Source organism: Rattus norvegicus, chromosome 6 (assembly GCF_036323735.1).
Source record: "Rattus norvegicus strain BN/NHsdMcwi chromosome 6, GRCr8, whole genome shotgun sequence".
NCBI classification, from domain to species: domain Eukaryota; kingdom Metazoa; phylum Chordata; class Mammalia; order Rodentia; family Muridae; genus Rattus; species Rattus norvegicus.
Window position 1 is genome coordinate 97170850 of NC_086024.1, and position 71487 is coordinate 97242336.

General features: G+C 42.1%; 1 protein-coding gene and 2 long non-coding RNA genes across 10 annotated transcripts; 1 reads left to right on the forward strand and 2 right to left on the reverse strand.

Annotated features, from left to right (window-relative positions):
* Positions 1 to 3029: 3029 nt before the first annotated feature.
* LOC120103550 (uncharacterized) lies at positions 3030 to 8203 on the reverse strand. 3 transcript variants are annotated; one of them, XR_010052268.1, is made up of 4 exons: positions 7277 to 8203; positions 6523 to 6613; positions 3906 to 5674; positions 3030 to 3352 (listed from the first exon to the last, which is right to left on the reverse strand). It is a non-coding gene; the product is annotated as an uncharacterized LOC120103550 (long non-coding RNA). The 3 variants fall into 3 exon arrangements; XR_005506026.2 differs by having other exon boundaries at positions 6523 to 6735; XR_005506025.2 differs by having other exon boundaries at positions 3030 to 3153; positions 6523 to 8203.
* Ppm1a (protein phosphatase, Mg2+/Mn2+ dependent, 1A) lies at positions 4106 to 45736 on the forward strand. 4 transcript variants are annotated; one of them, XM_039111786.2, is made up of 6 exons: positions 4106 to 4355; positions 34400 to 35253; positions 37569 to 37686; positions 41556 to 41664; positions 43954 to 44011; positions 44883 to 45736. In XM_039111786.2, exons 1-6 carry the CDS (start codon positions 4106 to 4108, stop codon positions 44910 to 44912), a joined length of 1419 nt encoding a protein of 472 aa, XP_038967714.2. In that variant the 3' UTR covers positions 44913 to 45736. The 4 variants fall into 4 exon arrangements, with proteins under 4 accessions (XP_038967714.2, NP_058734.1, XP_063117622.1 ...); NM_017038.2 differs by lacking the exon at positions 4106 to 4355 and adding an exon at positions 8294 to 8360 and having other exon boundaries at positions 44883 to 45280; XM_063261552.1 differs by lacking the exon at positions 4106 to 4355 and adding an exon at positions 31003 to 31492.
* An 8789-nt stretch (positions 45737 to 54525) lies between these two features.
* On the reverse strand, positions 54526 to 68572 carry LOC108351251 (uncharacterized). Of its 3 annotated transcripts, none has more exons than XR_005506028.2 (3): positions 67924 to 68572; positions 56393 to 56503; positions 54526 to 54878 (listed from the first exon to the last, which is right to left on the reverse strand). It is a non-coding gene; the product is annotated as an uncharacterized LOC108351251 (long non-coding RNA). The 3 variants fall into 3 exon arrangements; XR_005506029.2 differs by having other exon boundaries at positions 54526 to 54714; positions 67921 to 68572; XR_005506027.2 differs by having other exon boundaries at positions 67921 to 68542.
* Positions 68573 to 71487: the final 2915 nt, after the last annotated feature.

Genomic DNA, 71487 nt, shown 5'->3' on the forward strand with positions numbered 1-71487 from the left:
CAGGACTTCAGCATCTTCGTCTTGCTCTAATGTTCCAAAGTCTTAAAGTCTTCCAGTCACATATTTTTGCCCATTTGAGACATACCAGTGAATTTATAAATTGATATATAGTATTCATAGCCTATCAATACTTCAATGACAGACCACAGGTCTGGTGTGGTCTGTAAGTCTCATAAGATTATAAGGGGGCACTGAGTGGTTATGGTGCGAACTTTTAATTCCAGCACTTGGGAGGCAGAGGCAGGTGGATCTCTGAGTTCAAGACTAGTTTGGTCTACAGAGGGAGTTCTAGGATAGTCAGGGCTACATAGAGAAGCCCTGTCTCAAAACTAACAACAACAAGTAGAGAGGAATTGTAATCCAGCAACATGGCTGCTTTAGCAAGAGATCACAACCAAAGACCTTCTATATATGATCCAGCTGGAATAGAGATGTGCTCTGGATAACAGTGTGTGTGACCTGGCCAGATACAGTGTGACCTGGCCAGAATACAGACACGTCCTTAGTACATATACCTTCAATCCCTAACAGTTTGGTGAGTACAGTTCAGTACAGTTCAGACAATTCAGTGGAGTTCAGTTGAACACAGTAGAGTTGAGTTTGTGGAGCTTGTGAAAAGGTAGTCGAAGCCAGAGAGTAAGAAAGGGACGGAAGATTATTACAAATTGCCAGAGTTAGTTTGAGGCCAAGTAGAGTAATTCTGTCAGAAGCTGAGAGAAGCCAGGTTGAATCAGTAAGCTTGGAAAGAAATTTGAGCCAGAAGAGCTGACTTAACCCCCCACACCCCCGCCGCCCCTCCCAGGCAGAGTTTAGAAAGAGCTACAAAGGGTGAGATTATTCAGTAGTAAGCCTCTAAGACAACAATTATACCAGGTGAATAAAAGATACATTTACAAATGTCTTAGTTAGGGTTTTACTGCTGTGAACAGACACAAAGACCAAAGCAACAACATTTAATTGGGGCTGGCTTACAGGTTCAGAGGTTCAGTCTGTTATCATCAAGGTAGGAGCATGACAGCATCTAGGCATGGATGCAGGAGGTGCGGAGTTCTACATCTTCATCTGAAGGCTGCTAGTAGAATACTGACCTAGGCAGTTAGGATGAGGGTCTTAAAGCCCACATGCACAATGACACACCTACTACAACAAGGCCACACCTTCAACAGGGCTACACCCTCTAATATTGGCACTCCCTAGGAACATAGCTGTGATGACTCCTATTTGAGGTGATGCTGGTACAAACTTACTGTCCTGTCAGCAATATAAACTAAGTATAGCAGTACAATCATGGGCAGTATACAGTACTTGAAAATGGTGATTAAAAATTGTTACTGCTTTGAATACTTTTTACTTTTACTTTTTTAATATATGCTTACATATAAAAAATGTTTGCTGTGAAACACTACTGGGATGTTCTGGTGATAACCTCAAATGTGTCCTGTTTCCCACATCTCTGGATTTCATAAAGGCATGAAGTGGCTGAACTTCAGCAGTTAGGTTTACAAAAGTACTCACAAGATGATGAATGCGTGACAGTTCTCAGAGCATCTCCAGACATATAAGAAAGTCATGACTGGGGCTGGAGAGATGGCTCAGTGGTTAAGAGAATTGACTGCTCTTCCAGAGTCTCAAGGTTCGAGTCCCAGGACCCACTGTGTGACTCACAACTATAAACTCCAAACTGAGGATCTGATGCTTACTTCTGGCCTCAAAAGCACCAAGTCTGTAGGCATACACTGTATGTAGTGTACAGACAAGCAAATAGGCAAAAATATAAAATAAAAAGCCAAGTGGTGATGTATACCTTTAATCCAGCATTAGGGGAGGCAGGCGAATCTTGAAGCCAGTCTGGTCTACGGAGCTAGTTTCAGGGTGACCACAGCTACAGAATCAACAGAGCTACACAGAGAAACTATGCCTTGAAAGAGACGAGGTGAGGGGGAGGGAGGGAGGGAGAGAAAGAGAGGAGAGGCAGGCATGACTGTACTCTGGTTGAAGACACTAAGATACAAAGGAGGAGAAAGCATATATCCATATACAAACTCTGATGAGAGAAAAAGCTGCCAACAAGGAGGAAGTTGTATCTGGTGGGTGTAGCTAACAATGTTAATCATATTTTCCAAAGCACTTGATCAGATCTCTTCTAACCCTTTTAGCCTGGGAAGAAACATTTGTGGAGGAGGAAACAGATGTTAGTGATTTACCTAAGTTTGAAGAACCAGTAAAGAGGCACACACAGTGCGGTGGATGCAGACCCTATGATGTGCTGTCCCATGCTAAACAAGTGGCTCTCTAAGAGGTTCAGACATGCCTGTTGGCTGATTTGATACTGCTCAGAGGGACTTTGTGGTTGGACGGATGTTTTTGTTAAAAAAAAAAAAATGTAGAAGTTAAAAGATGTAACACACCTAGTTTGATCTGCAGGAAACCCTTTCTTGGTCCCATTCTTAAACTCAGACAAAAGGCACAGCCAAGCCTTTATGTGTTGTGCTTTTTCCAAGGGGCATGTTCTTCCTTCATGGCTAGCCTGAAGTCACCAAAATTAAGTCTCTGAATTTCCATCACACATAACTTGCACAAATTACTTCAGAAACACAGATTGCTCTAAAAATACCAAAGTAATGTGGAGGTGATTAATTTTAATCATGTGTAATCTTTATTAAAATGGACCTAACTGTATATTAATAGTTAATTTTTAATAATGGTTATATTTAGCAAACAGCTCTCAATTTCTGTAAGTTAACTGAGAATGCAGGTTAGCATTGTCTGACAGTGTCCTTTAGCTGTGCACAGCACTGCCTGACAGTCAGTGTGCTTCAGCTCTCTTCTGCCATGTGTCTAAATGGCAGATAAAGAGTGGTGATCACCACCCAGAGAAAGTCCTGGGTACCAATCGTTGCTTTCTGTGGCCCTGAGTAATTGCTACCTCTCTGGAACTTGGTTTTCTCTTCTGTAAGGGAGTACCACCACAGTCCTTGGTCTGCTCACACACAGTCTGTTGACAGAACTAAGCTGACAGGTCTCTGTGATTGTACTGATAAAAGACTTTATTGTGATGGGCATTTATTTCAGTGCTCTTTTCCACCAAGCTGTCATTGTTGAGGATGAAAACTGTTGCCACTTCACTTCCAAGGATGTGGTTTAGTTCAGGATCTCACACACCAAGAATAGATGAGAAACACCAAGGTGAATTGTTTTCAAGGCGTCCCCTTAACATTTGCCAGTATTAACTAGCAAAGAGTTCGCCAAGGCTGGGGAAATGGCTCACTCTGTAAACTGCTTGCTATGCAAGTGTGAGGCGCTGATTTCGGATCCCTCATATGCTTCTAAAAAGCCAGGTGTGTGTGTAATCCTAGTATAGGGGAGAGAGACAGGAGGCGGGGGGGGGGGGGGGGACCACACTGGATGCTTTCCTTTACCTACCCCCCCCAATTCTTTACAAAGCTAACCTCTTACTCTAACATCTGTTTTCATGTACATACGCACACACATCCACACCCCTCCATTCTTTACAAAGCTAACTTCTTACTCTAACATGTTTTCTTGTACATACACACACTGCATGCGCACAGTTACCTACTCCCCACCCCCACCCCACCCCACCCCCTCTTTACGAAGCTAACTTCTTACTCTAACATCTGTTTTCAAGACATCTCCTCCACCATGGCACCTCATTTTATTTATTTACTCTTCTTTGTGAATGTTCCTCATTATAAGGCTAGTTGTGTGGGGGCAGGGACCTTTATCATTGATGTCATTTATCACAGGATCCAGCCCAGTGCCTGGCACACAATGACTATCTGTCAAACAGAGGCACTTATCTGATAAGAGCTAGTGTTAGGCCACAGCCACTCGCTGGGTCTTGAGGGGAAACCTTTCACTAGGACTTGGCTGGTAGCACTCACAGTTCACATTTTTCTCAGGGACCAGGAGTCATAGAGGCAGCAAAAGATGGCTAGCTCCCTTCTGCTTGGCCCTGGGATGGCTAACCCACCCCCACCTCAGCAGTGATGTCACACAGGGCATTGATTCTCTAATCCTTCTCATTCTTTAACTGCTGTTTTTCATTACCATGAAATGGTGAGGGGGAAGAGGGAGGGAGGGGATGGGGTGGGGCACCCCATCCCTGAATAAAATTAGTTTAGGGCTATTTCGTATGTTCAAATTCAGGAAAAAATGGGTAACAGAAACTAAATTTTGGATTAAGTTTTTCAAATCAAGGAAGAGAAAAATGAGGGCAAGAAAGGAAAAGGATATAAAAGGAGTACAGAAGAAAGGGAGAAGAGAGACAAGAAGAAAGCAGACAAGAGGAGGACACACGAAGTGGCTATGGGAGAAAGAAAACCCCAAACCAGGTAGTGAAGCAGAGGAAGGGAGAGGCGGACCTCTGGGCTGCTTGGCTTTGTACTTGGGCAGTGCTCAGCTTTCTGTGGAAGGACGGTTGGCTGGCTGGGGGAAGGAGCTTCTCGGCATCCTGGAGGATCATTTACATGCAGGAGAAGCACTTGGAAAGGCCTGGGTTTTAGGCCATCTCAGACTGAGCCTCTGGATGCACCATAATAGTTATGCAATAAGAAATGTAACCCCACATACTTTTTCTTTTAAATGTATATTAATAGTTCATCTTTAATAATGGAGAGAGTATTGAGTGTACTAGGCTTTAATTTTGTGTACTAGTGGTTTGGGGTCCTTCTGTTTGTCTTTGTTGTTTGAGACAGGGTTTCTCTGTATAGCCCAGGCGGTCCTGAAGCTCACTCTGTAGACCAGGCTGGCCCCTCACAGAGCTCCGCCTGCCTCTGGCTCCTGAGTGATAGGATTAGAGGCATGCACCAGCACTGGACTACTCTAATATTCATGTTTAGTATTAAGTGTATTGGTCTTAGCTTCCCTACTGAAGCCCTTGTCTTTGCCTCACTCACTCCTAGGTTACAGGAGCACAGTAAATTTAGTACTTTGAAACTATACCTTTTGACTTCCTTTCTCTGTTAACTAAAAAAAAAATTATTCTGCAAAAACGATCAAACTGATATGTCACCAAAATTTGTTGTGAAGACTTCAAACACTGGTTAGAGGATTAAAGTCTAACAGTTCAAACGTGAAAAACAGTTATCCCTCTTATTTCCAAAGTCCCTTTTCTCATGGTTGTCATATCTTTAATCCCAGCACTCAGAGGCTGAGGGAAGTGTGAATTTCAGGATAGCCAGGGCTATGTGTGTTTCTGAGGTGGTAATATGTGCATATTATGTCTAAGTGGTGGAAACTCAGAGACTTAATTTTGATGACTTGAGATTGGTCATAAAGGAAGGACTAATACTTTGGAAGTAGTAAACACAGCAGATAAGGGCTTGGCCATGCCTTGTCTGAATTTAAGAGTGGGACCCAGAAAAGGCTTCCTATAGGAACTAGGTGTGTCTCATCTTTAACTTTTACATGGCAGTTTATTTTATTTATTTTCTGAGACCCTGTCTCATCAACAACACCAAAATTTTGATACTAGAAGGGAATATCATAATTGAACATCTTATATTAGACAATATGAATGTCTAATTCCAATCTTTTAAATGTTAAACTTATGGCCCACAAGTTTCCTACATACTACAACATCCCCACAGATGGTGTCCAGAGACTTGGTAGACACAGTTGACCAGTTGTCTGTTATGCACCAGGAAGACGCCTGAAAAAAAAAATCTCATTATATTTTATATACTGTATATTATCTGCCTCTTCTGTTACCCAGGTTTTCTTACAAAGCTAGAACAGAGAGACTGCAGAAATGTAAACCCAGAGAAAACCCTCCCAATTTCCTATAGTGTACATTGCCACAGATGACTCAGCTCCTCTCTCTCAACAAGACAATGTGTTGCTTAAGAGCACTGTAGACAGGTGTGGTGGTGCACCGCAGGAGTAGGGATGTGAAAGCAGGAGGACCAGTTAATGTCCCTCTCAGTTTCATAAGAGTTTAAGGACAGCCTGGGAAGTCTAAGACTCCATTCTGACACACACACACACACACACACACACACACACACACACACACACACAGCACTAAATAGTGACTGTCACATTACTTTTCTACCTTGGAACATTGACAAATCCACTCGAATGTCCATCATGCAGTAACTTGTTCAAGTACTAAAAGTACTATGAATTGAGTCAGGTATGGTGGCACACACTTGTTCCATCAACAACCCAGACGCAGATTGGGAGGATCCCTGTATATTTGAGGCCAACAAGAGCTACACAGAGACCTTGTCTCAGAAAACAAAATGAAACAAAACAAGCACATGCACATAACACAAACCCTAACCAGGGCTGAGGACAGAATTCAGTGGTTGAGGACTTAACCTGACTTTAATCCCCACATCAATAATAAAACTTAAATAAACCGTCCTGTATACATAATATATAACCCAATAAAGTGGCATTTCATTAAAAGATTCTGCATCTAATTTCATTTTTTTCTCCACTTGTGTAGAAAAGAACTAAGAACTGTATAGTGAATTTTATTTTTACTTTATATACCTGGAGATGTTACATATTCATCTTATTCCCAAGATACTGAGTGATTTGGAGGGTCAGTGGGTCTGCTGGCAACTGGTAGTCATAGGTGGTCCTGCCGTTAGATGTCAGGTGTGAAAGTGAAGAAAGAGAATCATTTTCCACAAGTCATGGTGAAAATATCGGACATGGTTTCCACAATATCCAAAGTAGAGAAATAGTTTATGGAATGATAGTCTGCGAAAAGCAGGTTGCATTTGATCTTTGAGTCAAGACAATGGAGTTGTTTTTAACAGACACAAAGTAGCAGGGTGCAAATCTCAGTAAGCTCCAGAGGGGGCAGGCCACAGTGCAATTCATCTTACTGGCTTGAACTCTATGTGGCTAATAGTTTTTACATATATATATAATATATATATATTCATATATTATATATAACATATATATTATATGTATATATATATATATATATATATCTATTTAAAGCATTAGCCTGTTTCAACGGAATATATGCTTTTTCTTTGTATTATACCAGAATCTCTCTTAAACTTCTATTCCTGCGATTTTGGTGTAAGGGTTAAGCAGTGACTGAAAAGCTGGAAAGGCACCCCAGCCAATGGGAACTCATACTGGTGATGTACTGCTTTCCAGCTCTGATTCATTGGCTGCCTAGGGTTTGTCATTCTATCCCGGCGTCTGCAAGCAGCGTGGGTCGGATTTTCTGTGGTCTAGCTAGCTAAACTGGATTCTGGTCGCCTGCACGTGCAGCTTCAATTACCTTTAGCTCATCTCTAGCTCTTCATGAAAGCAGCTGTCATGTTTCTGGTTACCCTCTAGATTTAAAAAAAAAATAATAATCCTCGGTTCCATTAACCCCTTTGGAGGTCTTTGGAAGTGTCCGTTGAGACCGGATCACGTGACCCTGTAACGTGCACATAAATACAATTCGGAATCCCTAGAGCGACTCAGGGACAACCCGCCAGAAGCTCGAGGCACGTGTCCCAAGGCGTGAACTGGTTGCACACGCACGATTGCGGTATGGCCGTGGCAGCCGTGTGGGCCCCCTGAGGTCGAAGGGCAGGCTGACTCCCCTACGCCGGGCCCTAACCGAGACTGCACCTGATGACTGGCGTCTGTAGGCAGGTGTAAGAGTCAGGTGTGGACGAAGACCGCCGGGTTTGGAGGGGGCCCTCCGCGCTCTAGCACGAAGGCCGCGCGCCTGGCTCCCACCCAGGACTTCGAGGCTCCCAAGGGATCAGCCCGCGGCGCCGGCGGCCCCACAGCAGCCGGCTAAGGAGCAGCGCAGGGCAGTGACGTCACCACAGCCCCTCCCCCGCCCTAGCCGCAGTTCCGGCCCTCCCACATCCGGGTCTCTCCAGCCCATGGGCCGCGCCGCAGCTGCAGGGCCGGGGGTGGGGGGAGCGGCGGCGCGGGGCGGGACCGGGCAGGGAGAGGGGCAGCGCGGTCGAGAGCGCGCGTGCGCGGGGCCGCGCTAGAGGCGGCGGCGGCGCTAGGGGCGGGAGCGCGCGCAGGAGCTAGAACGCCGTGGTCTCCGCGCCGGCCGGGTCCGCAGCTTGGGATCGGGTGGCTGGGGCGGGGGGAGGGGGGCCCAGGCAGGTGGGGCGGAAAGCGATGAATCCTCGGCGCCTCCTCCGCCTCCCGCGGGCCCCGCTCTCTGCCTCCCGCTCCGACGCCCGGATGATCTGAGCCGCGAGGGCTCCGAGAGCCGGGGGCCCGGACCCAGCCCGGCTCCTCCCCTCCTCCGCCCGGGCCCGGCCGCCGTCGCGGGACCCCGTGCCCGGCCGCCGTCGCCACCGCCGCCCCGGCCGACCGAGGGACCCGCCCGCCCGCGGCTGCTCCGGGTAAGCGCGGCGCGAGGGCCAGGGCGAGGGCGGGCGGGCCTGTGCGGCGGCAGCCAGGCCTGGGGCCTGTAAACAAGCCGGGCGTCTGCCCGGGCGATCCCGGGAGGAGACGCGACAACTCCACCCCCTGGGCGGCCTCCTCCTGGAGTCCGCGCCGGGCGGCGAGGGGTTAACGCGCGGCGGGGGCGGGGGCGGGGTGTGTGAGGCGGCAGGGAAGGGGCGCGACCCTCGGCCGGGCGGGGCGGACACTAGCGGCCGCCGAACTTTCGGGTTCGGGGAGCCTGCTGCGGGGTCTCCCCTAGAACAGACCAGCCGGTGAGTCCTCTGGATTTGGAGACTCACCCGCTGGGCTGAAAGTGAGACCCCCCAACTCCGTAGTAATGCCTCCAATTCATTCATTATTCCGGCTTGGAGCAAACTCATTGAAGTAAACTACAGGTTTTGCATCATTTTGGCCTTGTATATTGGAGGAAAGTTCTTTATGTTAGAGTTTAGTTGAGGCTTAGCTCCCTTCTGCTTGTAGGTTGTAAATACACTCGGATCCTCTTGAAAGACAGCTGGCTGTAGAGAGAGCCTTCTGCCAACTGGAGTTTTAGATGTTTTGCACATTTCACCATCCGAAGTATATTTTTCTCTTCTCTCAAGCACCACATGATATTTAGAAATCCACAGAAGTCAGAGTCTAAGCAATCTATGTTGCCGCTCCCACCCCAAGTTTCCTGCTAGTTGGAATAATGTGCCTGATGTATTTTTAAACGTGGTTAGTGTATACGAGATTGTCATTGTTTGAGAATAAATGATTTTGACGTTATGAAAATTAGTTTTCAACAGTTCTGAGAAGAAGAAAAAGCAATCTTTTCAAACCCGGGCTTTCAGATTCCAAACATTACCACTTTCTGGAAGGAGGAAAAGCCCTCTGAAGAGTCAGAATTTAAATGGTTGTCTTCTGGGCCTTAGGATTTTAGAGTTTCTGAGGGATCACTCTGTAGTCAGTAGCGCTTGGTCCTCCTCACCTCTGTTTAACCAGACCGAATACTTCATTTTCACACTTCTACCTTTTTGTATTTTGGACATTTTCCAAAGATTATTTCTGTAGTTATAGATGAGGAAACTTAGGACTAGAAAGACAGGAGCACACACCCACACACTTTTACATCTTAGATACTGCCTTTTTATTGCCTTAATGTCTCCTTTTACCGCTTAATAATTTGAAGCACGAAAAGCACATCGGCTTCCCAGTGCTACAGTGTTTTTTATATTTAAAAACTACCTTGCGTTTTTTTTTATGTTTGTCTGTTTTGCATTGCTGGGTATAGATTTTTAGCTCAGGGCCTCTTGAATGGTGAGTTACACTCCCAACCCCAGTTCTCATTTGTCTATCTTGTAAATATCTGATTAAACAGTCAGCTATGTTGGGATGATTGCTTTTAACCTGGAAGTTTACAGCAGTAACAGATTGAAATTATAGTGAACTACATGTGCAAGTTTCTTCAAACATTTGTATTTAATACTAAACACTTATTTTTACCTCGGAAGTAATTATGATGGTGGTATAAAATATTAAGATGGATATCTATCGTTCCACATTAGTTGCCTTAATATATGTTTGAAAAATAGCATAATTGGCCAAGCATCAAGTTGCCCCTTGGAGGGTTTGTATCTCTACTTCACATGGATTGAATAACTATATTTCAGTATGAAGCACTGCCATGATGAACCATAATTACAGTATAAGCTGCTGTAAGGAACCCTGCTCTGCCAGAAAAGTGCTGAAAATATCTGTGTCCACAGACATGTCCTGTAACCTTTGAGTCTCAGCTTCGGAATCAGTAATGCCAGGGGTTGGATTACATCATCCCATGTATAGTTATTACTGTTTGTGGGGTTTTTTGCTATTCTGTGACTGTTAACACATACCTTTCACAAATACTTGATAGGTGCCAGCCACTTAGATGTGTTACCATTCTGAAATTTACTTTTCTTTGTGGGCTCTGTTGTATTGAAGTTTGTGGCTGTGGTTTAGGGAAGCTTCCTGTAGTGGCCTTCGCTTATCTTTCTCTTGCCGTTGGGAGCCTAGAAGAACCTGTGGGGCAGACAGGAGGATGGATGTCTGCAGAGACAGCATGTTTGAAAGAAGCTGGGATCCTCAGTGGTTAGATAGGCATTATAAGAATACAGGGAAAAAAAGAAAGAAAAAGAGTATTCCGTGTGTGTGTGTGTGTGTGTGTGTGTGTGTGTGTGTGTGTGTGTGTGTGTTCGATCAAGCCGAGAGTGTTGTTGATTTTGTCTTACTAAACTTTTGTTTGGAAATTCACCTAATACCTAGTTGTCATCCTCCCCACCCCCCTACCAAAACGTGTAGCAACCTCTTTTGCTAAGTGGTTACTAAATGCAAGCATCTTTCGAATTTTTTTCAGACCACATGTTGACTGTTTACCCTATGGCCAATAGAATGAATTGCAGCTCCTGGTTTAGCCATCATTATTTCTCTAAAAGACTGTCTTGAGGCTAGTCTGTTCAGATACAAAGATTATTCTGATATGTATTTGATGTTTCTTTCAAATGATCATCTGAAGTAATTCCCTTGAGTATGTTTCATCTTTAATCAAATCAGAAGACAGTCTTAAACAAAAATCAGCTCAAGGGGAGTTGACCCAAACAGATGAACTAAAGCTTTGGCCCTGTGTCATACACAGGGACAGACCTCAGGAGAGGAGCACATACTGCGTGGCGTTAGGAGGGTTCCTGAAATGTCATGTTTGCCCTGCCTTCAGATAACACTTACTTAACAGTTCAGTGGCCTCTCGTGTTACTTCGTTGTTTTTAGCAAGAATGTATGTATTTTCTGTCCTGTTATTAACCATTCTCATGTAAGAAGCTTGGATTAATGCTAAAGAAAGGCTGATTATATTCTTCATGCTTTCTAATGTTTAATGCATCCATATATAAGATTTAAATTATTTTATTTATTTATTTATTTATTTATTTATTTACTTTTTGGAGACAGAGTCTTACTACATAACCTTGGCTAGCCTAGAACTTACTATGTAGACAGGCTGGCCTTGAACTCACAGAAATCCATCTAATGCTTGGCTCCCAGTGCTGGGATGAAAGGCACATGCCACCATACTTAGCTATAAGTAACACTTTTTTGCTTCATTATATGTTTCCAGAATGAATGAAAAATATAAAAAATGATTGTAATCTTTATATTACCTGTCTAAATACTACCTGTACCGAGCTCCTCCCTGCCCCAGGCAAGAAGAGCTAGAGAAAGTGTTGAGTGTGATGAGCTCTACCTTTACATAAAATGTATTAAGACAATATTTTTTTAAGTACATCTATACTTGTATGAGTACACTGTAGCTGTCTGCAGACACACCAGAAGACAACATTGGATCCCATTACAGATGGTTATGAGCCACCATGTGGTTGCTAGGAATTGGCCTCTGGACCTCTGGGAGAGCAAATGACTGAGCCAGCTCTCCAGCCCTAAACTTGACAATTTTTATAAGAAACTAAAAAGTGCAAATTTATATATATTGAAAAATTGAATTGTAGGGCTAGAGAGATGTGTCTGGTTAGGACCATTTGCTGGGTTTTTTTTGTTTGTTTTTTGTTTTCGGTAAAGAACTAAAATTTGATTCCCAGCACCCCATGGCAGCTCATCATCAGTTACTCCAGTTCCAGGAAATTGGATGCTTTCCCAGCTCCATAAGCTGTGGTGTGTAGACATACATACAAAATAAAAAACAAATCTTTAAAAACAAAGATATTGTGTTCTTAATAGAGATATTTTAAGCATTAGGTGAGTGATAAAGAAGAGAGAACTTGAGTTTTCGTAATTCTTAATGCTTTTATTTGCAACCCATTGACTCAAGTGTATGTAGTATTAGTATTTAGGATCTGGATTAAAATTCATTAGTTTTTGTGGCAGATAATGATTTTGAAAATCATGACACAAAGCTCTTCAGGATAAATAAAAGTAAATAATAAAAACTATACTTACCAGGCAGTGGTGGTGCATTCATTTACAGACAGATCTCTGTTAGTTCAAGGCCAGCCTCATCTATAGAGTTTCAGGACAGACAAGGCTACACAGAAAAACCATCTCGAAAAACAAAACCCCCTATTGGCTTTACTTATGTAAAGCTTTAATTTTTTCACAACAGTCTTCTAAAATACATAATGATTTCTCCTCTGGACAATTAGTTTTCTGCCTCTTGGTTCAATCAACCTTGAGTTAATTTTTTTTAATTGAATATGTTTCTAAACATTTACAGACTTTATTTATTCTCTAAACCATATAGTTTAATTTACACAGCATTTCTAATGTTTGGTAGGCACTAAAGCGATCTAAAGGTGATTTGACATGTACAGTGGGTGGGTATAGGTCCCACACAGCTACAACACTGTATTAAATGAGAGACGTGGATCCTGCATCCAGTCCCTTGTTAGGGGCCAAGGGAGAGGCTTAGTGAGCCTAAACGACATCGCAGAATCATGTCAGTAGATTTAAACATAGTCTTAAAAAGGTCCTGAGTGCATTCTTCCAACTAAAAGGGCCTTGTTCTGGAACCAGAATTTTAAAAGCTCAATGTTAGCATTTATGAAATGTGGCTTTCGGGAGTCGAGATAGTGCCTGTAAGTGTACATAGTTGTCCTCATCTGAAGACTCTGGTGAAGGTTTGCCTCTTAGCCATGCTCCTAGAAATAAAACTCGAACTCAAAATATATTTACAGATATCTTGGCCATATAGCTAGGTTCTACTCAGACTAAATCATAACTAAAATATCCACTTATTTTACCGTACATTCTCTCATCTGGCTGATTACCTGTGCCCAGAACCATGCCTTCCATCTCCTTACAGCCTCCCAGAATTCTTTCTCCCTCCCAGATGTTCCCTGTCTAAGCTATAGGCCATAGGCCTTTTAACTGACAGGTGATGCATCCATACAATACACACGGTATTCCTTGTATACTGAAGGGGGGAGGAATACAAGAATCCCTTCAATAAGGATGTGTGATGATGCTTTTTATCCCCCCATTTCAAGGGCTTTAGAAGTTAAAGCCAAAAATGTTGTCTTTGCTCCCCACCATTGCGATTGAGGGTTAGAGTTAATACTCATGAATGGTTGAGGATCTTAGTGTAGAACCTGAGGACTTGAGTAGATGAGACCATTGTAGCCTCTTAGAAGGATCCATAAGAAGAAGTATAACACAGCTATCCTCCAAAAGCTAGACTTCAGTAGGTGTTCTTGACTAATTTACTTGATTTCTTAGTTTTCCCCTATCTGTCACATGGAAATGTCTCTTATGAGATTGTCTTAAAGATTTGGTGGAATAATTATAAAGACTTGTATCGGGCATGGTGACTCATAACAGCACAGGGTGTGATCTCTGAGTCCATGCCAACCTGGTCCATATAGGGAGCTCAAGGCCAGCAAAGGCTACATAGATAGCAAGACCTTGTCTCAAAAAGGGGGGTGGGGCACTTGACATTTTCCATCATAAAGAAAGTACCAAATAAATGGTAGCTATTGTTACTAAGTTTATGGGATCTTACATACTTAGGGATATTGACCAGCTGTTAGTAAAAAATTGAGAACATGTAAAGACTTGGAATATGCACAGAATGAATTATGAATTTTCGTGTTCTGGAGTTGGAAGGGTCACACGGGTTTGGAGTTGGTGATTAGGCAATAATAGATGGTAAACTTGGTGATAAAGAATAGCAGTGACTGCAAAGGTGAGAAGAGCAGTAAGTAGGGAAGAGTTGAACTGGTAAAGAAGAGTAAGGAAACTCTTATTCTGCCTGACTCAGTTCTACTGTTTTAAAAACGTGTCTTTGTGATGGGCATTAAGGCTTTGTGTTTGTTCTGGGTTATTTAAGGCTTACTACCTCAACAGAGCAGCAGCAGCAGCACTCCATTCTGTAAATACAAGATTCCCTCAAATGCTGTTTCTGTCTTGTTTCCGTCTTTCCCCTCTTCCCCTTCTGTGCTTAGCTCCAGGCATCGTCTGTCTCAAAGTGCATCCTTTCCTGCCTCTCCAGGGTCTTCCTCATACTAATTAGCAGTCTGGAATCTGCGAAGCTCCCTCCCCCTTTAAATCAAAGAAGCTCAATTTCAGTAGCATGCGCGCATTATTTCTGTGGTTTTAAGTCGTGTATTTTAGGAGCTTTGGGTAGCAGGACTGGCTTTTTCACACATCCCAACCATTCACAGATGATGCAGATGAGGGATCTGGGCCTGGGTGGCAGCTGAGTTGATCAGCACACCTGCTGTCCCTTATCTACACCACCAGGGTGAGCTCTCCAGCACGACTCTAGCTAGGCCACCTAATACCACAGTCAGCAGGAGGCAGGGTCAACTCCTGCTCTCATGCCCTCAGCCAGCTCACCCATTCCCATGCCTCCAGAACCAGTTCCACTGTGCTGCCCAGTTAAGGCATGAGGCCCACTCTTCCAAGTGTTGTAGCCTGTGAGGGTGGGCCAGCTCTCTCATGCTCACACCTTGGGAGCTGGCTCATCTGCGTCAGCCATAAGTGCCAGCTCTACTGTGTTGCCCAGAAGAGTTGCAGGGTCTGCTCTCCCAAATACCACATTGTAAGGGGTAATTGGGGGGAGGGCACCCCCCTGCATTCATGCAGTTGAGTGGCTGTGTCCGCTCTCCTGTGCTCTTGCCCTTCGGCTTGGTCATCTGTGCAGTCTCCACCAGGGCTGGCTCCAGTGATTGGACTTTTGTTGCTGCTGTTGAAAGCCTGGTGGGTAGTGAGGTTTTGGTCTTGGTATACAAAGGGCATGACTTCATTTCTGTTGTATCGAGTGTGACTCTGGTGGTGAGTGGGGATCTAATATAGCAATGTATAAAACATGTGAAAAACATATCCTATACTTTAGTTCCCTTTAGAACTTTTTACCAAGCAGAGTCACATATATGCTAGGGAACACATACAGACACTCACTTCTGGGGCTATAGTATAAAAGAAAGTCCTTGAAAATTGGGGCCCTCTTTACTTACTGGAACTAGTTCTTCAGTATATTCCTGTTATCATTTCATTCTCTTTTGGTTTCTGATCACATGACAACAAATTAAATGTGAGCTAGAAATATGTCAGACTCTGAGAAAGTATAGGTCATGTGCAATTCAGTGTAATTGTAGACTGGTACTTTGCATTTATCTGTGGTATGACTGTCTCAAGCAGAGATGGGAAAATCATTTTTACTCTCCCTATGTATACCTTAAGTTATTTTAGCGAATGTGCTATTCTGTTCTGTATATGTTCTGTTTCAAAGAACAACATAATTGATTACCAGCTTTGAATGCCTAAATTCTTAGTGCTGCTTCCTTTAGTATGATTGGCAGAAACTTTAATCAAATTGTTATTACATCTATAGGATAGGGTTTGCCCTCCATTTTTAACAATTCAGAAGTGAAAAATGAGACAAAATACAAATAACTATGTATTTTGTTTTGTTCTTGTTTTCTATGCAAAAATGTCAAAACTTGCTAGGCTTTAGGAAAACATCTTTGCAGCTTGTCCCCATGCTTGAGAATGGTGGGGGGGGGGGGGGCGCCCTGCCCTGGCTTGGAATACATTAGAGCCTTCCTACTGAGATACAGAAGGCGGGGATGTCAAGAGGTAGGTCTGCCAAGTGCTAGCTACTTTTCTGTGGTCAGTCCACAGCTTAGCCTACGTGTGACAGATGTGTCATGTGTCTGCACACATGCCTCCTGCTGCTGTGGTCCCTCAGCATGTAATCAGTCATGGGACTGCTGGTCCTACACTGGCTGTGGGCAATGGGAAAGTAGCTCCTCTACTGCAGCTCTAAGCCTGTCAGAGGAGTGCCTCCTGCTCCCATAAGTTAGAGCTTTTCATGTAAAATACCTTTTTCAAAGATTTATTATGTATGCAGCATTCTGCCTGCATATATGCCTGTATACCAGAAGAGGGCGCCCGATCTCATTACAGATGGTTTTGAGCCACCGTGTGATTGCTGGGAATTGAACTGAAGACCTCTGAAGAGCAGCCAGGGCTCTTAACCTGTGAGCCATCTCTCCGGCCTAGAAGAAGAATTTTTAATGAACACATCTGTAGCTCTCTAGTTTGATGTTTTCCTAGGATGGGGATCTCATTAGGTTGCCTAGGCTGCTGTAAACAACCCAACTCAGAAGGTACTGCCACCTTATTATTCTTCCCCACTTCACATGGGCATTGCCATGCCCAGCTCAATATTTCCTATATGTGACCTATTGTGATTGTGTGTGTGTGTGTGTGTGTGTGTGTGTGTGTGTGTGTGTGTGTGTGTGTGGCAGTGAAACGGAATGCACTGCGTTCTACAGGGTAAACGGGTAGAAATGGTAAGACATGGTTTGCTGCCTGGTCGGCTTCCATGAGAATCGCTTTGTAGAACAGATTCCCTGCTGACAATGGGAAAGTCAAGATGGCAGCTGCCCTTCATTTCCTCCACGTGCACCCTATCGGGTGTTATCCTGTGCTAAATACTGGCCACAGAGGCAGCTTCTCTTCATGAATCTTAAATATAATCAGAGACTGCTCTGACAGTGAGTGCCTCTCTGAGCATGTGGCTAGTGGCAGATCCATCTCCTGAGACAGGGAAAGTGATAGGGACTTGGTGTTCTTTCGCCCATGTCACTGAAGTGAGGCTATTGAAATACATGCAGCAATTGGATGTAACTTCTTAATCCCTTTCCCAGCATCCCTGTCGTACACTGGAAGTATGTGTCAGTGTGTAGAGTCTGAATGTTCGTGCTGTTTGTTTTGGAAGACACATTTCTTAAGTCTTCTTAGAGCAGCTGCTATTGGCTGACTTTCCTAGAGGGCACAATTACATGTAAAATATTTAGAAGCCTCATGTATTTCTTGTGCTGATGAAGAATGTCTCACCTTAAATGTTAAATAAGTTACACCTCTCCCTTCTTTCGACTTAAACATACAAGGTTTTTAGCAAATGTTTCAGGTGTTCAGTTGAGGGGCTTGTTTTCAGCAAAAGAAGAAAGGGTAGCGGGGCCCGGGAACTCAGCTGTTGGATTCCAAGTCTGAATTGTTACAAGGATTAAACATTAGAAAACCTAGAATTAGCTATATTAAAATCTGTAGCGGACGAGGCCAATGGAGATTGTATGTATCACACATTCGCAGAGGACTTACAGAGGAAGTAACTCTATGCCATTTAAATCCAGACTATAATGGTTAGAGAAATGGGTCAGTCTCTAATCCCCCCCCCCCCCCCCCGGAGCTGGGGACCGAACCCAGGGCCTTGTGCTTGCTAGGCAAGCGCTCTACCACTGAGCTAAATCCCCAGCCCCCAGTCTCTAATTTTTATAGTCTCTGGAGCCCTTCAGCTAAATTTGGCTCAGATATTTTTTCAGGCACTTATTCGGTATACTTGTAAATTTTACATTAGAAAACTGTGTGAGACATATGTAAGCAGTGTGTGGCCGGTACCTTACGCACTATGCAATGTGGATAACTTTTAGAAAGTTAGGAAACAAGAGCCGCAAAGCTCTGTGATGTGCACTCTGAAACTGGCCAACATCTGGACAAACCGATTGGCTGGAATACTAGTAAATTTTTACCTGGTCTGGCAAGAACTAATAATTTAGGGGTTAGAAGAATGACCATTTGTCTTATTTTGGTTGATTCAATTAGTTGATTCTAGTTGCATTTTCAATTTTTTTACAGCTTTTATTTGGGGACATATTTAATACAGGGCTTCACTTGCATTAGAATTATTTGAAGCTATTTGTTGTGGAGGAAGGTATAAATATTTAATTGTAAAAGTAAATACTTAGTTGCAGCTATACAATGAAATATTGGGCAACTGAGAAATTTTCCAGTAATTTCTTTCTCCTTTAGAAAAACAAATACAGATCTTTTCCATATTAGTATGTCTAGTCTTATGGCCATGTTTTAGCCAGTTTATGTAAAGTGAAACGCAGAAAAGGCTGTAGGAATAGCCCTAAACAGCTTTTCTAGGTCACATGCCGTGAGTTTGCCCACTTGAAGTTTAGAGTGGTAGTTTTTTGTTCACAGAATTATGCGGTCACTACTGCAGCTGCTGTGCTCGCTTAGTTTAAACTGTTTGGGGGACAGGCTTTCCCACTACCCCCTAAACTGGTCTCTAGCTGTTGGGTTTGCTCAGCCCTCCCATCTCAGCCTCCTGAGGAGCTGAGACATAGATAGATATCGCTATGCTCCCTTCCCCCAGTTAGTTGGAGGGTATTCTTATGGTCCCAAAGATTTATATTCTCCAGCAGTTGGTCCCTGAGTCTTTCTCACCTATCCCTAAAAATCTCTTTTTGTCTGTAGATTTGCCTATATGAATATTTTATATAAATGCAATGCAGGTAACTTAAAAAAAAAAACAAACACCCCAAAACAGTGTTAATGCTCAAAAGAGAACTAGTTATAGGTAAAATCATTGCTTCTTTCTTGTGTAACTAGGGAAAAAATACTCTAATTCAGAGAGTGTTCAAATTAAATCAAGACTCAGACTTGTCTCTAGCATAACTGAATATATGCATAGGTCTCTAGTGCTTTTTGATGGTTACTGTGTGATTTCCTTTTCAAAATGCCACCGTTGTAGTCTTCATGATTTTGTTTTTGTTTTCCCCTCCTACTAATACTACTCAGGCTTGCCTGAGTTTCACTGAAATGTTTCTCTTTGCAGCCGTCAGGCTTGGGTTCAGGGGCTCTCCTTTCCGCCCAAGTTCATTCAGTAAGACAGACTTGAAAGCTAGATGGTTAGGTAGAGTGGCTTTACTTGAGGTGTGGGAGAGAAGAGTGGTGAGAACAGGATTCCAATGGCTTCAGAACCCAGTGACACTGAATTTGGTACAGTAGAATAAAAGTGAGGCTGTTGAAGAGACGAATAAAGCTAGGCACTTTGGGGCACATCTTTAACCCCAGCACTCAGGGGGCAGAGGCTAGGGCCAGCTTGGTCTACACAGCAAGTTCTAGACTAGTCAGGGCTACATAGTAAGATGATAAGAGAAATGGGGAGGGCAGAGGAACACTTGAGACAAAGATGTAATGTGATAAAGGGTAAGAAAGATGGGTGAATTTAAAAAATAACTTTGTTGTATGACTCTCAGTCATACTTCAGTGATAAAACAAATAGGTTTCTGATACTTAGTTCCCTAAGATTCTTTTTCTAGAACCTTGGTTAGGAATTTTGAAGGTCTTACAGTCTTATCCAAGGTATTCAAGTTGGAACCAGAGTAGTCTTTACATATAGTCACCTTGAAGTAGGTTTTTGGAGTCTCCTAGAGGACCCAATAGCATCCTTCTGGGTTTCCATGTTAGAGGAACACATACCTTGTAGGATTGGGACTCTCATTAGCCAGCAAAATAGAGCTAATTAAGAAATGGCTCAGTGTGAGACATAAGAACTGTCTGGCTTGGTCAGAATCATTAATCAGTGAGATTTTTAGGATCAGTCAGTAGAAGTGCCCTCAAAATCAGAAACCCACATAGAATTTTAAAATCAGTAAAGTGCTATTGTAGTAAACAAACTGGGAATTCATGGGCAGGAGGCTATAAGCTATGAAGTCTTAAAATACTTTTTTGACCTCTTAGATACTGTGGAGTAATAGGTTAGAGATGCTGTCAAGAATATTTTGTGTATTTTACGTGTATGAGTGTTTAGTCTGCTTGTATGCTGTATGTGGGGGGTGTCAGATCTTGGAGTTTAGCAGACAGTTGTGGGCTGCCATGTGGGTGTTGGGAACCGAACTTGGGTTCTCTGCAAGAGTAGTCAATTCTCTTTAGTTCTCTTTGACTGCTAAGCTATCGCTCCTAACAAGGGTCTTAAATGCCAAGACTTCTTTATTTTCTTAGAGCAAGTGGGGCTTGTTTGTTTGTTTTGAGGTTCATCGTTTTATTTTAACGGTTAAAGTTGCCTGATTTAAATTGAGCTTGTAATAGAAACAGATTTATTTATAATGGCTGTATTATTTGTTTTAACTTTTAGGACACTTGGTAAAAGACTTCCATATAAATCTACATTTATACAGTTTTCTAAGGAAATGATGAAAGTAGGCTTTTACTCTCCCATCAGCTTACAAAATAATTGTTATCATGCAAAATAATGGGTTTTGTTGATATCTTCTACATACATGTTATTCACTTAATATTATCTCTTACATTTTCCTGCAAATATTTAGTTCTTTGTATCAGAAATATTGCCTAGAATATTTTGTATCTAATTTTTTAAGAACAAAGTGATAGGAATGTATTTTCTTAGAGCAAGTGGAGTTCATTTTTTTGAGGTTAATTATCTTAACAGTTAGAGTTGCTTGATTTAAATTAAGCTTCTAATGGAAACAGGTTTATAATGTATATACTATTTTTTTTAATAATAAGGATACTCTATAAAAGACTTCTATATAAATCTTTTTATAAATGACCTATATTATATTAGGAGAAACTTAATATGGATCTTTAACTAATTAACCTCCAGGCTAGATTATTTTGGTTTTTATTTTGTTTTTGTTTTAAAATAATGAGTCAAGAGAAATCTGAGAAAATACAAACCTTGGAAGAAAATTAATGTGGCATCCTAAAACATTGGCTTTGTAAACTGCCAGCTAATAGACCATGCAGGAAAATCTGTGTCACCAACACAGGTGAGCCCAGCATCCACACGGTGGCTCGAGTTCATCTGTAAGGCCAGGTCCAGAGGATCTGGTGGCACAGACTTCTCTTTGATGTAAAGTGTTTAGAAAACACGAGCTGCTAGAACGTTTGCTGCGTGAGATTTGGCTCACTATAGATGAGGTGCCACACTTGGCTGGCTTTGAGCATCTGTGCAGCAAGTCATGCTAGAGAACTCTGCTATTGCCTTACGTCAGGGAGCACAGAGCTCTAGACTTGAGGCTCTGCAGTGCCTGTATCTAAGGATCGTTTGTTATTCATTAATGTAGCTTGCATATCCTTTCAAATGACTGATCCCTGTCTATCTCTGTGAAATACTTTTTTAAAAAAAGACCCAAATTTCTTTGCCTGTAATGGGAATTATTAATAACCTTCAAGAAAGCTGGAGAAAGATGGCTCGGGTATATGCTTGGGGCTGGCTCAACCCAAGAGCTCACACAAGGGAGCTGACAGCCTCTTCTGACCTCCAAGAGCACTGAGCATACAGGTGGTGCACATACAGTCATTCAGACAGAACACCGACACAAATAAATCCAAAAATCTTTTTAAAGGAAGGTAATATGTGAAAAATAAGTTTGTGTATAATGGCTAGTGAGGTTGGTCATTGTTCCATGTACTTACTTATCTATGTGTTTTATTTATTCATTTAATTGCCTTTTTCCATTTCATTTTCGTTGAAATGTTTGCTCTTCCCAGGGGTGAATATTGGAGGATTAGGACTTCAAGCTGTTTTAGGCCTCAGCCGCTTCCAGGGCCCTGGCTGTGGTAGACTCAGTCTGAAAGTGATAAATCAATAGTTCTTGTCTTAAGAGTCTTTTATATATTTTAGGAACGTTGTTTTGTTTCATATATTGCAGGTACTTAAAATTGCTTGCCTTTCAGAATTTTTTGTTGGTAGTTATGTTATTTTGTTCCTGAGAATAGGGTCTTGCTGTCCTCAATGTGTGATGACCCTCCTGTCTCAGAAGTACACACCAAACACTCTCCCTAGTTTTACGAACTTTTTCTAAGTATAAAAGTTTATTCAGGTGCAGAGTTTTATTCCTCTGGAGTTTTATCTTCCTTTCCCTTTGCTCCATTACTGCCATGCTTGGAAAGCTCTTTCCTACCCTCAAGTCAGAGAAATTTTCCAGGTGTACTGGCACAGCCTTATTACTAAATTTGCGGACTTAAGTCTTTACTCTTGTGTATCTTTATAAGGTGGGAAGTGGCTTCCCACAGCAGGGGTAGAGAAGGCTGTTGTCACCAGTGCTGAACCTGTTCCTGTCAGGTTCCTCCCTGGTCTCAGCTCTGTTTTACCCCTCAGGTTCGTCTGTTTCAGAACCGCCTCTCAAACACTCTGATGGTGCAATTCCTGGTGCTTGAGAGTGTGGGCCACTCATTCACACTTGTTTTTCCAAATATATTTTGAAATTTGATCGAGGCCTACTTGTGACTCTATTGAGTTTACAGTCCACTAGGATGACGTGATCTTCATAATGGATCTGTAAGTAAAGTCTTATTCCAGACAGAGCCTCCTTAAAGGTGGTCGGTGTTGCCCAGGCAGGCTCTTGAACTTGGTCTCCGACCTACCTCAGCCTCCCACATGCTGGGTTGGTGAACAGGTGCTGCCTGCCGTACCCACTCCACGTTTCTGATTTTATTGCTCATTTCTCTTAATTTTCTAAATGACAAATTGTTAATAGTTTTCATATGATTTCTCTATATCCCTGTGACCTGACAATTTTTTTCATGTGTAAATGTTAGGTTTTCAGTAGTTGTTGGGAAATTTGCCCTGTTACCGTTTGGCATTTCTATCTCACCATGTTAACAAGTCAGTCTTTCCAGACAATGCTAAGTAACAGGAAGAGTATCCCGCTCTTGTTTTTTTCCTCAGGAATTGTTGTAGTCACAGTGTTTCATTTTTTTTCTTATTTATTTATTTATTTATTTATTCATTCATTCATTCATTTTTATGTATGTGAGTACACTGTAGCTATCTTCAGATAAACCAGAAGAGGGCATCGGGTCCTATTACAGATGGTTGTGAGCCGCCATGTGGTTGCTGGGACTTGACCTCAGGCCCTCTGGGAGAGCAGTCAGTGTTCTTAACCACTGAGCCATCTCTCCAGCCCTCATCTTTGATTTTAAATATGAATTACCAAAGAATGAATTTTGTCAGATGTTTTTAGGGTATGCTATAGTTGTACTTTTTCCCTGTAAGTCTTTTGAGATGGTCTCATTATAGCCTTTCCCGGCCTGGAATTTGCTGTGTAAACCAGACTAGCCTCAGACTCCGAGGTTGGCCACTCTTCAGACATCTGCCTGCTTCTGCTTCTGAGTGCTGGGATTGAAGGCGTATGCTCCACACCTGGCTCCTTTGAACTTTACTTTTTAAAGATTTATATATTTTATATATTTATATGAGTACACTGTAGTTGTCTTTAGACACAACTGAGGATGTTATCAGATCCCGTTAAAGTGAGTGCTCCTTGGTTATTGGTTATTTATAGTCACATTTAACTTTGTTTTTTCTAAGAACATGTTTGCATAGTTGTTAGAGTGTGCTTCTTTAGCCACAGAATACACAGACATTGTTTTACCATGGCCTAGTTGATACTGCAAAGGAGTCTGAAGCAAGCTAATTTGTTTCTTGTGAAGAGGGACATGTTAGATTTGTCTGAATCATTATAATAATGAATTTCATTATCAACTTATGCTTTGATGCTGTCCAGCTTCTATTGAGCTTAAATTTATTTTATGATTATCATACCTATGTCCCCAAAAAGCTATGAGTACAGCCCAACGTAAAACTGTAAACCAAAAACATTCTGGGTTTTTTCACTGGACCGTGAAGCTCTTGAGTGTGAACTTTCTGGGTGAGTCACCTGCGCGGGCAAAGGCACTGCTGTTTGTTTTCCTTGGGCTTCGATTGGTTCATACCTGGTTTAGTTTCTCCCCTGCTGTTTGCTTTTCTTTCATGTGTGAGAGTCTCCTTAGTGTTCATCTCTTCATGCACTCACTCTGACACAGGCGGCTGCTTTCCTTAGTTTCCCTAGGTGCATGGCTTGCATCTCCCAGCTCCTCTCCTGACAGCTAAAATGTTGCAATGTTTTTTAATCTCCTAAATATATTTTCTTACCTTTGCTAATGATTTTTTTCTTATTTTTCATGTTTTACAAACCAGCTTTTTAAAATTTTTTTATGCGTAAGTTTTGTTTTTTCAAGAAAATTAAAGTCAACACATTCTTGAATACTTTTTCAGAATTTATATATTTATGGTCCATAATTTGTTGGAATATTTTTTATTTTGATAATTTCATATATGCATACAATGTATCTTGATCATCTCCAATCCAAATCCCTCTCCTCCCAGACCCCCTCCCACCTTAAAGCCTTGTCATCTTTTTAGGGTTTTTGATAACCCACTGAGCCCAGTTAGCCCTGCCTGAGTGCACATTTATGTGAGGCTGTTCACTACTCCTGGGCAACCTCAGTAGCTCCTCAGGTGGGAACTGGAGGCTCAAGCCTCTCCCATCTGTGCTGGAGTATTGACTAGTGCAGCCTTGTGCTGGTAACCATGACTGCTGTCGAGTTCTCAGCGCCCTCCCATCCTCTGACTTCTGTATCCTTTCCTCCCCCTCCTCCTCAGTGTCCCCTGAGCCTTGGCAGTGGCTGAGGGTGGGAAGAGGAGCACTATAGAAATATCCCAGGGAGCACTGAGCACTCAGCTGTCATGTGTGCTATTCTCTGCACTCCGCACTCTGACTGGTTCCATCTGACTGCTTTGACTGGCGCTCAGTACAGACAAGCTTCTCTGACCAGACCCAGACCAAGACCATCATTACCTGTGGCTATAAACAGATATTTAAAGGCAGTTTGACAAGAGAATTTAGCAAAACTACAGTAGTAAGCTTCCCCCTGCTGCCAGCCTTTAATAGAGTTCTGATGTGGTATCCCCAACCATAAGGTTAGTTTTGTTGCAATTTCTTAACTGTAATTTTGCTACTGTTATGAATTGTGTCTTTTTTTTTAAAGATTTATTTATTTATTATATATAAGTACACTGTAGCTGTCTACACACCAGAAGAGGGCATCAGATCCCATCATAGATGGTTGTGAGCCACCATGTGGTTGCTGGGAATTGAACTCAGGTCCTCTGGAGGAGCAGTCAGTGCTCTTAACCACTGAGCCACCTTTCCAGCCCCAGATCTGTGTTTTCTGAGGTAGCCTCTAGAGGAGTTGCAAACTGCTAGCCTAGGATTATGACCTCTTTAGCCCTGGGCTCTTGACCAGGTTTATAATGAGATACCACTTCCCTCCAGTGGAACAAGCCTCAGATTTGGTCAGAAAGTAGTTGATCGCCCCTCAGTCCTGCATCATTGTACCAGTGGGCACATCTTTTATAACATGTAGGATCTACCACGGTGTAAGTCCGTGGATGATTTTTCTCTCCTGCTGCCATGCATAGCACCTTTGTAGCACAGTAGGTAGGAAATTTCCAGATCTGTTCTAGTTTGATGGCTCCACAAATTTTGTTTCTGCTTTCTACTTAAAGGTTACTAATTTTCTCTGTTGTTTACCCCAAAATAGTTAACTCTTGTTTGTTAGACTATCTGGGCACCATTCATATGTTCCCCTTGGAATTTAAACTAAGAGACTGTATTATATAGACTTAGCAGTTTATTATGCCTGTTCTTTGAAGGGTCCTCACTGGTTTTCTCCTGTCTCTTATTGCAATTACTGCAGATTACCATCTTTGCCAGTAGAAGCCCTTGAGTACTACTGGGCATTAGTATTCACAGCTGACTTGATAAATTACCATGAATTTAGTGGTTTAAAGCACTTTAGTTCTAGTGTAAAGTAGGTGTCACTAGGTCTAGGTCATAGTCAAGAAATTGGAGAAATGTGCTCACTCCAGTGGCTTTCTCCCTCTCCTTCTGTGGCTGTTTGCATCCTAGTCCTTGCCTTGTAGCCACATGGCTCCAAGTAACAAGGTGACCATCCTCAGACGGTTCTGTGCTGTCAGGTGACTTTCGTGTGCCAGTTATTTTCTAACTGAGCCAAGGACACGTAGATGTGGATCTCCCAGGATTACTTTCCCATCTCAAATTCCCAACTTAATCTCTACAAAGACCATCTTTCTGACCTCCAAAATTAGGTAGCACAGGATTAAGGCCTGGTAATTTCCGGAGCTGTTATTCACCCCACAACAGGTATTGTTTTGTTTTGTTGCTTTGAATGAAGCAGGCAGGTGGACTCAAGATTGAACTAAAGCCTTAGACTTTATGCTGCTAATTAGAATGCAGCAGTGTTGTTCTCCTCATGGAGTGATGAGGCAGTGACACTGTGTGTGTGTGTGTGTGTGTGTGTGTGTGTTGGTTGATGGAATGGGGAGAGGGCAACAACTTCTGAAGGTCTGACTGCTACTGCTGTTGACAGGCTTAATTTTTTAGCTACTATAAATTTTTTTCTTGTAAATTTATCTCTCTGTAGTAAAATAATATCCACAATTTTAATAAAAACAGGTTTTATTTCTATGTTTTTTGCAGACAAGGTTTTTCTGTGTGGCCCTGATTGTCCTGGAAGCTCGTAGACAAGGCTGGCCTTGAACCAGGAGATGTCTTCCTCTGCTTCCCAAGTGCTAGGATTACAAGTGTGAGCTACCACTGCCCGTCGAAGAGTAACAGCTTCTAGATGGGAGTTTATTGACTAGATTTGTATACTACTTATTGCCTTGTGCTGTTTCTGCTTTTCAATTTATTTATTTATTTATTTATTTATTTATTTATTTAATGTATATGACTGCTTTTTCTTCATGCACACCAGAAGAGGGCATCAGATCCCATCGTAGATGGTTGTGAGGTCCCATGTGGTTGCTGGGATTTGAACTCAGGACCTTTGGAAGAGCAGTCAGTGCTCTTAACTGCGGAGCCATCTCTCCAGTTCCCTTAGTTCAGTTTTTTTTAACCTTAACTTCTTACACATATCCTAGAACAAGCTAATTAGCAAGCAAATAAAGTTACTGATTTTGCCAGCAAGGAAAATTAGATTTTAAGGTAAAAGGAACTCTTTAATAGCACATATTAAATAGTCATATATTTTTAGGGTGGTTTTTTTAGTTTTTGGCTACACGCACGCACGCACGCACGCATGCGTGCGCGGGTGGTGGTGTCATGGCATGCATGTGGAGATCTGAGGACAACTTGTAGGAATCAGCTGTCCTTCTGCCTCTTGGTTCCCAAGGTTTGAATTCTAGACATCATACTCAGAAACACGCTTCTTTACCAAGTGAGCTAGCTGTCTTGCCAACCCTAGACATAACTCTTCATCTTAATCTTAATATGAAGGTGTATTTTTGTTCTTCTGATCTTTAATTTGTTTGTTTTGAGAAAAGTATGTATTGGTTGCTATGTGGATTAGGCTGGCCACAGAGATCCACCTGCCTCTGCCTTCTGAGTGCTGTTATTAAAGGCTTGCACCATCATGCATGGCTAATGTGATGTTTTATAGTGCTTTGCTGTTTATTTACTAAGTCCTAAAGGTGTGGATAGCTTCCCTGGTATTTTTAAATGATTGAGCACAACTATCTGTAGCTCTAAGATCTGACACCTTCATACAGACATACATGTAGGCAAAATACCAATGCACAAAATAAAAATAATTTTTTAAAAATGTTTTTTTAAAGTGCTGGAGAGGGCTCACTAGTTAAGAGCATTTACTCCTCTTCCAGATGTCCTGAGTTCAATTCCCAGCAATCACATGGTGGCTCACAACCATCTGTAATGGGATTCGATGCCCTCTTCTAGTGTGTCTGAAGACAGCTACAATGCACTCACATGTATAAAATAAAATCTTAAAGGTTTTTAAAAAAGATAATTATGCACTAATAATATTTAAGAAGCACAGTCCTTGAGATTTGATGGAAGAGCTTGGGAAGGCAGCATATAGAAGAAGGCCATACTTAAAATGGCTGGGGAGATGGGGGTAAGCCTCTCAGGAAGACAAGGGTAGGGAACCAGAAACAGTATGTAAAGTGGGTATGTAGCAGTCAAGGGAAGGATGTTTCTGGAGGGATAATAGTGTTGAAAAGAGCTTTGAGGCATTGGTTAGATAGTAGCTGGGGAGATGGTAGGGGCACTGGCTGCTTTTCCTGAGGACCTACATGGTGGCACACAGCCGTCTGTATTTGTAGCTCCAGTTCCAGGGGATCTGATGCTCTCTTCTAGCTTCTGTGACCATTGGGCAGGCTTGTGTTGCATATCAAGCAGAGCAGCCATACACACAATGAAAACACAAATAAAACCTTTATTCCCATGCCCCACTCCCCCAAACAAACAAACAAAAACCACAGCTCAAAATTAATTAGGTAAAGTGTCTTGGAGGACCCTGGCCAAGCACCACTGTGGGATCATCACTTTTCAGAAAGGTTAAAAGAGAAGCAGTTGGACAGCCAGGAGAGCAGGAACATGACCGGCAGCTAGGAGAGCAGGAAGGTTTTGGTGGTCACTTGAGTACACTTATGCCACATTCAAGGCCTGATATAGCACACACTTTTAACCCCAGCACTTCTGAACAGTGAGTTCCAGGACCTCTGAGTTTGAGGCTGGCCTTACTTATATAGCAAGTTCCTGGCCAGCCAGGGCCACTCTACAGAAACCCTGTCTCAAAAAAGCAAGACGTGAAAGAGCCCAGGAAGATAATGTGGGCGCCCAGAAGAGTCTCAAACGCCAGAGCTCTCACAGGAGGGTTTATCATAGGCAAGAAATAGTCTATTAGGAAAGATGCATGTGAGGCAGGATGAGTTCAGAAAGGATCATTTGCTGACCCTCACTCCCATGTCCTCTCCATTGCAACTTTCTGGTTTTCATCTTTTTCATTTCCAGAAAACGATTTTCAGTATGCCTTTGAAGAAATGACAGCATTGTTCAGTGTCATCCTGGCTTGATTGATAGGTTCTGATTTGTAGCTAATACAGTCTACCTTTTTGACTTTTTATGAAAGACACAGCCTTTTATGTTTAAGGTGCTGTGTGTGTGTGTGTGTGTGTGTGTGTGTATGTGTGTGTGTGTGTGTGTGTCTGTCTCCCTGTCCTTGAATAATAATTTTAGACTTTTTCCCCCTCTTGGAAGTATAGGTGTTTAGGAAATGATACATACAGACTTGTAGGCAGGGAACAATGTTAACTCTGGGGAAGTTGGGTTTTCTTACTGTGTTTGTTCTCTCAGAACCTTGAGCACTTACTTCATTTGTCTCTAACAGGCCCTGATCATTCATGTCCATGTGATGCCATGTGTAGAATTGCAGTGTCTGTCTAGAAATCTGGAGCCTCATCCCAGCCTCACCTCTCTTCTCCTGTGCCTTCTTGTTTATGATATAGTTCTTGACAGCTTGCTTCTGTATTTATATCAGAATTACATTTGTAAATATAGATGCATTTCTGTTTTATGTTTTCCTTCATGGAAGGTCTTTACTCCCAATTTGCTTTAGTTTTTATGCTCCCCCCCCCCCCCTTTTTTCATTTCTACGGATAACCTTGAGGTAGCTGTCTTTTTTTTTTTCCTTTTTTCTTTTCTTTTTTTTTTTTTTTTTTTTTCAGAGCTGGGGACTGAACCCAGGGCCTTGCGCTTGCTAGGCAAGCGCTCTAACACTGAGCTAAATACCCAACCCCGAGGTAGCTGTCATGGCTTGGGAAATTAAAAGTGCTTTGTGTGGTTTAAGTGATCCTTCTCAGAAGTGTGACTGCAGGTAGTGTGTGTTGCTTCCCTGAACTGTAGCTGTTCGTGTGTTGCCTGATACTATTCAGTATACACTCCAGAAGCCAGGGGACCCTGATACTATTCAGTATACACTCCAGAAGCCAGCGGACCCTGATACTATTCAGTATACACTCCAGAAGCCAGTGGACCCTGATACTATTCAGTATACACTCCAGAAGCCAGCAGACCCTTCGAGGACGAAGTTCATCAGACAGAAGCACTGATGGGCTATATAAAGTGTAAAAATTTGATGGCACTAGTATACATGTATTTTGCATCTCCTGCATATAACTCCCATTTTGCCATGCTGTGCGTTGCTTCCTATGCCTTTAGCTACTACTGTCCTCCCAACCCCTCTTTCCCTGAGAAGCTTCTTGCCTCTTACTGTGTGCACTTCTCTCTGAATTTCCTTTCCACCTTTAGGTTGCTACTAAGCAGATCTATTCTAGATACACCCGTCTTTATAACTGTATCTATTTTAATGCTCATCAGAGGCTCTTTGGTTCCCAACATCCTTCCTGTTGCAATGCCAGTTAAGCAGTGATCTTTTGTTATTTGAGTATGTCCTTGAATCTCACCAACCCCCACCATAAATACCCACACTAAATACTGCTTTATTCATTATATGGTATCATTTGCTAAGAGCATCATTTTCCTCACATTGTTTACATATGTCGATTTGGCATAGAAACGGGAGTTTTTTATTAGACTGTGTCTACAGGCAAACAAATGTAGTTTGACTTGGTCTTTTTTTTTTTAAAAGATGGCCCAAAATGGGCAATACTTTGTGTTTAGGAGCTAATGTGGAGTTACATAGGGATGCTCAGTATAGCATAGCATAGCATAGCATAAATAGTATCCACTTATTTATCTGTTCTACCTTTTAATTTGCAGTCATGTTGCTTCCATGTTTACTATTACATTTCTTATAAGGTCAACAGTAAAGCATAGGAGCTTTTTAGAACTCCCATTCAGTTTAATTCTTAGAAGATTAAGCCTCATGACTAGTAGATTATTACATTAGCTTTGCTTCATGAGAGGGGCAAACTTAGTGAGAGGGATGTAGTTTTGCTATAAACTGTGTCATATACCAGGTCCTGGGCTTGTTTCTATTCTAGCACCACAGGAAAAACCAGGTGGACCTTTAATGAGTGAGTTTAGAAGTTGGTTTCATTTTAAAGGACTCATGACGTTCACTGTGGCACTTTGTTTTGAAATGCAGATCATCAGATCAGCTGCCAATACTTGTGTGTACCCAAGTAGGTGTTAGACTCGGAATCTGAGTGCTGGGATGAAAGGCGTGCACCACCACTGCTTGGCGCCACGTTACTTCTACGCCTGTGATAATTCACTAATATCTTGTCTAGTTGCTGAGAGGTGAGAGTGTGGGCTATGGGTTACTTTTTAAGAGAATTCCACGTGCTTTTAAAACATGACTTGGCTTTCTCTGGACTTGTTGGTAGAGGTAACTATTGAAAGAGTTGAGTACACTTTAGAGGAAGCAGTTGTTCCTCAAATCCTCCTTGTCCCTTTAGTACAGCCAGACTTGCTTCCTAAACTCACTGTCTCTTTTCTTCCCAGAGAGAAACTAACACTATGATGTGCTATTGCGTCTCTGCTGTTAGGCTCTGAGTGCTGGAGTGCACAGTGAATAAAGTCCCTGTGCTCGTGGAGTTTGCAGCCACTGTCCTTGTTGATATGCTATAACATGTGTACGTAGAATTGCTTTTCTGCATTACTCAACAAGATACTGCCTTTTGTTGGGAAAAACGTATGATAGAGTCCAATGTCTGTTAAATGCTATCCCTTTACTATCTTTTCTGCCTTTTCAGAATCAGGTTATTTCCGAGGTTTGCGATTATAGCTCTTAGTGATGGTCACTGTACACATTGTCTTTGTCAGATGGGACAGTTTCTCTAAGATGGTGTGTTCCCAGTTCCTTAACTGACCATAGTAAGAATCCTGATGTATGTAGTTGAGCTTGTTAATATAAGTGTACATCTGGAACATTCATTTGGAGACATGGTATTCGCTTACTTTTGTTGCCTTACTCCAGCTTGTAAGATACAGGACAGACAACCACAAAGGTGACTCCATAACCTGGGCATTGTTTGCTGTTCATAGCACACTGCTCTGGAATAGGTCACTAGGGTCACTGAGCTGGCATGTGCATATTTCCTAGCTTTCGCTGTCAGTGCAGTCACTAGTTTCTGTTTCCTCACATTCTTCCCAACTTTGATATTGTCAGCCAGGCAAGAAATGGCATTTTTTAATTGCCTCCATCCCCTGTTTACTATTAACGTGTTTAAAGTATGTTTTAAAATGTATTTGTTACACAAGAGATAAATGTATAGCTTATTGGTAGACTACTTAACCTAGCATGAGTGAGTCTCTGAGTTCAGATTCTGCACCCAACCCCCAACATACATAATGCTCAAGCTTTTTGCTAAGCAGCAGACAAAGCTGTTGTCCAAGAGAAACCCCTTATAGCTGGTTCCCTCCTCTGGTGGGAAAGTGATCTATAGTGTTTATAGTGTGCTGGCTGCACTGTACATTTATTCCTTGTAAGAATCCCGGAAGATCAGGACCTTAAGCCATACCTTTAATCCCAGCACTCCAGGAGCTGAGGCAGGTAGATCTCTGAGTTTCAGGCCAGCCAGAGCTACACAGTGAGACCATTTTTTTTTTAATAAGGGGGCGGGGGAGGGAGAAAGAAAAGAAAGATTAACATTTTATAACACAGATGAAAAGGATCCAGAAAAGCTAGTGGCTTCACACTTATTGTGGTCACACTGTGAGTAAGAAGTAAAGTCAGTGTTTAACTTAGCAGTCTAATGTTGGCGGTGTTCTTTAGGGCTTGATGTTGGGAAAATCTGTGGTTCCTGGTTTTTCTTGTTGGTTTGTCTATTAAATGAACTTCAGTTTGAGTTTTACTCCTGCCTCCCCACTTCTAGTGATAGACTCACTTCCTCCTTATTATTTCCAGTTGTAGATTTGAGTTGATTTTTCCCTTTGATTCCTATCCACTAGCTTCTTTTCCCTTCTAGATTTTTTGCAGGGGGTGAGGGGATCACCTGCCTCTACTAGGATTATAGGCTTGAGCCACAGATCTCGATTTTATTTACCCCCCCCCCACCCCGAGCTGGGGTCCGAACCCAGGGCCTTGCGCTTCCTAGGCAAGCGCTCTACCACTGAGCTAAATCCCCAACCCCCAGATCTCGATTTTAACTAATCCATCATACTGTATGTACTCCGTCTGATTCCCCCATTCCCAGAGATTTGCAACTTTGATATGCCTTATAAATCAAATGGAAATTTTTTTAAATTTAATCTTTTGAGTTTTATAGTACATGTGCATGTGTGCACACAAGTGGAAGTCGGGAGGAGTTAGTTGAGTTTTCTCTCCCAGTGCATGAGTTTTTGAGGAAAGAAAAAGGTGGGAGGGGTAATTGCTACAGAACAAAATTTCTTACTTTTTCTCTAAGGGGTTTTCCATACCATTTCTGAATTTATCATTTACTGGTGCTTAATATCCTAGTTTCAGAACTTCATGCTTATTATTATTATTAACACAGTAAGTTCCTCAACATCCTTTCTCTCTCTGATACTGTATTCTATTTCAAGATTTTATTTAATGTATGACTCATTTGATTACTTGGACTGAAGTCTGCATTACTAAAATGTTGTTTGAGCAAGGGCCAGCCTAAATCTTGACCTCCTGTGTCTGCCTGTATGAGTCCATTCTAGACCTGAGATCTGGCTAAATCTTGGCAAAGGATTAGATGAGCCTACCTAGACCCTTTGAATCTCTCATATGTTTTATTCCTAGGGTCTTCAGAGCATAATAATGACACTTGCAATTACTATTAGTTTAATTATGAGATTAGCTTGGTTACATTCTGTATAGTAAAATTGTCATTTATTTTGTTGCGACTTGAAAATCGAAACTGACTCGTTTAATAACTGATTGGTCTTATCAAAGACTGACAAGTCTGATGAAGGAAGTCAAGTCTGAACTAGACTTTAAAGGATAGATACAGGTGTAGTTTTTTGGTAGTAAAGACATTTGCCAGGATATTCTAGCTAAAGAGAATGAATGTGCAAGGGTTTAAAGAAAGACTCTGAAAATTTAGACCAGAGTGAGTAAATTACTTGCTTTTACAGAGGTTTCTAATTGTGGAAACAAAACTAAATAGCTTGGAATCAAACGCTGACAATTCCTGAGCATTCAGCCAAGGGACCTGAAGTAGAAGATACTTGTATGTTCTATGAATTAATTTGTCTTTTCTTGATTGGTGATAAGTAATCGCAAGACTGCCTGTCTTGAGTGCATGCTGAAATCTTGCTGGTTCATGTAAGTCAGTGGTCATTGCTGATCCCTCGGTATCAGAAGAGGCATACAAGCTCTTCTTCTCCTGGTGATTTCGTTCCCTCTGCTTGTCTAGTTGAGCTGTACTTGATCAGCCCTCCCGTTCTTGTTAATCTCCACATTCCAAGTCAGCAATAATGCTTTCGGCATAGCCTCTGTTTTTCCAGCTTCCTTCTTGTAGATTCGGCATAGAGACATGTGTTTTATTTCAAAGACAATTCCTGACTTTGTTATTTCTCTTCCTTTACAGATCTAGAGGATCAAGTCATAATGGGAGCATTTTTAGACAAGCCAAAGATGGAAAAGCATAATGCCCAGGGCCAGGGCAACGGGTTGCGATACGGCCTGAGCAGCATGCAAGGTTGGCGAGTTGAAATGGAGGATGCACATACGGCTGTGATCGGTTTGCCAAGTGGACTCGAGACATGGTCATTCTTTGCTGTATATGATGGGCATGCTGGTTCTCAGGTTGCCAAATACTGCTGTGAGCACTTGTTAGATCACATCACCAATAACCAGGATTTTAAAGGCTCTGCAGGAGCACCTTCTGTGGAAAACGTAAAGAACGGAATCAGAACAGGTTTTCTGGAGATTGATGAACACATGAGAGTTATGTCAGAGAAGAAACACGGTGCAGATAGAAGTGGGTCAACAGCTGTGGGTGTCTTAATTTCTCCCCAACATACTTATTTCATTAACTGTGGGGACTCAAGAGGTTTACTTTGTAGAAATAGAAAAGTTCACTTCTTCACTCAAGACCATAAACCAAGTAATCCTCTGGAAAAAGAACGAATTCAGAATGCAGGGGGCTCTGTGATGATTCAGCGTGTCAATGGCTCTCTGGCTGTATCAAGAGCTCTTGGGGATTTTGATTACAAATGTGTCCATGGAAAAGGTCCCACAGAGCAGCTTGTCTCGCCAGAGCCTGAAGTCCATGATATTGAAAGGTCTGAAGAAGATGACCAGTTCATCATTCTTGCATGTGATGGCATCTGGGACGTCATGGGCAACGAAGAGCTCTGTGACTTTGTGAGATCCAGACTTGAAGTCACTGATGACCTTGAGAAAGTTTGCAATGAAGTAGTCGACACCTGTTTGTATAAGGTAGCCAGACGCTTTCCTTCAGTCAACTCTCTGCCATAGTTACTGTTCCCCTTTAGTCATCTTAGAGCCTGTAGATCTCAAAAGGATTTTTTTAAACACAAATATAGGATATTCTTCACCAACTGAAAATAAAGGGGCACTTCAGAAATTAGCCAGTTACCACCATGTGTTTGCAAGAGTTGTATCTAAATGATTAGTTCTTAACCATGAGAGAGAGAGAGTGTGTGTGCGTGCGTGCGTGCGTGCGTGCGTGCGTGCGTGCGTGTGTGTGTGTTTGTATTCATTCTCTTCTCATGAACACCAGAAGGAGAATCAGATTATAGGGATTACAGACAGTTGTGAGCCACCATGTGGTTGCTGGGAATTGAACTCAGGACCTGGAAGAGCAGCCAGCACTCTTAACCACTGAGCCATCTCTCCAGCCCCCAAGTACTTAGGCTTTTTAGTACTACAAAAGAAATTAGAGGTAAAAAGATCCGTGTGCATGAGTAAGAGGGTGGGAAAGTGGGGTTGGGGATTTGGCTCAGTGGTAGAGCGCTTGCCTAGCAAGCGCAAGGCCCTGGGTTTGGTCCCCAGCTCTGAAAAAAAGAAAAAGAAAAAGAAAAAGAGGGTGGGAAAGTTTGTAGCTCAGTATTGTAAGTTCTAGAAATGCTTTGAAATTCTAGTTCAGTGATTATAGCATCCATACAAAAGAATTGAGTATTGGGTATGGTGTAGTACACAGTCTTGGATGTAGAGTCAGAAGGACTTACTATGAGAACCCATGACTTGAGTTAGGTAAGCTTTTTATTTGTTATATAAGAGAGAACAGAGATTACCCTGTCTGGGGCTCTTGGCTGTTAGGTGGATCCAGTGGAATCATGTATACAGATAAGCTAGTCGAACCCCTTTATTTTACAGATAAGGAAGCTGAAGCCAGATAAGGTTCTGTGGACTTAAAAGTCAGGCAGACCTGGGATCAAGGCCTACCTCTGTTACTTTTGTACTCTTCAGTCGTCTTAAGCAAGTTGCTCAACCTCTCCCGGCTATAAAATATAGATAATACCTGACTTATAGGGCTATCAAGGATTCGTGTGTGTGTTTGTGTACTCTAGACTGATAGATAATAAATCTGTAGTCAAAACATGCTGCTGACTCTCCTGGAGAACTCAGCATTCATTTCTACAATGTTACACAACTTAAATCGCAACCATCCAGACTAGAAAATGTGGGTCCTTGACTTAGCGTCCTGTTGTTTCTACCACGTTGTTCTTTGTCAGTGATGTTCCATGACTTATTATCGGGAAACAGACCTTTATATATCCATACATTCAATTCAGTGAAAAATCTTAATTATGCCAGAAATAAAGTTCACGTAACATCTAGCCTGTGAGTTTTCAATGGGCAGCAGAGTGACAGACTGCTAGTTAGAATGCTGTCAGTTCCTAAATCTCGGAGACCTGAGCAAGGTGCAAGTGGTCGTTACCACTCAGTGTAAGGCTCTTTTCGCTAGGTTCGCTGGAGAGTCCTGGAGAGTTAAGTGATATCAGCTAAATAAAAACTTGAAAAGTTATTGAAATTATACTTTTTTCATGCTGTCTTAAAATAATTCGGTACCTTAGCACTTGCCACATTTATAATTATATATTCCTTATAAGAGTCTGTCTTTGATATTAAACTATTTGAATTATTTGTTGTTTACTATACGTAGGGTCAGTTTTCCATAGAGCTCAATTAAATACTAAAAGCAAGGAAGTGAAGTATGGGCCAGGCGTGGTGGCCCACATCTTTCAATCCCCACACGAGGCAGAGGTAGGTAGATCTCTGAGTCTGAGGACAGACTGGTCTACAAAGTGAGTTCCAGGGCAGCCAGACTTGCTCTGTTGAAACCCTGTCTTGAGAAAAAGAAAAAGACAGGAAGGAAGGAAGAAAAAGAAAGAAGAAAAGAGAGATATAAACTTGCTCTAGTTTTCCTTTTGAGTGGGCATTTGTACTTCAGAAACATTCATTAACCCATATAAGTATAAATTTGTAGAGACCAGTACTGGCAGTCTCTGCCATGTTTCATGGCCGCGTGCGGCTGTACGTTACCCACATGGTAGGCTGCTTGAAGCAGAGCAGTCACCAAAGAATATTCCCACATTGGATGTAGCCTGGGACGATTCCTCTGGGATGCTGCTGGTGCGCTGCATGGAGGCTCGTGACCTCCCATATATGTGCCTATTTTTTTCTCCTTACAAATAAACGATGTAGTTACAGTTGGCAAGTTATAAAGATAATCAAGGTTTTAAAGAATAGAAGGAAAATCAAACATTCTCTTGGCCTTTTCTTCCCAGGGAAGTCGAGACAACATGAGTGTGATTTTGATCTGCTTTCCAAACGCGCCTAAAGTCTCAGCAGAGGCGGTGAAGAAGGAGGCAGAGCTGGACAAGTACCTGGAGAACAGAGTAGAAGGTGGATCATTTAACAAAAATAAGTAGCTTGCTTTAAAAACCAAACCCTTCAGCACAAGTCTTAACATTTAGAAAGGCTTTAGTTTGTTACAGCCTTTGGCATGTAGTACTCAGTGTGTAAAAGTGGAAAGGATGTTCTGTAGTAACCATTTATTTGGATGTGTGTCCCGGGCCCTGTGCACTATGGTTAGGAGACGTGCAAGTGACTGAAGCACGGCTGTAAGCTTCTTGTTGAATTCCCTGGCATGAGTAATCCCACGCCAGGAAAGCCTGATGGCCCCATTTGAATGTCTTCTCTCTGAAAAGATGTGCACATTTACTCCAAGTCTCCGGAATGTTTTTAATTACCTGTGTATGGTTGGTTGGATTTTGGGTGGTTTTGTTTTGGTTTTGAGAACTTGAAGGTCAGCAGGTCAGTGACGACCGCCAGGTCCCACAGCTTTTAGACTTTGGCTTTACTCCTAAGTCGTGAGTGTTTGAGCTTACAGCACAGGCCTGGCGGGAATTCCCCTGGGAAATGGAGAAAGTAGCCTGCAGCCCCAGGAGTGTGATTCTGATGTCTCTGCAGATCACCTTAGAACAAACGGGAAGTGCTGGCGCCTCAAAGGGGAAAAAGGAATGCTTTTAACTATTTGGAGAAATTCATCTTTTGTTGGTTGTGGAACTGGGGATCAAATCTAAGGTCTCTTGGGCAGAAGGGAAGCATTTCCCTCTGAGGCGCACCTTGGCCCTCACATGATCTTTGAAGCTGTTCACCAAGTTTAAGCCTAATCATTGTCTCCATAGACAGTAGGTTCACTGTGTGGAGTATACAGTAAGTATGTAGATCGTGCAGGCCCTAGAAGCAGAAGCACTCCCGTGTAAAAAGTACGCCTGACTCTTCTGATACCGTAATTGGCATGCAAACATTGACCTACCTACCATGTCTTTTTGTGTCTCATTGTGTCTTCATTATGAAAATTAGTGTGCATCTTAATTTTATTTTCCCTTTCAATTGCTCAATTTCATTTGTAATCTGTCTGTTAGAATCATGCTTGGTTTTGGTTGCAGTGTTTCTAGAGGCCCGAGAAGGTTTCGTTCTTATCCCCTCCCTCCTTTTATGGTAATGTCTGTGTTTGTACTGTTTAGCATTTCGCTCATCGAGTGCACTAGTCAATGCATTTTTCCTCACTAGTTTTAAGGCTCGTGTAATTTTTCCACATCTTACATAATTCCAACATGTTATTTGTAGATAAAACAGTAAAGTTAAAAATACGTAGACTGTTACAGTGATTGGTGTAAATTGTTGATCAGTAGAAAAATATGAAGCCAAAAAGTATGCATAGGATAAGTTCGTGTTGATGTTTTGGCACCTCAACCCAGGCATACGTTTTATTGGTATAAAGAAATAATAAGTACTTAGTATTTTTATTATGAAGTGAGATCCAGTTTAGGAATAAATTGCTATTTTTCTCTTTAAGCGTGCTTTATTTTAAAGTTAAGTTTTTGGTGGAATTATCAAACATTCACTACATATAACTTTATATTTTAAGTTTTATATTTCATACTATCAAGTGAGAATTGCCACCTGGGCAGAGTTTACATTAATAGTCAATATTTTTGCTATGTTCAAGTGTTTACCATGCAGTTGGAGGTAATATGTCATAAATTAAGTATGGTATTTTTAGCTCTGATGAGATGCAACTAAAGAGAAAATAATGTTAGTTAAAGCTGCTGCTATCTAAAGGCATAGAATGTAACTTTGCACTGTAAATGATGTATGTCTTAAATGAAGATACACAGCTTCTAAAACAGGCACCAAATACCTTTTTGTTTTTAAAATATATGCCTTGACTAAGTTGTTGTGGCCTACTAAGCCTCATTGATGTGCTGTCAACATTCCTGGTTCTGTGTCTACAGCACTGGAAAGGATAGTGCTCCCCTCGTCCTGTTGTGTCCCCCTTACTTTAGGGAGTGGCTGTAAAGACCCCTCCATTGTAAGCAGAGCGCTGCTGTGCTGTAGTCCTCGGGCACTTCAGGGTCACCTGTGTGACCTTCTCGCCCCTGCTGCTGCTCACTGGGCTCCCTGAAAAATCACTCTTGTGCAGGGAACACTTATGTTCGTGTCTGTGCTCATGAAACACAAGAGAATTTGTGACCTACATATTCTTTATGAAAGTACCAAGCTCGTTAAAATGTATAGTCCAAGAACAATTCAAATAATTTTCTTCTCATTCAGTACTTTTCTAGAAGCTGAAGGAAGAGGGATAGTGTAATTGTTCAGTTTAAATGATTGTCCCACATCAAATAAGAGATTCTAATTGTTTCTAAAGCCTTTATTATTCTTAAAATAACTTATTTTCCTGTATTCTTCACAAAATATCCTAACATATTTGAGTGAAGATGTAAGCTACATCGAATACAGTGGGTTTTCTCATCAGTGTTCATTTCTCTTGTATCTAGAGCTCTAACCAAATGATTGTATTGGCTTAGTAGACACTGTGTTGTGTGTTACAGTTATAGATTGTGAACTTGTGTAGCTTAGGTAAGCATCAAATCCCTTTATTTTTGTATAGTAGATTTTCAGCACTAGAACCATGTAGAAAATCGATATGCCAAAATGTTAAAGATTACACAATAAAGGAATTTGGCAAACCAAATCTGAGATCTTTGCTTTTTGTTCAGATTTAAGACTGCTTTGTTTTGTTTTGTTTTTGTTTTAAGGAAAGAAGGCATACAATAATATAATAGGTGGTAAATTTGGCCTTTATTTTAGAAGGACAATTTTGAACCATTTAAAGAGATTTTACGGGTAGCAATGTCTTTAACTTGTTTGTGCTTTTAATGGTGTGAAGTAAAATTTAGAGGTGTGGTTAGAGAATTAAATTTTTTATATGCATTGTTAATTTCAGAGGTGTTTACACTTGGAGAACAAAATGATAATTTCTTGCCTGAGTGGCAAAGAAAAATACAATTTCTTAATGTAAATGTTGAGAAATAAAAAGTTATAAATGCCTTTAGCTGAAGTTTGCACTGAGAATAAATTGCTAAGTTTCCAATGATGCCTTGACTTAGTTTGGAGTCCTGGTAAGGCTCCGTGTCTGTGGCTTGGGCTGTTTTGTGATAAGAATAACACTGCATCTGTAGTCGCTTCAGTGCACACCTAGTAACTGGATGCTCTGAAACTAATTTTAAATGCAGCTTTTTAAGTCTTTTCTGTTCTTAATATTTTTGTCATTAAATTTAGACCTTTTTCATTTAAAACCTTGCTTAAATAACAAATGAAGGGAATGGTCTATATATCATTTAAAGCTATATTAGAGGAAAATTGACCTGCAGTGATGTGGAGGTCTATAATGTGCATGGTATTTAAGTCATGTTGCAACTATAAAGATGGGTTAAATGATAGAGACAGAGATGTAAATTGCCCTATACTTAAAGGATTCTTCAAGTCCTGAGTTAGTTTGTTTATTTATTTATTTGTTTGTTTATGTATGTATATATGTATGTGCAATGTATTTTCCTAGGTAAAGTACAGAAAACTTGAATCCAGTGTAAGGACAGGAGTTGATCTCAACAGTAACTAATCAGCATCTTAAAAAAAGGAAATCTTCATTTGTGTGCACAAGTCCTTGATTTCGTAACAGATAAAGTTAACTAGGTGTATTTTTTTCTTTTTACATTTTTGTCTTGTTTTTATTTATTGAAGTAAATATTTCATCTTTTCCTACATCCTTTGTTCTTTAATTTTTGAGGATAAGTGATTGATTTTGTTTAGAAAATCTCAGGTGTGGTGAAAGTAAATACTGTGATACCTAAGATGCTTTTGTTTCAGTGTTTTAAAAATTGAGTTTTGATAACACTTACAAAAAAAGTACTTCTGATTCCCAGAAATCATAAAGAAGCAGGGGGAAGGCGTCCCTGACTTAGTCCATGTGATGCGCACGTTAGCCAGTGAGAACATCCCCAGCCTCCCACCAGGGGGTGAACTGGCAAGCAAGTGAGTATGTTGTGCATGCCCTTGGCCGATGTGTGTAGAGAACTGCGTTTACTCCGAGTGTCTGGGGAGCGTCCTCACTGTTAGGAAGTGTGCTTGTTTCGGATCAGTACTGGAACATCACCCTTAATGATTGTACTGAGATCCTTCTTAGTAGAAGCTTGGGTAACAAAGAATAAATGGAATAATATTGTGAGAATATTTTAAATGAAAGTATATGACACTACAAACGTATTAAGTGGCTATAGTAACACTGGGTTTCCTTGTTTGTTTTGGTTTTTGTGTGTTTTTTTGTTTTGTGGTCACTCTTGTATGACTTAACACTTTAAAGATTGTCTTCAATCTGAGCAATGTTTTCTGTATGTCTGTATTTTCCAGTATTTTATTGTTGGTTAGTGTTTACTGTCAGAAAGGGTAGACCTTTTTGCCCTTCCTGTATCACAACCATACTGTATGGTTGGAACCATACTGATGTGTGGTAGCTGTTAAGCTTACACATCTGTCATTAACAGTATACGTTATGGAATTTAAGGGTTTTATTTTTTCCTTCATTTAGTGCTTGGCACTAAGTGATATTTTGACCATTTCTTTCATTTTCTGTAGTTTGCATGTTTACCTATAGTTTTTGTGATCATTTCACCAGGGATTAGAAAAGACCCTATTCAAACTTGTATTTTTTGAAAACTTTTCATTCTGTGACTATCTTTGATATGACTGTACATATTGCTTCCAGTCAGTTTTAGAAGTGTGGAGGCTGTAGCGTGTGTGTGTGTGTGTGTGTGTGTGTGTGTGTGTGTGTGTGTGTGTGTGTGTGTGTGTTGAGGGGGGGTGTGGTACTGAAGCCACATGCTCGATAGGCAAGTGCTTTGTTATTTTTTCTTTCTTTTCCTTTTGAGATATGTACAGTCCAGGCTGGCTCCTAACGCAGCTAATCCTGCCTCAGCTGCACAAGCTGAGGTGTAGGCCTGTACTACCACACACAGCCTGATTTTAAAATAAAATAAACGTAAAGACTAATTTCTATACTTGTCATGGAAATGTACATTTTAGGGGTTTTGTAGGTTTTTGGTTTGTTTTTTTTTTTTTAAGGGATGTCAAGAAAAGCGAAGACATTATATATGGTGGATTCTTTTACTGTAACGTGTTAACATTGCTTCCATTTTGAAGCTGTGGTCTTGTCCTTAGCCAGTGTGACTTACGACTGGCACAGATGTTGCACACTTGCAGCTCAAGTTGAAATAGGGGCCATGTAGGCTTTAGTGTGTGTGTGTGTGTGTGTGTGTGTGTGTGTGTGTGTGTGTGTGTGTGTGTGTGTGTGTGAGTACACGTACTGGAGGCCAGAGGTTACATAAGGCAGACAGCCTCTTCCTCTGCTCTTGTACTTATGTTTGACACTGGGACTCTACCCCAGAACTCAGTAGCTAGCTGACCAGTAAGGTCCAAGGCTCTGCTTGTTCCCACCTCCCTTCTAGTGCTGAAGTTACAGGTGCAGGCCGCCATGTGGGTGCTGGGGTCCCAGGTGGGCCTGCGCTTGTGAGATAACACCGTCTTTGCCAGCTGAGCTAACTAACTCCCTAGGCCAGATCTTTCTTAAAGATGTATGTATGTATGTATTTATTTATTTATTTATTTATTTATTTATTTATTTATTTATTTATTTATTTGAGTACACTGTAGATGTCTTCAGACACCAGAAGGAAGAGGGCATCGGATCCCATTACAGATGGTTGTGAGCCACCATGTGGTTGCTGGGAATTGAACTCAGGACTTGTGGAAGAGCAGTCAGTGCTCTTAACTACTGAGCCAGCTCTCCAGCCCTCTTTGGGTTTTTTTGTTTGTTTGTTTGTTTGTTTGTTTGTTTGTTTTGTTTTTAATAATTGTGTGAAGGCGTCTGCACCAAGCCTGGCGGCCTGCCTTTTCCCCCTGGAACCTATAGAGTAGAGGTAGAGGAGCAGATCCCTGTGAACTGTCCTCTGACCTCCATACACATGTGCACACACATGTAAATGAGAGTTAAAGAGAGACCAGCTGGTGGCTTGTTAAAATAAATACTTTTAGTTTAAACTGTGCTTTTTGCTCTAGTGTTCTTTAGTGCACTGAGCTGTTACATTTATTCTGTGTTAGAGTAACCACGCCTCTCTAACACTAGGACACAGGAGTTGACAGGCTTGGTGCTGACCACAGAAGTTAAACTAAATGTGCTCAAAGTGTTAAGATTACTTTTTGGAGTTTAATGAACACCAGGCTAGGGGTTACTTTCTGAAGGATTAACTTGGTGTTTTTAACATTTAGGCGGAATGTAATTGAAGCCGTTTACAATAGACTGAACCCTTACAAAAACGACGACACTGTGAGTAGCGTCCTCGCTCGCTCGCTCGCTCGCTCGCTCGCTCTGCTCCCCTCCCTCTCCCTCTCCTCAGTGCACACCCTTCCCTGTGGAACTGTTCTCCTAGTGCAGCCTCAGTGAGTACTGTGAATTCTGCTGGGTCTGGTCTCTGCATATAGCAGAGTCCCAGTGGCTGGGGACACAAGCATGGTGAGTGGCCTCTCACTCAAACAAAGACAGTCTCTACAGTTGATCAACTCTGGAAGACCTACCTTCACCATTTAAGTTAGGAATCTCTTAGCTCAGAATCTTGGATTATTCCGAGTTTTATGAGGAGTAGCAGCAGAATTTTGATTGTTCATTGCCATGATGTTTTTATGCTTACAAAGATCTTTGCCACAGTCCTGGGCCAGAGCCTTCTGTCACTAAAGCACTAGAGTAGTCCCTGCCTTCAAGCTTTGGCATGGCAGAGGACTGTAGTTTCTTCTACTGTTAACTGGGAGTCACTGAGAGCTGCTCTCCCGTGCTCTGCAGGGTTGTAAAGCTCACTGAAGCTTATGAACTTTTAAAATGACATAGGTGACGATTTTTAATGATTCTCTCAGTTTAATGATATATTTGTCCATCCTCACTGTTTTCCCAAATCAAAGGGTTTATTTGTTTGTTTGTGGAAAATGTCAGTGGGTGGGGCCAGGCCAAACAAGTTTTTATTTTTTAAGAAAACAGATAAAATATTAGTATTTCATAGTTTCATTTACATTCTTTAATGACCAAGTAAGCTCTAGCAATGAGTGTTGTAAAGCCTGATGTCTTTCTGCATTATTCAGAAAGTGACACATTTCAGTATCTCAAGGTTTCATTTAATGCCTTGTTTTGTTTGTTCCCCCATGTGAAGGATTCTGCGTCAACTGATGATATGTGGTAAAGCTGCTCATCTAGCCATGGTTTCACCTTTGCCTCCAAGGGAGAGAGATCAGCGCATCCTTGCTGAGCCTTTAACATCCATCACCGACTTAAGGAAGGGGTCCGACATGGGTGAGGGACTACAGCTTCAGCGATGGAACAGCCAGCCCAGAATGGATTTTTTTTTTTTTTTATTGTAAATTTGAGACTTATGTAAGCGTGATTTCAAACCGTAATTCATGTTGTAAATCAGACTCCAGCAATTTTTGTTGTATGATTTTGGTTTTTTGTAAAGTGTAATTGTCCTTGTACAAAGTGCTCATATTTAATTATGAACTGCTTTAAAATCACTATCAATGATAAAGGAAATTTGGCTTGTTGTGTGGCACAACAGACATAGTCATGCTGTATCTGGACTTGGGGTAGGGAAAGCAGCAGCAGCCACATAGCTAGATGCTCATGTGCACATGATTATGAAGACTTCCCAAAGCTATACATCAGGGTGTATGGAGAACTGTCGTCTCTGTGTCCTGGCGAGGGCCTGGCCTGTTGGTGCAGCCACCCCTTCTCACCTGTCTGTAGGATGTCCTCTCCTCGTAGCCAAGAGTGTCACAGCTGACCCTCTGTATTCATGAGAGCATCTACCAGTTTTGGGCTAACATGCCTTGATTCTCTGCACCTCTTTATGAGTTCTTACATTTAATTACTAATTGGCAAGCAGCAGCTTCCCACTCAGTGGGAGACTGCCACATTTCGTTCCTATCATGATTGGCTGGGCCTGCTGCTGTCCCTAGTAAGATATTCCGAATTCCATTTTATCAATAAAGCTTGGTTTAACAAACAAGAGATTTAATCATGTATGCGTAATTCCTCTTTTATCCCGGCTTTCAAACCCCATGTGGGGTAAATGGGATGTTCCTCCTAGGGAAAGGTGTTCCGTTTCCTTTTATTGGAGGATGGTGTTGCCAACCAGGTGCAGGTGGATTGGAAGATTGGCGTCTGCTGTTTCCTAATCTGTTTAATGGGTTTCTTTCAGGCTGCTTACTTACCATTAAGATGTGCATCAGCTTGAATTTACCTTACTATTAATTAAAATGATTGTCAACGTTTGGCAGTCTAACAGTATGGTAGATGTGTGTGTGTTGAATGTGTGTTTACCTGTAACTTTTAATTGACCCACGTCTTTAGAATCTAAGAGGTTAAGATATATTTGTGATTTGAAATATAGCATGTTGATAATATTTAGCTGTTGGCCTTTAAAAATAAATTTAAAGCTTAAGGAATTGTAGATATAAACCTAATTTAATTTAGGCTTAACCCCCCTAAGTAAGCATGTAAGAGTAAGTCTTCCTGTCTGTCACATGATAGAGACTGCTGTCCTGTACTTTCTGTATCTCCGTCTCTAGGTGGTGTCATATTATCTCCATGCGATTGATTGTTATAGTCAGGTCCCCAATAGGAAACAATCAATACAACGTCAAATACAGTCACAGCTTTGTGTATAAAAGTTAGTATAATACATTCTGTTCTATTTGTTTTTCCCCTCAAACTTGGAAATGACATGTTTGTAATAGACAGTGTCAAGTTGAGGACACGCGGGAAAGCACTGTGAGGTGTGGCAGACTTCTGTGGCTGCGGTACCAGCTGCTGCTTCAGTGCCCGCCCCTCTTAGCTCTGAGGGGAATAACTAACTTCATTGTATTTCATTGACACAGCAGTCCAGCATAAATAAGGAAGAACATCTGAGGTACTCTTTATATTTAGGAATTCACAACAGCCAAAACACAGAACCAGTTCTAAACGTAACTTACAATAAATGCTTCATGTCTAAACCTGTGGTAGAGTTGGGAGTATGGTAATGTTCTAAGCTGTGGCTTTGCAGAGTTGTAAATGTTCATTTTATGAAAATCAGTGCTTCTAGCACAGACTGGCTGCTGAGCTGACAACTGACGCTGAGATTTGACAGGCGACCAGGGTCCTCCTGGAAACCTTGAGTGTGTGAAGCTGACGTTTCCGTGATGGAAAGCTGTCTCCACACTGTACCTGCCTGGAAGAGGAAGTCTGAATAGTCCTCTGGTGGTGTTGGCACCACAGGTTGAAGTAAGGACCTGAGAAGACTAGTCTTTCCATGTGAGTCAGCACTATACTCTATACAGTTCGCAAAAAACTACAGGAAGAAGGTACGCATCATAAAAGTAGGTATGCGTACTGCCTGGGGAAATGGCGTGGTGGAAGCCAGCAACACTTGAGAAGGAGACACTTGTGCCTGCACGGATCACTTCATTCTTCACCCCCATTCTCCTTCCTGATAATCAACATCTCAGGACACACATGCCTCAGATATTTTGGAAGGGTCTTTGGGGCTTTGGTGGTTGTTTTGTTTTTAATATTTATGGAGGGGGGAAAAGTTCACGTATGATGCTAACATAATGCATAGTATATACTTTTATGTCAGTGAGAAATTCAGTTCTGCAGAACAGGCTTTTGCTAACTTACTGCTCAAAGTTTCGTGTCTCTTACTGTTTTAACAAGGGGTCATATGTGCTGGGCGGTGGTGGCACACACCTTTAATCCCAGCATCTGGAGGCAGAGGCGGTGCAGGCCAGTGTGATCCTATAGTCTCTAGAGAATTTCAGGACAGCCAGGGCTCCACAGACATCTGGCTCATCTCCACTTTTCTCGTCTTCAGAATGCTTCTCAGACATTAGTTCCTGTGCATCATTTGATGAGGCAGCTAAGCAGCTGTCCCTGCTGCCTAACTTCTTCTGCCATGTAGTATTAGAAATTGGAGTGGGAAAGCCCAGAGTGGGGGCTGCGCCTGTGGTCCTAGCACTTGAGAGAATGAAGCGGAAGGATCATAGGTTTAAGACTAAACTGGGCTACAAAGTGACACCCTGTTTGAAAAAAAAAATGTTTTTTAAAGAAATTAAAGAACAATGAGTTATGTGATGGAAATTGTTTGAATTACAGTGCTGCTTACAATGACCATATTTGAGCACATTAAACCTGCCAAGCTCAGCTTCCCACAGTGTAAAGTGTTGCCAAAACACTGTTCTAGGCTAAGTCCTTCGGGACCGTAAGGAGATAAAGTAGGTCCTTGTTCTCAAGGAGTTCACCGTTGAGCAGAATTTAGAATCTACTGTATGTCTTATAAGTAGATCATTGGTATAAGTGGAGAAAATCATGGTGTCACCTCCATCCCGCCCCTAGTGCTTTCTTCAGCAAAGTAGGTCACGGCCCAGAAGAGTTAGTTGGTATTTTCTTCATTTCCTGGGATTGTTTAAGTTTCTTCTCCCCAAAAGTCGAATTCCATCAATAGAAAATTATGCTCAGCATTGGGAGTAAGTTGCAGTGCTGAAGTACAGACGTCTTAGCATCTCTAAAGAGGACACAGTGATCCGTAAGAAAAGACCTTGACGTTTCCTCCTGGTGTCACAGCAGTGATGTGCTAAGGTTCTCCCACCTTCCGCATCCAGGCGGGATCTAGGTAAACTGTGGTCTTCCCAGCTCAGCACCAGTGTTCACAGGAAACAGTCGGGCTCTCGGTGTGTTTACAGTGGTCGTGCGACCCCCGCTTACTGACAAATTAGCAAGGGAATTTAACAAGTAGATTCCAAAAAGACTGTTTTGCTTTAACTTTTAGTTTCATGGTTTACCTCTAATTTAGGCTTTACTAATTTTACCATATGGAATTTGGTTTTGAAGAGTTGTAAATATTTTAGTGTATAAGTGTTTCTCATTGAGACTTTTCTTTGGAGGGACCTTCAAGAACGTTATATATTCTCACATATTCTGGTAATGAAGTAATGAGATGACTATTTTACATTTACTAGTCTCCTAACTAGTTTTTTCAGGCGTTTGAAAGCCTTTCATTTTAGAAGCCTGGTTTTACTTTGTATCCTACAATAATGTGTTGTGTGTTTTGGTTTGCAGTTCTTTTAAATTATATAGTATTTTAGAATAAGCTTGAAATAATTAAGAACATGTTTCCTAAATGTATAGTATCTATTGTTGTGTTGATCAGTAGTTTAGCTAAATGGTATTGTTATTAGAATGCTCTGCCTGTGATGGGCATTGGCTCTGCTCTGTTGTCAAATGAGTATCTTCCATTTATGGTCAACCCAGCAGTTTCCTCCCTCTCGTCTGCTCTGTATTCTGTTACTGACTTCTGCTTTCTTCCTGTCCAATTAAGCAGCAGGGTGGTGGAGTGCCAGAAAAACTCAGATTTTCAATTCTGCATAGCAGGCTTTTGCTAACTAACCATTAATTTTTGTGTCTCTTAACAAGTGATCAAAAAATAAAATAAGCCAGGCAGTGGTGGTGCACACCTTTAAGCCTAGCACTTGGGAGACAGAAGCAATCTGGTCTCTGAGCTCAAGGGTAGCCAGGGCTATGCAGAAGAACCCTATCTCAATCTTCCACCCCACCAAAAGATGAAAACTCAGATAGTATCCAAATTACAGTTGTGTTTATGAGATGAGGAAATGTAGTTTAAGTTGAGGTAATAAATGACCATTTTCCTTTTTATGATTTGTGAAATATGAAATCTATACCCCCATCTCCATTTCCTTTCCTCGGTGTCCCTTCTTAAATAGAAAGAGGCCAATTTTATTCTGTTGGACAAGAAAGGCCATGTATTACCTCATCAAGGCCAATTTATACTCTGTTACACTGAGCGTAAAGCAAGAAAGCTTGGGATGTGGAGTAGTGAGGGTAGGGAGGATCACTGACAGCTCTACCATCTATAGCGCGGTCGCCTTTGGGCCTGGCTGTCAGAGTTTCAGAACTGAGCATCACAGAAGTCAGCCAGAGACGTCTCAGTTTGTTTTCTGCTTTGGTGGTGTCAACATAAGACTGAGAAACAAATTCATTACTTATTCTTCCAAACCAACCATTTGCCTCTTAATTGTTCCAAATTCCAGTTCCCACTGACTGCTTTCTCATTAAGCTAAGTGTTTAGGAAAATTGTTCATTTTATGTAGTCCTGACTGAAAGACTTCTGAATAATACTGGTGTCCGTATGGTCCTGTCTGAAGTAAGTTTGTGTACAAGATCGGGTGGCTGTAAAACAGAATTGGATCTTGAATCCATACCTGAAATAGCATAGATTTGTTCTTGAGGGGCTTCGTAAACTTTTGGGGTTCACACCTTTAAGATGTGAATCTGAGGGACTGTACCTAGGAAAATGTATACAATGTATAAAACTCCAAGAATGTTTTCTGGCCCGGTCAAGACCCTCTGTTACAACATAAGGCTACACAGAAAAACCTTTCCTCTCCAGCAAAGCTCCAGATATCCCAAGAGCATTAAAAATCTGTCAGGAATTGTTTTACTTTGAAAATGGTAGGGAGGCAGGTGGGCACCTGGCTGGAATCCAGTATTAAAGTTGGTTTGATGTGGTTTTCCTGGGGTCCTGTGTTGTGAATCCGTGTTTGTAAAGGTGGAAGCGTGGTGACTAGGCTAGTCCTGGAGGTTTGCCCCTCCCGAAACTCAGCAATGGAAAGTGAACTAGAGTTGGGCTGTGGCACCCTGCTGACCCTCCATTGTGTATTATACGTTAGCTGTCAGCTCTCACTCAGGTTCTAAGACTTTCTTTAAATACTAACTTAATTTCAGATCTGAGGAATTAAGTACTTAATAAGGAATGTTTAAAACAAGGTCTTTCATATCAGTGGAGAAGATTAATGATTGCTAAGGAAGATACCATAATTACATTGGAAAATAATTGTTATATTTGTTGCCAAAATTTCATGTTCAGTTCTGGCTTGATTTGTTTGTGGGAGTAGAAACAGGATTCATTGTTTTACCTGGCTAGCCCGTAACTAACTCGGCAGCACACGTGCAGGAAGACACTGGAGCGACGGTGCTCGCCACTGAGTGGTTTCGGTTATTATCAGCTCACTTCATTTCTGAGTGTTTTGAGTGGAGCAATGTACATGTTAAAAGCATGTTGCATTAGATATAAATTCAGTTTTTTAAACTCTTACTGCAGAAATATTTTTCTTAAACATAATATGTAACAGAATTCTCCACTTTGCAGTTTATGTGACCCACAGTTTTAAAGATATTCCATAAATGTATATTTTGTATTATGTACCATTTCCTGGTCCAAAGAAAATATGTGAACTCAGTTCTAATTTTAAGAATGTACCTTTTGTTTTCTAGTTCTTTGAAAAATTGCATTCAGCCTGTGAATGGTTACAGATTGTATGTGAGATGAAAAGCAGAGATCTCTGGTTTGCAAAATCAGTGCCATGAAATAAAACAGGCAACTGCATCACGTGTGCGCTTATGATTGTTTGACGCTGCAAGGAGCGTGCGTGCTGTCCTGAGGAGCCGAGCAGTCTGCGTGTTACCTATTGAGTAATCTCAAGGGCATTCCCCCTAGCAGAACTTGGTGAATTGGCTGATCAGATAAACCAAGTCACAGTTTGAACTAGAATGGTTTTCAGTTTTAGGAAGATAATTTAGTAGTCACAAAGTTTGGGTTGCTGGTTATTGTTATGAAAATAATCCAGAAATAAAAAAAGCCAATAGTTACTGCTCTTGGACAAGAAGAATGGTAAGAGGGTTGGAAGTGGTCTGAGGAAGGACTGTCAGCTAGTAGTACCTGCCGTGTGTGTGTGTGTGTGTGTGTGTGTGTGTGTGTGTGTGTGTGTGTGTGTGTCCGTGCATACAGGAAGGAAGGATTCAGAAGGGAGGTGCTTGCCTGGCTCTCCTAATAATTGGCCATAGCTGCTGATCTGTCATTTTGTCATGTGTTCACCCATGTCTCAAAATGACTACAGACTCTCAAGTCAGGTCTTCACAAGTAGAGATTTGAAAACTGATCAGATGATTAAATGGAAGGAAGCTCTGTAACCTGCCAGCTACTTTTCCTCGATGCTCACCAAAAAGTCTAGCATTACAAGATGCTCGCTAGCCCTCTGTAGCTCAGAGCTTGCTGTCAGCTGTGCCTCTGGGTGAAGATTGTGTCCTTCACAAGCTGCATTACAGAAGGAAGGTTTGCCACAGCCCACCATGTGGCCAGATGAAGATTTTGCTTCACTGGTTCCCTGGAGGGAGCCTGAGATTGATGTTTTTGGTCTGAGATTCATGATTGTAGTTGTGTGCTGCCCACACACAATGAGTTGCACCCAGTGCCAGGGTTGTAGTTTTCAGGCCCAGGCTTTAATCTTCAGACCAAAGCACTTCATCCTCAGCTATCCCTGCAGGCACATACAAAGTGATTCCCAGAGGTTATTTCCAATATTTGACCACTACTGACGACTGTGATTTAAATTCTTCAGTTTGATACTCGTTGAAATCAGTTGTCTTAGAACAACCAGAGTATCAGTAGTTGGTATTTCTCACCATATCTTATATGTGTGCCCTTAGAATGTGTGAGAGGTTTAAAGAAAAAAACACACATACATATCTATGTACAGGTACATGTATGGGCAATTTTGCAAGGATGGCATTGCTAATAGGCAGTACTAAGTTTACATGCTGTGGTATGTAAAGTCAACGTACTGCTTAGCTCTCGATCAGTGTTGATGGAAAGAAGATGGTGAACTGTTGAGGGCAAAGTTCTACGTCGACAGTAAGCTGAGGATAGGAAGATAACTAATTTTGGGGTCAAAAAGACGGGTCATCAGGTAAAGGTACTTAGGCAAGTCTGGTAACCCAAGTGCCTTAGGTGCCTATTTAACATGCAAGTGCACCTGTCCTCCCATTCTACCGTTCTTCAGCCCTACAGAGTATGGCTGCCATACCCTGCCCTCTACCCAGAGCAGGCTGCCCTTCCTTCCACCAGGAACTCTTCCCTATGTAATCCAGACATTTTGGTTACCTGTCCCTTTAATACCTTCGTCATCTCAGTTGCTGCACCTGGTTCCCTATCCCCACACCCACACACGGTCCAGCTCAGCCTGGTCACGTCCACTGTGGACCCTCCCAGATGTCCCTGCCCACGCCTCTACCTATGCGCTCCCTTTTATTTATGGTTAACTTTCTCCACCATATCTAGAAGTCACTTGTTTTTCCCATTCATATAACTATATTATTTTTAAAAGATCTGTTTTGAAATACATAACAGATGAGTAGAACATTCCTTTTTTTTTCTTAGTATTGTATCAGTGTAGGGAGTCCAGGCTTTGAAAAATCTGTGAAGATAATTCTTTAAATTCAGCTTTTATTCTTGATGAAAAATTTAGACAGTGGCCATCTGATTACTTCAAAAAAATTTTTTTAATTTGTATTTTACTATTATGTTTGTCTTGGTAATGACTGGCAAAATTTTGTAGAATTTTAAAAAAAGGTGGTTGCCAGTTTGTGGCTTTTGTTGTTCAGAGAGATTCTCCCATTATGTGTCTTGTACGTGTATATACCGTTCCGGGGTATCTGCTCTGTGTATGAAACAGTCTTGAATGTACTTTCAATTCTATATAACAAAATATTTTTTTGAAATATTCATTGATTATTATACTAAGGACATAGTTCTTTTTAATTACTTAACTCTTAACTACCAAGAACTGTCGAAACTATTTTAGTTTCTTTGTGTAGCCCTGGCTGTCCTGGAACTTGCACTGAAGACCAAGCTGTCCTCGAACTTATAGAGATTTCCCTGCCTCTGCTTCCCCAGTACCACCACTACCTGGCAGCGGAAACCTTTTTAAACTAACAGTTTCCAGAACATTTCTTAGAAACATAACTACACATTTTTGGCATTTGGGGTGAACATCGTAGATACAGTATTGTCCAGGCTTATAGGAAGTGGTTCTTTAAAATTCATCATGAGGCAAATAAGTAAATATCAGTGTAGTTGATGTAAGGCCCACCCCTTCTGCCTTTCTTCAGGCACCTGCCTGCAGGGATCCTTAGAATAAAACCAGCCTCAGCAGTTCCTGGGTGCACTAGACTGCTTTTGCTTGCCTCACCGAAAGGAAATGGACTTGGCATTCTTTTTAAATGTTTACTTGCAGCCTAGAGTCAGAATTCTTTTCCTCCTTCCACCGTCCCTCGTGTTCAGTTTATATTCACGCACACTCAGACTTCACTCTGCGTTAGGACTTCCATGAGAACTGGGAGAATTCTGGAATCATATCTGCATCCTTACACACCACTAGGGTCTTTTTGCCCTGTGTTCGCTCTTGACTTTTGCAAGCCGTAGGCGCTAGAGCTGGCCAGTTTGAAGTGTGTTACATGTGCTCATGTTCTTGTTCAAAGTCAGTTCAGTCACCTTGACCTTCAGAAAGGCTTGCTTGGAGACCAGACGAATTTAGCGCCTTACTGGACCATAGTATTGGCAAAAGGCTTCAACCTGGGACAGTTGGGGTTTTACAAAGGGACTTGTGGGGAGCAAGTCCCCAGAGTGAGCTAAGAATGGAGTGTTGGGTTTTAAAGATTACAAGGTTGGCTCTGTTGAAACTGCTTATATTCTGATTTCCTGGGCTGAATGTCAAACATTTTTGTTTAAACATTTGTTCAGGCATAAAAATTGTTGTTCATGGGGGAAATGATTGTGCTCTGCACCTTGAAGTTATTGAATGAAGTTGACATTTTCCTGTTGGCTGGCAAAGAAAGGGCATGTGAAGTAAAGACGTGTGCGAGAAGACGGTCGTAAGATTAGACAGATACAATGACAAAGGCTAGAAGACGGTTGTTTTACAGTTTAAATTTTTTTACAGTTTTACAGGTTTTAGGTTGAGAAAATGCTGCTTTCTGAAGTTAAAGAGCAACTGAAGTAGGCCCCATAAGTCATCCATTCGCTTTACGGTATAGTGATTGCTTTCTTGTTACCACTTGGTGTTAGCCTCCTCAGCCGCCTGTGGCTTTACCAGCTCCTCCGGGGACCGAGGCAGAAGGAAGGGATGAGTGACCTCAGTTGTCATCTATCACTTGGTTCCATTATGGAAGCAGTTGAAGCTTCTAAGAAAATTATAGCTGTCCCTCTTTCACTACACTCCCTAAAGCAGTAATCTGTACCTGACCAGCAAAATGGAATGACCTGAAGGTTTAAAGAACAGTTTGAAATGAATACTAGGTTGGAAAGTTCCCATTGAAAGGTAAACTTTTACCCAGGGAATCCTGCACCCTCCCTTGATTCTTCTTGGCTGGGATGAGGGCACACTCATAATCTTAGTTAGCACTTAGGGTAGGGAAGCAAGAGGACCAGAAGATTAAAGTCCTCTAATACACGTACTCTGTCCCCGAGTCATCCCTGTGTTCCTCTACGAAACCTCTAATGTTCGGTTCCTGCGGCTGACTAAGCTCACCTTCCTCTCTCTTCTGCCCTGACCACACACATCTGGTTTTTCCCAGAATGTACCTGTCTTACTCAAACCCTAGAATGTTACAGATATTTGCTCTTGATGGTACATACCCCTTTCTGGATCATTTCATTGGTCAAAGCAGATCACATGGGAGCTCAAGGCATGCTACAAGCGCAGATCCTGAGAGATTGGTCTTCTGTGTGCCAAGGATACTGTCTGTCCCCTCTGTGCTATTTAATTTATGGGTTTTGTTGTTGTTTGTTTGTTTGTTTGTTTTAGACAAGGTTTTTCACTAGATAACCCTGTCTGGCCCAGAACTATTTAGATCAGGCTGGCCTTGAACTCAGAGGTCTGCCTACCTCTGCCTCCCTAAGTGTTAGAATTAATGGTGTGCACTACCATAACAGTGATGCTACAGCTGTGTGGAATGGCTAACTTTTGCTGGAAATGCTCATGATGGAGGGGGCCAGTGTTGAGCATCCAGGGAGAAAAAGTTAGCCGTAACTGTGGCCTTTTTCCACCCATGCCCCATTGCTTGTTTCTAGCTCCTTAATATCTGTTCAACTTTGAAAACTTAGTGTAGTAAACTAGACTAGGATCTAATATGACCATAAGTTTGATTGTCTGAAATAATGACTCTCAGACTTAAATATGAATGATTGCTTGGACCATAAGCTTGGGCTTGTTCTCTGACTAGCTCTTAACCTGTTTATTCTGCTCTGTGAGTGCCAGTGGCTAGTTACCTGTTCTCAGTTTCATGTGTCTTTCTCCTCAGCGTTTGGGGCGAATCTCTTCCCAGGCCTGGCTATCCCAGAGTTGCTCTTCCTACTGGAACTTCCCACTTCCGATTCCCCCGCTCAGCTCACTGGATAACAAGCATTTTACTGACCGGTAATGCTTCCATGCAGAACAAAAGATGCTCCATTTCCCCCTTTTTGTCCAGTAAAAGGTGCTTTTTCTTTCAATAATAAACTTAATGGCAATAACAACTACAAAAACTATCAGGTAAGACTGCATTCACAATGTCCAGTCCATACATATTTGGCAACCTTGGAGAAAGTATTCTATCGTCTATCTGATCTTAGTGAGTTCAGAGTTCTGGGCTTAAATCAACTTGCATTACCAACCTAAAACCATCTTATTAGACCTTAAAACATTTTCCTAAATCTTAAACAACTTAAGCTTAATGTGAGACTACACCTCTCTAGTTTTCAATTCAATTAGAGACATGAGAAGGAATAAATGTTACCTGTGTTTGCAGGAACTGCAGCTTCCAGGACAGATGGTTGGTTTCCCCCAAAGTTTCTCTCCTGCTCTCATTGGAGCATCTTCAGCCTTGTCCAGAATATGACAGACTTTTCTGTGAAGCAAGAATTATTTAAGACTGCTTAACCTGTCTTGGCAAAAGTCAGCAATCGACTTCATTGTGTCTCATTTGTCTAATTTGGACAGCATACTGCCAGCAGTTGAAGAAAAGCTAGTTTGCTGCTTTTGAAGCAAACTTCATATGGAGGTTCTTCAGTGACTATCATATTCTTTGAAGTAGAATAGGGATGCTGCTGACAGGAGTCCTATCTCATTGTCAAAAGTTTATCTCTTAAGACATCCTTAAATGGCATTTTCTGTGGTTCTCTGGCATTTTTGAAGACTATGTGTCTTTAGTAGATCTGAATAAGCAAACACCTTTTGTTTCTAGCTATTTACTATCTGTTCAACTTTGAAAACATCTTAGTATATAATTAACTAGACTAGTATCTAACATGACCATAAGTATGATTGTGTGACTACTAATTTAGATTTTTTTTTCAATTATCCTAGAGAGTTTACAGTAGCAGCTTTCAAGGACTAGAGTTTCACATTACATAGACACAATGACTACCGTAAACAAGAGTTGAAACATAATACATAGAATGTTGTAGCAAAATATAATCCTAAATCTGTATCAATATACAAAGTATGCCAATGTAAAAAAAATTACATTATTGATGTTCTTTGGTATAGAAGTAAATTCAATAATCTTTTATCCTATTCCTATATTCCCTCTCCCTTTTCAGCCCTCCTCCCCACTTTCCCCCTAACACCAGATAAGAGACCAATAAGGATAGAGGAAAGGGAAAGGGAAAGAGAAAAGGGCATTCCTGAATCTAACCTCCCTTATTCTGTTTCCTCCCTGCCCAAGACCATAACAACTTGTAACTATGCCCCTTAAATGATGACAAACATCCAACATCCATCTGTCTGGGGACATCTTTTTCCTTTTTGGGGCAGGGGTGGTCTAAGAAAAGGAATGGGTTATTAGTCTTAAGAAAGCTAGCTTCAGGGCTGGAGAGATGGCTCAGAGGTTAAGAAGATTGTCTGCTCTTCCAGAGGTCCTGAGTTCAATTCCCAGCAACTACATGGTGGCTCACAACCATCTATAATGAGATCTGGTGCCTTCTTCTGGCATGCAGGTATACATTGCAGGCAGAATGCTGTATACATTATAAATAAGTCAGAGAGAGAGAGAGAGAGAGAGAGAGAGAGAGAGAGAGCGCTTTAACATTTGTTGTCCTGTCTCTGCATGCTGAGAAAAATTCAAGGCTTAATTCAAGTCCTGAATGAGCTAGCTAGACATTTAGAAATTGTCTTGGTTGCAGATTTTTGAGGAAACATCATTGAGGCAGTCTGGGGTAGGATCAAGCAGGATTCTGGAGTAAATATGTCACAGTGTCTCAGCATCCTTGAGGATGAATCTTGTCAGGGCCTTTTAACTCCATTTGGTATCTGTAAACATATAAACTTTCACAAGTAATATGCATTTCTGCAGTAATATATGTTGAAATGTGTGGTATGCACAGTTCAGTTAAAGATAATTCTTTGCTCTCTGTTTAAGCAGATGAGGCATCTGTCCTGATAAATTAGTTTGGACTATATAACCAAACTGTAATATAAATTTCTATCTATGCCATTTGAAAGGATGGCATGATAAGTCCAGAGGATTTTGTAGCCAACAAGATTTATTTTCTGTGTACAGCTGAAGTTATGGCTGGAGACATTTTCATATCTCAGCCAGTCTTAGAGCTGTTTCCAAGTAGAAAGACCAGCAATACAAGTTACCTGTTTCGTTGGTCTTCACGATTTAGGGGTCATCCCCTGTCAAATCTGATTTTTATCAATTTGGAGGGAATCCACAGGTTTTTCCTCTATTGAAATAAGAACACATTCTCTTCCCCAATGCAATATATTACCTCCCTTCCATTCTGAGGTTAGGACATCCTTAATAACAGGATGATTTAGGTCAGTAGTTTTTCTTTTCTATAATCCAGTGTCTCCAAGTAGCAGTTGTTTGTTCATTAGCATTCAAAAAATCTAAAGTTAATAAAGCACTGTGTAATCTTCTCTGGGAGCCTCTGTTACCCCCTTTTTGTTAAGCATCTCATTTAAAGTGGGATTAGCTCTCTCTACAACTGCTTGTCCTATAGGATTATAAGATATGTCTGTAACATGTCTTCGGCCATAATATCTAATGGACATAATATATTCTAATATTGTATTCTAATGGATACATATATTGGCGCACCATCAGTTTCAATCGGCAAAGGCACTTCCAAGACAGTCACCATTGCACATCACTTCCTGAGATGTGCAATCTCAGAATCAGCCTTCTCAGGATTGAAGACATAAGCCCATTCTGAATATGTACCAGGAGTGTGGTGCATCATAAACATACCTTAATTCTCCAAACTCTACAAAATGGAACATATAATCTATTGTATGACATTGTTCTAAGTAAACGTAATTTGTATTTTTAATTCAGTACACTATATCTATGGTTACCATTCTAATCCATCAATCCTTTATGAGTTTTTTTTTTTTTTTCAATCTGGAACTACCCTTTTTGCTGTCATTATAGGTTCTATAAAGAATCCTCTAATCTCTGTTCTTTGGCCTCCAATCTAGAATTTTTTTTAGTCTTTTCTTTCTCTAAACCTGCTTTATTTTTATCTCTTTTAAAGAGGATATATAAAATTGTAATGATTACAGAAAAATAATTATTTGTGTTGATAAGTGAAACAAAATCAAGTGGGATACAGATACATTGTGTCATTGCATTTTCCATTTTAACACAAAATAATTTTCTTTTTAATCTCTAACTCTCTCCTTAAGGACTTCGCTTTCTTATTTTCAAACTAAATATTTTTCTCATGATTTTTTAATAGTTTCCTTTCTCTTTTATTGTTTTCAAGCTTAATACCTCACCAGTTCAGAAGTTTGGGGCTTTTCAGTCCCACCAAGCTCTGAGAAAATGTTCATCTTCTGTGAGTCTGCAGGTGCCTCAGGCCCGCATGCCTACGGCAGCCATCTCCGTGCTCTCTCTCAGTCTGGCAGGCTGGCCTTCCAGGTTCTGGGCTAGAGTCACACACACAGTTTGTCCTGTGAGAGCCAAGCCTGATACCCTCGGGTACTGACTTTTACATAGGTGCTGGGGATTTGAACTCAACCTCTCTCCCATTCATAGTGTTCTTATCCACTGAGCTATCTCCCCAACACCAAAGATTACCAGCTTTATTTACAGTGGATGGAATGGCGTCTTTTCTCTTCCTGCATCACCAGCCCTGGCCAAAGATGGAGACAGGGAAGCCAAAAGATTATTTTCTGTTCCTGTTAGTTACCTGGTGAAGATCAATGGCCAATTCCTGTGATGATAATAGCTCCTGACTTCCCATTTTAATTTTCTAGTTAGCCCAGGAAATGAGGTCTGTGGATGCAATTTGCTTTTCTATGCTTGTCATCTCCAAGAAAGTGATAGATGCTATGAAAATAAGTATGTAAGACGCCTTGCACTGTGCCTGCCACATAGACAAACAAAACAAAACAGTGTGGGCCTTTTTACTGACGAGTTAATTTAAGGTATAGAAAGTCTGTTAGAGGCCTGAGGATATAGTTTGGTGGATAAAACCCCTGCTTATCCACAAGACTCGGGTTTGGGATTTGGGTCCCCAGAAGCTGTATAAATGCTGAGCAGACATGGTGGCTACCGTAATTCCAATACAAAGGCAAGATGGCTGTCTAGACTAACCAAAACCACAGACAGGTCTGTATTCAACAAGGAACCCTGCCACAGTAGAGTGGAGAGTATGAGCCCAAGAGTATATGAATGTACATACATTCATGGACACCATGCATACATAATTTTCTAAATCCATTAGAATTTCACGGTTGGGGTTTTAGCTCAGTGGTAGAGCGCTTGCCTAGCAAGCGCAAGGCCCTGGGTTCGGTCCCCAGCTCCGAAAAAAAAAAAAGAAAAAAAAAGAATTTCACATATATGTACATATATGTATATGTGTATATTATATACATGCACATATATGAAGGTATCTTAGAGTTCCTATTGCTGTGAAAAGACAGCATGACCATGGCAACTCATAAAAGAAAACATTTCATTGGGACTGGTTTACAGTTCAGAGGTTTAGATCATTCTCATTGTGGTGGAAAGCAGGGAGGCATGTTGTAGTAATTCATCAATATGGTGGCTCCAGCAAGGGACCATATCCAAAGATATGGTCTAGCAGACACAACACACACCTTTAATCCCTCTGGCTGAAATACAGACGTGCCTTTAGTACACACTTTTAATCCCAAACGATGTGTAATTGAGGGGCAGACAAAATAATCAATTAGAGAAAGAGTTGACAGAATGAGTCAGATAGGGATATGACCAAATCACAAGAAAGAGAGGCTATTTAAGAACAGTGAGGGATAGAGAGTAGAATTCAGTTCAGTTTGGAGCAGTTCAGTTTGGTGTACTTTAGTTGAGTGCAGTTTAGTTCAGAGCAGAGTAGTTGAGTTTGGAATAGTTCAGTTCATAGAATTCAGAAGCAGTTCTTCTAAGCACAGCAATTCAGTCAGAAGCTGAGAAACTAATTTGAATCAGTCAGCTTGGAGAGGTGTCTGAGCCAGAACAGCTGGGTTGAACCAGCCAGCCAGAGTTCAGACAATGCTAGAAAGGGTGAGCTTACTCAGCAGTAACTCTTGGAGGCTGAAACATTCTAGGCCTAAGTTAGCAGGCAGAGGTTTGGGCTTGGAGAAGATTGGATTGTATGGAGGCTAGAAGTTTCCAGGCCTGGGCCTAGGGATAGTTAGAAACACACTGGGCTCAGCCCGTGCTGTGTAGTTGTAAAGCTTAGATATGGCTCTCATCTCATCCCTTCATCTGCGGAAATAAAAGCTACATTTACATTTACGGCATGTAGGCAGACATGGTGCTGGAGAAGGAGCTGAAAGTTCTACATCTTATCCACAGGCAGCAGGGAGCGAATGCCACACTGGGCATGGCTTGAGTTTCTGAGACATGAAAGCCTAACTCTTAGAGACACACCTCCTCCAACAAAGCCACACCTACTCCAATGAGAGGACACCACTAATAGTGCCACTCCCTATTGCCGAGCATTCAAACACGTGAGTCTACGGGGCCATTCCTGTTTAACTTATCACAGAAAGCTACAAAGGAGATAGAAAGTGGGTAGAGGCAGGCAACTAGAGCAAGGATCTGTGGTGGGCTGCTGTGTTTGAATGAAAAATACTCCCCAGGGTTCAGGACTTGAGCCCCTGGTTTTCAATCAAGACAATGTAGAGGCTTCTCCATCTTGTACTTTTGCTTGGGCCATTTCAGGTTTAACTACAATTTGATCTCCTTGATGGGAATTATCCCATGGGAAATTACCCAGTTCTCTTCTAGAACTGAAGGCCAAGGTGCCCCAGCCAACTTATCATAGCTTCTGTAAAACTGCACGTTTACACAGAGCCCTCCTCAAGCTACCAACTTAACTTAGCTTCTGTTAAACCGGTTGTTTGTGCAACACCCCTTCCTATCCTCCTAGCTGCTGAGTGAGATCCCAAAGTGTGGGGTTTGCTTTTTAAAGTTCCTTGGTGTAAATGCTTGGGTCTGCCAAATACCTGAGTGTAACCCCAGCTGGTTGGAATAAAGACTTCCAATTGGCTATAAACTGTCTGGTTAGCTCTGGTGGGCCCCTTGCAACATTTTGGAGGCTCTAGCAAGATCCCCAGACATTAGACCCTGATGTGGTCAGGAACCGCTGGAGTGTGAAGACTGTGCCTGCTGGAGAGGACATTTAAGGGAGTGTGCACCCTGAGATGTTCCGAGCCCCATGATGTGTCATTGCCAAACACTCCAGGAGTACACTGACGTGGCCACCTGAAGGGGGAAAGGTAAATTGAAAGTCGTCTGAGAACCTCCAAGGTAAGTTTGATCTATAGAAGGCACCATCTGGTTAGGACAGTAAAGGAAAAGTCAAACATAACTGTAGACTCTGTGTCTGGGATCTGTGTGACTGGACTCTCCTGGTCTGTCCAGGTGTATGATGTGTGATGTCTGCTACTGGTTGTCTTTACTGTAGCTCTCTGCATGACTGTGTTTTATTTAGGGTTACTGTTGCTGTGGTGAAATACCATGGCAAAAGCAACTTGAGGAGGAAAGGGTTTGTTTCACTCAATTCCATGTAACAAACAGTTCATCCAAAGCAGTGAGAACAGGAACTCAAACAGGAACCGGCAGGAGCTGATGCAGAGGCCACAGAGGAGTACTGCTTACTTGTAGAACCCAGGACCAACAGCCCAGGGTTGGTACCATCCAAAATGGCTGGGCCCTCCCCATCAATCATTAATTAAGAAAATGTCCTACAGGCTTATCTACAGCCCCATCTTATGGAAACATTTTTTAAAATTATTTATTTTATGTATATTAGTACACTGTCGCCGTCTGCAGACACACCAAAAGAGGGCATCAGATCCCATTACAGATGGTTGTGAGCCACCATGTGGTTGCTGGGAATTGAACTCAGGACCTCTCTGGAGGAGCAATCAGAGCTCTTAACTGCTGAATCTCTCCAGCCCTAGAAACATTTTTTTTTTTTTAAATTGAGATCACTCTCCAAAGACTCTCCAAAGACTTTTGGGTCAACTTAACATAAAATTATCCAGCACAGTCTGTGTATCTCTTCTTGTTTCTTTCACTTCTATGCATTGGAGAAACATCTCTAAAATTGAAGGGGAAGGGTGAACCATCCCAAGACCACAGCCACAGCTACCCCAAAGTGCTTCATGATTTTCCACAGGCTTACACAGCCACTCCAAGACTGCCCACCCTCTACTATCTTCCTTCTAGTAGTGACTATGGCCAGATAGTGCTGTTGCTATGGCAACGCCTGCTGCTCCAAAGCAGGCTGTAGCCACCAGTTTTACTGTGATAAACAATGGCTTTCTCTGGCACAGGACACACTCAACACCTTAGCTTAAGACCTATTCCCTCTTATTGGACACCCAGATTATTTTAGCCCCCCCAGGTCACCTAGAGAAACTCCAAACCTTCATCTATTCTCTCAGCCTCACCTGCCATAGAAACTTGGTCTGCCTCCCCTTTCCAACTCCTGAGTCCTCATATCCAGGTTGGTTAGTCGTTTGAGTCCCACTCATAGTCCTGGGGGCCTGATCTATGTAGAGGGCCTCAGAGTCTGTGCAAGGAGGAGACACAGTAGATCCCTGAGCCATTATGCTCTCTACTCCTTTTCTAGCCTGTTCTATGCACCTGGTTGCACTTGGGAAGGAGGAAGTAATTCCCCAAGTTACACCAGGGGAAAAAATGGAAGTTCAACAAATACATTCAGGTTTATGTCTCCTTCCCTAACAATGACTTTTAAATCAGAAGACCCAAACCTCTCCTTTTTAAAAAGCTGGAGACCCTTATCAGCCTATTGGATACTGTTTTAAGGTAAGAGGGCATTGGACTTTTTTTTCTGCCAAATATTATTGGTTGGATTAAAAGAGACAAAAACACAGAAACTTATCCAAAGTAGGTCAGGGACTCGGGGCCTGGTGAGTTACCTACTGGGTTTCTGGGATGCTCTGTGACATCTTGGGTATTTACTCCCACATCAGGGGCCTGGTGAATCACCTGCCAGGTTTCTGGGATGGCTCTGTGACATGAAAATCAGAAAACCATTGTATTGCATTTGTTGTGAAGTCGGCCCTAAACATAAGGACAAAGCGCCAGAAGTTAGAGGGATTCAAAGGAATGAATAGGTCTCCACTTTTGGAAATTTCTCAAAGGTTACAACAGTCAAGATTTCACTAAAGACAGCCGGGAAAGAAAGTCTGCTGAGCTGTGATCACTGCCTTTGAGGAGACAAGAGAGAAACTGAGGAAGATAGCCCAGGAGAAGGGGTTTAGGGACTCATCAGCAATGTTTGATGGAGTCCTGTGTGTAGAGCTGCTGTAATTTACATAAAGATATCCGCAAAATACCCTGCTGCAATATGTTGGTGGCCTTCTCGTAGCTCTGACCACTGAGGAGGAATGTGGACAAGAAAAGGAAGACCTTTTTAGAGCTCTGTGGCATAGAGTCTCAGCCAAGAAGGCTCATCTGTGTGACCCTCAGGTCATGTGCCCAGGCTACAGCCTAGATAAAGAAAAGCTGAGTTTCAATGTCACAGCAGCCATCCTGTAAGTCCCCAGCCCCACATCAGAAGACACAGGTGCAGGAATACTTGGGAGTAACTGATACTACTAGCAACTGATGTTGGAATTTTCTGAGAGCCAAACTTCACTATACCAGCACTGGCAGTAGACTGAGTTGGAGCAGAGAGCCTTCCAAGCCTTGAGAAAGGTCCCTGACCCAGCCCTTCCAGTCATTACTAAGTCATTCCACTTGTATATTGATGAGGCCAGAGACATAGCCTATGGGCTCCTCATACGCATCCTGGGATTATGGAAAAGACCAATGATATCTGTCCAAGAGACTTGGCCTGGTCAGAGCAGGATGGCCTGTGTGTATAAGGACTGTAGCTGCCACTTCCCTGATGATAAAAGAAGCTGACAAATTAACTTTAGGACACATTCTGCTCCTGACAGTCCCACACTCTGTTGGGGCCTCTTGAGGGGAGAGATGGATGTCTAATGCCCAGGTGACCCAACATCAAGCCCTCTTCAGGATAACCCCACATTTGGTTCCATAGGATGTCAGCCCTCAAACCCTGCCAGTCTCCTGCCAGACGAGGACCCATGGGTCCCCTACATGATTCTATTGTGTAGACTGACCTGACCCATTCCAGCCTATACGACTAATCTGACCAATGTTCCATTGGCCATACCAGACAAGGTATTTTATTCACCGACAGGAACAGTTTCATCCAAGATGGGATCAGGTACACAGAGGCAGTGCTGATGACCCAAAGTAAGACTATCTGGGCACAATGTTTCAGCAGGGGAGCCTCAGCTGGATGAGTGGAGCTGATTAACATTGACTCAAGTCATCTGCTGGTAGAAAGACAAGGTGGATACACACTGATAGCCCATTTGCCTTTGTCATGACCCATGTCCTTGGGGCTCCAACAGGGAAAGAGAATTGCTAATCGCAGCAGGAAAAAGATATCAAAATGGAGAAGAAATCAGTCCTATCGAAAGCTATGTGGTTAATCAAAATGGTGGCCAAAGTCCATTGCAAAGAACATGGAAAAGGGGATTTCCCAGAAACCAAGGGCAACAGAGCAGCGGGCTTGGCCACCAGATATATGGCCCTTGAACCAGTGGGGCCTCTACTACGTAGGGATATACTTTGGATCAAGACTGACTGGGCAAAACAAGAAGTGGTCAAACCAGATAAACAAGGATGGCAGGTGCTGGAGGCTGAGAAGGTTACTGCTTATAGATATCCACCAAGCCACACCCCCTGGGAGCAGTGAAACTACTCATCATCCCAACTGCTGGCAAAGTAGCTTGTCTCATCCCTGGAAAAAAGGCCACTGAGGACAACAACAGATGGACTGTCAGTTGGACCCCAGACCCCTTAAAGCTAAGACTGATCAGACTACTAATACTGGAAACACAATCCCTATCAGTTCCAAACCTGGACATGGGAATTCAGCAAAATTAGGGATGGAACATCTCCTTGAGGTGGACCTCTGTCTGCTGTCTTTTGTCCTTTTCAGGAGTGGAGCAATATGGGTCTAGGGGAGGGACAGGGGTCAATAAGTTAGGCAGTAGAGAAGACTGAATAGAAAAGGTCATCAGGAATTAAAATTTTATCCATTCTCAATTAAAATTTTATGCATTCTCTGCAAAGGACAAAGTGCCTGCATTATGTCCTAAATTGCCTGCTTTGCTTGTATGAATGGTTTGACTGAATGTGCCTCTCCCAACTCACTGAAAAGTCACACACCTGCTCTATGTGTACTGGTCTATGTTATCTGCCAGGTATGTGCCTATAATCAAGAAGGGGAGAGAGCTCATATTGGTTTCAACTCAATGTTAATGAAGGCCATGATGTCCTCTTAGCCCTATGGAATCATAAACCAAAATAAACTCTCCAGTAAGTTGCCTTGGTTATATGTTTTATCACAGCAACAGAAAACTAGCTAATACATAGGCCAAGAACAATCTGTGGCAATTTACTGCAGTCATAGGCCTCACTGCTTCCCAAGAATCTACCTCCAGATGTTGTGTGTATCCCAGAGCATCCTGCCTCACATGGTGTATTTCTCAGAAATGAGTGAGCACCTCCCTAGCAAACCCCTACATTACTGTCAACTGTATTTTGAAGTCCAGGCTGTCTGCTATGGCTATTGGTTATTTCTTATTGTTTGGTGGTGGTAGTTTTGTGGGATCTTTTGTTTTGTTTTTGAGATAGGTTTCACTATGTGGCCAAAGTCTGACTCAGATCCAACAGCCTACTCTCAAGGTGCTGAGTGCTGAAATCACAGTTAGGCCACCCGCTCATTGTCTCTCATCACAATCCCGGCTGCCATTCAGTAATCTGTATATTAAATGGGAAACTTAGCCAAGAACTAACTGTAAATTATGGGCAAATAGATGGAAAAGGTGATATTCGAAAATTCAGATATGTACAGTTACCCCAGCTACTGGACTGTATTCAAGCTACTCCATGGCTGTCTCTGAAAATCCTCTGCGATGTTCCCTTGGAAAGGTTATGCATGGATGTCCTACTGCTGTCAGGACAGGAGGCTTGCTCTGGCATATACACAGAGGGCTTGCTCCTGGGTACCATACACAGAGGGCTTGCTCCCGGGTGCCATACACAGAGGGCTTGCTCCTGGGTACCGTACACAGGGGGCTTGCTCCTGGGTACCGTACACAGGAGGCTTGCTCTGGCATATACACAGAGGGCTTGCTCCCGGGTACCGTACACAGGGGGCTTGCTCCCTGGTGCCATACACAGGCTGCTTGTTCCCTGGCCTCAGCCTGGTCACATAGGCCCAGGTTAAGCAGCCGACCAGACACCAGCACAAGGCTAGTATTTATAGTTCTCTGTATAGTACAGCCAAGTACTTAGAATCCTGACATTTAAATCTTCAAAATAGCACCAGGACACAAAGGTGAGAATTGTCATGAACAGGCAGGTGGGTCTATGGCTAAGTGTCAGAGTGTTTATCTAGCATGCCTGAGGCCCTAGGGACTGTCTCCACCACAGCGAAGAAGCAGCAGAAAAGCCAGGAGAGTCGGAAGGTGGAGAGAAGAGAGAGAGAAGAGAGAGTGAGAGAAATTGAGAGAGGGAGGAAGGAGAAAGGAGAAAGGGGAAAGAAGAAAGGAGGAGAGTGACAGAGACAGAGACAGAATCAGTCAGTACTATTATGTAAATGAAAAAGGGGGTTGAGAAGGTGTGTGACCTGCAGGCGTACAACACTACGAATTGGTAAAGCTAGGATTTGAACCTAAGAAGGCTGCCTTTAGGACCAGCCTCTAAATCACTCTGGGGTACCCACTTACAACCTGTGCGAGGTTGCTTCACTCCAGTTTGGCGTTGGAACAAATAGCACACACCGGACTCGAGGCACGGCAGCACCCAGTGCCCATGCTTCTTCTGCCTTGAGCCCCTCCCTTCCTTCCCTGCTTCTGGACTGCCGCTGTCCGCTTAGAGGCAGCATTCAGTCCTCCCCTAACCAGGGCGAAAGAAAAATGAGCTGCAGACTCCTTTGTTACCCGGGTAAATTCTATTTCCTCTTCTATTGTCTCAGGCTTCTGAGTGATGTAACATGACACCCAGCGTATCCTGCTTTTGAAAGGAAACTTCGATGGTGGTTGGCAAATTACTATTCACAGCTCTGACTGACGAAGTCACCGGAGAGGCGAGAGAGCCGCCGCACCTGGTGTCTGTAATTACAGGCTTTCACCGGAGGAAAGAAGGGATGGAGCTGGCAAATATAGCTGAGCGCAGAGACAGGGAGGGGTTGCTCAGGGCTGGGCAGGAAAAGCCAGCAACGGAGGATGCTGCTCCGCCCCGCCCTGCTCGCCCCAACTCTGCATCCTCATCTCCTTACTTGGGGCTTGTCTGTTTCCTTTTCTTTCTGTTTTCCTTCATCTCAGAACTGTTTGTCCGACTTCCCACAGCAGCGTCAGGCGGGACATCAGGATGAAATCAAAGCTCTTGAGGCACCCACATCTCCGTGGCAAGCGACCTGTGTTTTGCTCCAGAGGCGCCCTCTCTGATGTTATGTCTGAGAACTTGCCAGAACACTCAAGAATTCACTTCAGAGACAATGCTGAGGGGGACTCAAACAAAACAAAACAGGCCACGATGTTCACTGTTCCCTAAGCCAGGCCTTTCAATTCCCCCTTGTAATTTTTGAAGTGGTATGAGAACATTTTGTACCTGGAAAATAATCTTGTATCTTGCACTGGAACTGTGGCTGGCTGGTTTCTCTTCTCCCCTGCTTTCCTTCCTCTCCTCCCCTGCTTCTCTCCTCCCCCGATTTCCCTCTTCTGCGCTGGGTCAGAGCCTTGGGCCTCATGAAAGCTGACTACCACTGAGCTACATCCTAACCCTGAAATATTTAACTTATAAATTAAAAGACGTCAGATGTGTCCACGGGAGATGACACTTCTACTTTAAGGGCAAAAGGAAAAGATGAAGGAGAAGGAGAAGAAGTTTGTTCCCAGCTTAGTACGAGTGATCGTGACTTGAGGAAGAGAGATCCAGGTTACCGTGCAATGACATGGTCCACAATGAAAAAGATTACATGACTTAGAACAACAGCATCAAAAAGTCACATCAAGATATTAACCAGTTACATGGGTGCATGCTTTTGGATTACAGGAAAGCTGAGTGTCTCAGGCTTCGGATGTAACATTTGTAGCTCTAGTGTTGCTGGCACCCAGAGGTGGTCCCCTAAGGTGCCTCATTTCCATAAATCTATCTAGCACAAGGTCAAATACAAAAGGTGAGGTAAAGGGCTTAAATAGTCTAAGGTGATTTTGACTCACAATTCAATGCAATTCCACCACAATGTTCTAGCAAGCCAAAGGCAAACAGTCTTGCAAGATCTCTGAAGAAGCTTTGTGCATATTAGAGAGGAAAATGAAAATTCAGGTTGCACAAACAATTTAAGGGCTAAGTAGTTATGGTCAGTGTGTAGCTGGTGGCTGGACAGTGAAGAGGCTGTGTCTGTCACAGCAGCAAAACCTCAAGCACTGGGATTATTGTCCTAAGGCTGTTGACTCTCTGCTAGGCAGAATTTCCAAAGAATGCCCTGGAAGGCTGGGTCTGCTGACACCCTCCCTGCAGCCCACTTAACACCTTTTGGGAACCACTTAGCCAAAGATCTGTCTTCTGTCTTTGCTTCTCTACCTTCTGAAATAGGGCTCCAAAAATTATCCTGGCATTAAGAGTGAGGTATCTGGGTCATGTGACATCTTTTGTCTTCCCTCATATTTAGATACTGTTTCTATTCCCTCCGATTGCATAACAGGCATTCAGGAGCTGCCTCTGCTGAAAAGCACTGACTCTTTGCTTATTCCTGCAGGTAACTAAGGTGGGGGAAAAGCCATCTCTGCCTTTATTTGATGTCTGTCTCCTTTACTTGAGGTCACACTCTTGCTTAACTCCATGTGGACATAACCAGTCACTTGAGGAGCAACTGGCAATATCTAAACTGTCTCAATCCCCTTCAAGACTGAAGAGGACCAAAGAGTACCAAGGCGTTTACTTGGCATCTTCTACAGTGTTCTGGATCAGACTCTAAAAAGGCAACAGAAGACTTCCATCCATTGTCCTGAACCAATGTCACTTTAGACGCATTCCCAAGCAGGAACAATTAGCTGATGGCAAACAGATATTCCCCTCTATCCACAAGAACTCTGGGCTGGGGAGATGGCTTAGTTGGTAAAGGGCCTGTTGTGCAAGCTGAAGGGCCTGCGTTCAGATGCCCAGAACTGAAGACTAAAGAGCTGAGACTAGCTGGACATGATAGTGCATTCCTTTAATCCTAGCACTCGGGAAACAGAAGCAGGCAGATTTTTGAGTTTGAGGCCATCCTGTTCTACAAAGTGAGTTCTGGGATAGCCAGAGCTGTTATACAAAGAAACCCTGCCTCCAAAGCAAAACAAGACAGACAGACAGACAGATAGACAGACAAAACCAAACAGCTGAGAGTAGTGATCGTGCATGCATCTGTAACCCAGAGGATGCAGGAGTCAGGGAAGGGGGAGAACTTGTTGAAGGAGGGCCTGCTGGCCAGTCATGGGTGAACACTAGCTTTAAAGAGATAAGGTTGAGAGCCATCCAGAGCCAGGGAAACACCAGATGTCATCTCACACAATGATATGCGCTCATACACACATATGATGACTGGCCAAGCTACACCCATCTCTTCCTCTCTTCCCATCCCTCCTCTCCAGGACCAGCTGCAATACATCAACACACACACACACACACACACACACACACACACACACACACAGTAGTAAGGACTTCTTCACATTAGCTTGAGGAGCCAGGCATAAGATAACGATCAGCCAGAAGACACCTGGAGATTTCTGACTCAACTTGGGCTTAGCTCAGGATGGGCTCTGACTGTTCTCCAGGGCCCAAGAAGCTCTGAGGTCCAGCTCTTAAACTCCTGTACCATTCCCTTTTTCTCTGCAGACCAAGCCAACCTCCTTTTGCAGAGAAAAAATGTCTATGTATCTATGTATCTATGTATCTATCTATGTATCCATGTATTACATATCTAGCTATATATTATGTATCTATCTATGTATCTATGTATGTATCATTCTATGTACCTATCTATCTACTTATCTATCATCTGTGGATATATATCATCTATTATCTATGTATCTATCTATGTATTATGTATCTATGTATGTATATTATATCTACCTACCTATCTATCTACTTATCTATCATCTATATATATATATATATATATCATCTGTTATCTATGTATCTATGTATCTCTATCTTGCCCTCTCCCCTTCCTTATTCTCTTCCTCCTCTATAGAACTTCCTTAGGCAAGAATTAAGAAACTGAAAGAAGCCAACAGCAAATGTCTTAG

Excerpts from the sequence above, each read along its gene's own strand:
- Ppm1a (XM_039111786.2), top strand. The coding sequence starts at position 4,106 with ATGGGGTGGGGCACCCCATCCCTGAATAAAATTAGTTTAGGGCTATTT. Across the intron at positions 4,356-34,399 it reads GAAAGAAAACCCCAAACCAG|ATCTAGAGGATCAAGTCATA; the intron begins GTAGTGAAGCAG and ends CTTCCTTTACAG. Across the intron at positions 37,687-41,555 it reads CCTGGAGAACAGAGTAGAAG|AAATCATAAAGAAGCAGGGG; the intron begins GTGGATCATTTA and ends TCTGATTCCCAG.